General features: G+C 36.5%; 5 protein-coding genes and 1 pseudogene across 7 annotated transcripts; 2 read left to right on the top strand and 4 right to left on the bottom strand.

The window, feature by feature from the left end:
• Positions 1–13,196: 13,196 nt before the first annotated feature.
• On the top strand, positions 13,197–14,129 carry LOC102911978 (olfactory receptor 8B8-like). Its single transcript, XM_006992561.3, has one exon. It carries the CDS (start codon positions 13,197–13,199, stop codon positions 14,127–14,129), a length of 933 nt encoding a protein of 310 aa, XP_006992623.3.
• Positions 14,130–15,325: 1,196 nt separating this feature from the next.
• LOC102922207 (olfactory receptor 8B8-like) lies at positions 15,326–23,281 on the top strand (annotated as a pseudogene).
• A 9,758-nt stretch (positions 23,282–33,039) lies between these two features.
• On the bottom strand, positions 33,040–33,990 carry LOC102912003 (olfactory receptor 8B8-like). Its single transcript, XM_006996015.4, has one exon. The coding sequence runs from the start codon at positions 33,988–33,990 to the stop codon at positions 33,040–33,042; it is 951 nt and encodes a 316-aa protein (XP_006996077.3).
• An 8,096-nt stretch (positions 33,991–42,086) lies between these two features.
• On the bottom strand, positions 42,087–46,079 carry LOC102912335 (olfactory receptor 8B8-like). Its single transcript, XM_006996016.4, has 2 exons — positions 45,801–46,079; positions 42,087–44,121 (listed from the first exon to the last, which is right to left on the bottom strand). Exon 2 carries the CDS (start codon positions 44,103–44,105, stop codon positions 43,173–43,175), a length of 933 nt encoding a protein of 310 aa, XP_006996078.3. The 5' UTR covers positions 44,106–44,121; positions 45,801–46,079; the 3' UTR covers positions 42,087–43,172.
• A 5,618-nt stretch (positions 46,080–51,697) lies between these two features.
• LOC143274113 (olfactory receptor 8B3-like) lies at positions 51,698–54,854 on the bottom strand. 2 transcript variants are annotated; one of them, XM_076575573.1, is made up of 2 exons: positions 54,838–54,854; positions 51,698–52,631 (listed from the first exon to the last, which is right to left on the bottom strand). In XM_076575573.1, the coding sequence occupies exons 1-2, from the start codon at positions 54,852–54,854 to the stop codon at positions 51,698–51,700; spliced, it is 951 nt and encodes a 316-aa protein (XP_076431688.1). The 2 variants fall into 2 exon arrangements, with proteins under 2 accessions (XP_076431688.1, XP_076431689.1); XM_076575574.1 differs by lacking the exon at positions 54,838–54,854 and adding an exon at positions 53,165–53,172.
• Positions 54,855–61,767: 6,913 nt separating this feature from the next.
• LOC143274112 (olfactory receptor 8B8-like) lies at positions 61,768–64,301 on the bottom strand. Of its 2 annotated transcripts, none has more exons than XM_076575572.1 (2): positions 64,285–64,301; positions 61,768–62,701 (listed from the first exon to the last, which is right to left on the bottom strand). In XM_076575572.1, exons 1-2 carry the CDS (start codon positions 64,299–64,301, stop codon positions 61,768–61,770), a joined length of 951 nt encoding a protein of 316 aa, XP_076431687.1. The 2 variants fall into 2 exon arrangements, with proteins under 2 accessions (XP_076431687.1, XP_076431686.1); XM_076575571.1 differs by lacking the exon at positions 64,285–64,301 and adding an exon at positions 62,821–62,834 and having other exon boundaries at positions 61,768–62,704.
• Positions 64,302–72,089: the final 7,788 nt, after the last annotated feature.

Below are 72,089 nucleotides of genomic sequence, written 5' to 3'. Positions count from 1 at the left end.
TTATGTCTCCATTTTCATTTCTGATTTTGTTAATTTGGATGCTTTATCTCTACCCTTGGGTTAGTTTGGATAAGGGCTTGTCTATATTGTTGATTTTCTCAAAGAACCAATTCTTTGTTGCACAGGTGGGGTTAGAAACATGAGAAGTCATATTGGGGGAGCAGAAGAGGAGAGTACTGAAAGAGACTACTAGAAAGGGGAAGCATTTATGGGTCACATAAAAACCAGGAATGAGGGAATCTGTAGCTAGAGTTTTCCTGCCTGGCCCACAGTCAGGAACATCTCTCTCACCTGTCAGTCCCATAGCCACCCAACCAAGTAAACACAGAGACTTTTATTGCTTACAAACTTTATGGCTGTGGCAGGCTTCTTGCTAACTATTCTTATATCTTAAATTAACCCATTTCTATAAATCTATACCTTACCACGTGGCTCGTGGCTTACCAGCATCTTCACATGCTGCTTGTCCTGGCGGTGGCTGGCAGTTCCTCTGACTCAGCCTTCCACTTCCCAGAATTCTTGTCCTCCTTGTCCTGCCTATATTTCCTCCTGCCTGACTACTGGCCAATTAGTGTTTTATTTACTAACCAATCAGAGCAACACATTTGCCATACAGAACATCCCACAGCAGGAATGTCCCATAATTCTACAAGGATGACCCCAGCTAAGACATCTAGCAATAGCAGATATTTAGCCTGAACTGGCACTCTCGTTTGACCAAATTGGTGCCTAGCCCAATTGTCATTAGAAAGACGTCATCCAGGAAATGATGGAAGTAAATGAAGACCCACAACCAAACATTAGCTGGAGTTTGGGGAATCCTGAAAGAGAAGGAGAGAAAGAATTGTAGGAGCCAGAGGCATAATGACACCACAAGAAAACCCACAGTATCAGCTAACCTGGGCTCACAGAGACTGAACTGACAATCAGTAAGCCTGTGTAATTCTGACCCAGGCACTATTCACTTTTATTTATATTTATTGTATTTTTAAATTCTCAATATTTTCAAGTTACAGAATTATTATTATTATTATTATTATTATTATTAAAATATAAAACATGGTATTTTGAGATACAAATACATGTCATAATGAAAACTAACCTTATGTCTACTCTATCACAATAGAGGAAATACATGTCTTGTAAAACCTCTGTATGATCCTTCTGGAGTTTTTCTTTTTTTTCTTCTTGACAATTTATACAATATCTTATGCCTGTAATCTATAATATTTAAAAATAATTCTAAAGAAAAACTTCATTATTTTCCTACTATAATTATATGGCCAGGTATAGGCACACTAGTGTGGAGTTTTCTGTTGTCAGTGTGATTTCTCATTTTGTCTGCAATGTGTCTTTGCAGCGTTATTCAGAACTGATGCTTATCCTTTCTGCATGCTGTCTATTAAAGTCAACATATCCCCTTCAGTTTCATTGTCAAAGATATGAAGACTTCTTTTTTAAAATTATTTATTGTATTTTTAGATCATATGATTTCATCATTTCCAGTTCCTTTCTTTAAAATCTCCCATATACTGCTGCTTGCTCTCTTTCAAATTCATGGCCTTTTATCATTAATTGTTGTTACATACATATATATCTATGAATGTACAGACTAATTCCTAAATATAAGCATATAACATGCTGCATCTGTATAATATTACTTTTATAAGTTTACTTGTATGTATATTTTCAGGGCTGATCATGTGGTACTGGATGACCAATTGTTGTGTCATCCACTGAGAAAGACTGTTTCTCTCATTCTCAGCAATCCTTAGTTGCCTTTGTGTAGGGCTGAGGCCATCCATGTTAAGATATTTATTATTGTCCTCTTTCAGCTCATGTTTAGGCAGGTGGTTATGTTGGAGAGAGTTTATGGTGTACCTTCTAATATTTCAAGGAGACAATCTCATAGCAAACTTCTTGGTTCTCTGGCTCTTACAATATTTCCTTGACTTTCCCTCCCAAAGATTCCCTGTACCTTAAGTCTGATGTATTGTGGATGTATCTGTAGGGACCGGGCTCCACAACTCTACATAGTGATTGGTTGTGGATTTCGGCAATTATATGCACTCATTGCAAAGAAATGTTTCCTCAACGAAGCGTGAGGTCTGTACTTAACTGTGGGTATAAGGAAAATATTAATAACATACTGAGGGATTATGAGAGTTTAGGGAAGTAGTAGTTGCAGCTGCTCCTCCTTGATCTATGGTTTCATTATCCTGGGTAGTTGGCTAAGTTTCCAGTACCAAGCATGATTCCTGTCTTGTTGAGTGGGTCTTAAGTTCAATTAGAGAGCTGTTGGTTACAACCAAGGTACACGTGCCCCTACTGTACTCTTAGGATTATAAAGCCATACTTTTTATTTTACTTCATTTTTGAGGTTATGATTATATCATTTCCCTTCTTCATTCCTCCCTCCAAACCAATTGAAGCCATCCTCACTTTCCTTCATTTTTGCATATGCCTGTGTGTCTACGAGCATGTCAAGGAGATTGCTGGAAGAGTACAGAATATTACATAGTATCATCTGAATCTGGAGTTATGAACAATCATGAGTTACTTGACTTGGGTCCTAGAAATGAAACCCTGGTCCTCTACAAGAGCCGTAAGTGCTCTTAGCCACTGAGCTGCCTCTTTACACTTTCATTATTGTTGTTCTTGTTCAACACAGTGTGAGTAGTTCTAGATGAAGCCACTGGGCAAGAAAAATAAACAAAATATACTAAATTAGAAAATAGGAAGTGTAATGATATTTCTTCACAAAGAATTTGGTATTATAATGAAAATTGTAGTGACTCAACAAAAATGCATATAATTAGAAAGGTAATTTCACAAAATATGAGTCAGCACTGAAAAAATGAATTTCCTTGTATTAACAACAAACAGTCTGAAAGGAGATTAAGAAAATAAGTCTATTTACCAGTATGCTGTTAAAAAGAATAAAATATTGGGGCCAGAAAAATAACTTTGAGTAAAGTGTTTGCTTCCCAAGAATGAGGACCTGAGAAGGTACACTCTAAAGATTGCCAGTTTTGGGGCTGACCAACCCTGCACTTCCCAGGCCCAGAAACAGGGTTATGTGTTTGCCCACCTCAGAATCCACCCCATCTGTGATCTGCTGGAGCTGGGAGGTGTGTGTGTGTGTGTGTGTGTGTGTGTGTGGCGGGGCGGGGGGGCCGGGGAGGGTACATGGGCTTGTTCCTTCAGACCAGAGTTGCAGTATCTCCAGAACAAAAGGCATCAATAGAATGTCCAGGAAGAGTCCCCATGAGGGCCCTGGTTTTGATGGTGTAGCAGAAACAGGGGCCTCAACCCAGACCAAGACCAATGATCCTTTGTGATGACTGCCTGCTCAGAAAAAAAAAAAAAGTATGGATAAAGAGGTTTGATGCATGGCTCACTATCACACTGTTGCTTCCATGACCAGATAGTCTCTTTATCTCCCTGCCTTTTTTCCATGTTTTTCTCTTAAATTTTATTTTATTTTATTCTGGTGGGGGAGGGAGATAGTGGGACTGGGAGGAGTGATGTGAAGGACACAAATAAATAAAAAGAAAGTTTTAAAAACAAGGTTGTTCTTGAAGTGGGTAAAGAACCACAGCTGATCAGTGGAATTTGTATCTCTTCTGGTCAGGCATTCAATGTTACCCAGCTACCTCATGTTCCTACTGAAGTAGCTTAATCATTGCTCAACTTGCTTTTGTGAGGCATTTTATTACAGTAACCAGAAAACAACCAGGACAGCATCTAAAAGCAAAAGAAGAGTTTTGAGAAAGAGTATAGTGAACATTTTTCTACTTTATTATCTTACAGAAAACCTTCAATTCCTGGTGCAAAAAAGAAAAAAAAGAAAAAGGAACGAAGGAAGCAAGGAAGGAAAGAAGGGAGGGGGAGAGAGAGAGCAAGGAAGCAAGAGTGGGGAGAGGGAGAGGGAGAGAGAGAGGAAACATTTGTTTCCAAAGACACCAGAGTTAAAACTTCTTTATCCTTGTATAAGCCAACTCCATTATTTTGTCTTCTTTCAGGGTTACTGTTTGTCTCTCAGTCATAGCATTTTCAGATTTGTGGTGCCTTGTTCACAGATTTATGGAAGAAACACGAAACACACAAAAAAAATTTTAAAGGAATTTTTATTAGAGTAAACCAAGAATACAAATTCTGAATACACTACCAAGAGATTCAATGACCCACCTTAGTAGGAATATACTCAAAGACTGTGGGTGTTCAAATTGACCTTAGAAAAACCTTGACAAGGTGGAAGGTTGACTGGTTCTTCATTCCTGTACGTTTGGTGTAAGAATAATCTCTATTTAGTTAACACACTTGATTGGTAGCACTGTAGTCTAGCTTTCTTTCTTAGAAAATGTTATATTTTTAATTTAACTTTTTTCAACCCATAAAACTGGCAGAAAATATTACCAGACAGAAAGTATAAGATTCAGCATGATTTACTGAAATGTGTATGTATGATATGGTGATAGAGCAAAATTTCTGTCTTTTTCCACCACATTACAAGACAGAAATTACTGAATAGAAACCACAGAAGGGAACTGTCTCCTGGTCTTAAGCAATCAAAGGGTGCTTCTCCACTGTTGTGATAAAAGATTGTCCAAGAGCAACTTGGAGCAGATCATGGTTTCTTTAGCTTACAGCTTACAGTTCATCAGTGAGCAAAGCAAAGGCAAAGAACATGGAAATAGAACAGAACAGAAAATTTAGGGATGATTCTCACTGTTTTGTTTTGCAAGGCTTGCTCTGCTTACAGCTGGACAGGAGTATTACTCCCTACACTGGGATGGACCCTCACATATAAACCATGTACTAAGAAATTGTACCCAAAGTCAAGTTCATAAGCCAATCTGATGGAAGCAATCCCTCAGTTGAGGTTCTCTCTTCCCAGGTGACTTAGTTTGTGTCAAGAGGACAAAATTAACCAGCATATATGAATTACATAACTATAGTTTCTACTCATGCAGCTATGTACTAAATCAGGGATTCTTTAACTTTTTCCTTTTCAATCATGTTTCGACTGAAACAATTTTTACACAATAAGACATACAGGTGTATAAAACACATAAAAAAGAATTGCAATGGAATTACTGATAATATTTTAAAGAAATTTATTTTAATACAATTATTTTCTCATTTTTGTGTGTTTGAGGTGTGTGAAGATTGAAAGAATGTGAACATTGACATTACAGCAAATGTCAATGTTGGCTTTGATAGTTACAAGATGTTAATAAACTGATATTGTATTTTATCTATTTATCTATCTGTTTCAGTATCTGGCTATCCATCTTTCTGATTATCTATATTGAATAAAATGTCTGGGGCTATCAGTTAGCCCAAACAATCCATAGGCTTCTGTGATTTCAAATTTAAATTGGTAGTATATTGATTTGATCAACTTAATTTTCTTTTACACATTAAAACAGTAAGGGATCTTCTTTAGCTACTGAGCTTCATACATTTTCAAAAGAAGCTCATATATTTCAAATGGAACAAATCAATTTGAGTGGAAATTATTATTTTTTTACACATGGATTAGCTACAAATCCAGCAACCCTAGAAGAGTCTCATTCAGGATTTCAAGTGAGTACAAAAAGACATAAATTAGGGAGTTAGTGGTGCACCATCTAAGAAAAGCAGTATTCACTGGGGTGCAGTTATGGTTAGAACAGAAGGGATACCTTTTGAAGACAGTGTGTGTAAAGTAGTAATACAATTATCTGAGACTATCTCAATAAACCACAGTTACATTTTTATTAAAAAATATTTCATCGAAATGTGTATGTCAATGGGAGCATGTTTAGATACTCTTTAGAATGAATGAAGTCCAACATATATTGTATCCCCTCTCTTAATTTCAATTCAGTCTCAGTTAAATGAACTAAAGCCAAACTCCCCAGTCGATAACCACAGAGCAAACTATATCCAAAAAAGTAAATGAGAGCACAGAAGTTTCTTGAAGAAGTTTGGAATGATTTATAATAGACAAACCATCTGTCAATCTGTTTCATCATTGTTGTATATAATTTATCTCCCAGTAGAAATTCCAGTTTTAAGTGTCATGTTTTTATTAATTCTGTGGAGACAAAAGAAAATGCCCTTCAGCTCAGAATATACAAAAACTGTGTATCCTGTTTAGTGTACTTTTTATTGCATGTTTTGAGCTACATAATTTTGTAATACATCCCGTTTACATTTGTTTCCAATGTATAATATTTGCTTTCAGTCTTCCTAGTAGAATACACACATTTTGCAAATCTGTGCTTTTTCAAATTGTTTTACATTGGATAAAAATTCTTGAAGTTTGTTATATGAATATTGAATATAATGCTGTTTAATATATAACTTGAGATCAAGATTATTAACCTTTAAAATTGGCATTTTATATATTTATTGTAAATAGTAATATGTGACATAAATATTTTTGTAAGCCAGGCGGTGGTGGCGCACGCCTTTAATCCCAGCACTCGGGAGGCAGAGCCACGCAGATCTTTGTGAGTTCCAGGCCAGCCTGGGCTACCAAGTGAGTTCCAGGAAAGGCACAAAGCTACACAGAGAAACCCTGTCTCAAAAAACCAAAAAGAAAAAATAAATTAAAAAAATAAATATTTTTGTATAAAACCATTGACTCACTGATCATATTTCTACCATATCTGTTCACATCCAATTTTTCATACTGCACTCCAGTGTTTATTAACCCTCATTGTTCCCCTACACTCATATTATCTGTACATATAAAATTTCATGCACGTGTATAAAATCTTTTAATAACAAGAAGAAAAATGGTGTTTGTATTACTGAGACTGGATTAATTTACACATTTTTGCATATATATGTAGCAATAAAAAAGAAGTCATTAAGCTGGATGGCAGTGGCACACACCTTTAATCCCAGCACTGGGGAGGCAGAGCCAGGTGGATCTCTGTGAGTTTGAGGCCAGTCTGGTCTACAGAGCGAGATCAAGAACAGGCATGAAAACTACACAGAGAAACCCTGTCTCGAAAAACAAAAATAAAAAAAAAAAAGAGGTCGTTAATTTAGTTAATTTGGAGGCAATGAGTTGCTGAAAAGAGGGATGCTTGGCGTAAGGAAAGGGTATTGGCAAACTGATTCATTTATATTTTACTTTATTCTTTTTATTAAAACATTTTAGAGTTTTTATTTATTTAATATTTTTGTCTTTTAAACTTAAAATATAATTACATATTTTTCTACTTTCCTTTCTGGCCTCTAGCACTTCCCATGTGCACCCCCTTGCTCTCTCTAATATTCAGGTCCTCTATTTCCTTAACTGTTGTTACATATTAATCATATACATTCCTAAATATGTAAATACAACCTCTTAGTCTATATAATGTTACTTACTCATTTGTATGATTTTAAGGCTGACCACTTGATACTACTTAACCATTTGTGGTATTTTTCTTCACTAAAAAGACTATTTGTAGCACTCCCAATATTCCTTACTTGCCTTCAGTTCTTCACCAAGCAGTAAGATCCTTTGAGATTTCTCCCTTCCATGTTAACATGTCTCCTGGTACCATCTTTGTACAAGAGATATTTTTTAACCAGTATATGTGATGCTTCTGGTAGTTCAGCACTGTAGATGACTCAATACAACACTCGACAACTTTCAGACACAGAAATTAATGAGGAGGATGACATGTGGACAATTTTAACTAAACTTCAGGAAGAACCCCAAACTCAGATTTCCCTTAATATCACAAGATAATTGGGGAGGCAGGAGTCTATCTCTCTATCTATACTGGGAGATGCAGTTTCTCTAGAGTTAATGGAAAGGATGAGTATAAGTGTAGGTTCCTTGGGAGATTAGGATCATGATCCAAGTTGTAATACAATTTCCTCAGCTCCTACTTTGATTTAAATGCTCTCCTCTGAGGAAGAGCCTAGACATTCTTCTGCCCTACTTATAAGCCCACATTTCCTGCAGTTAAAGGGCCCTTTCACTGATTCCAGAAAAGACTTAAATCACAGATGATGTTTGCAATTCAGAAATTGGTCCAATAAAATTAAATCTCAGGTATATCTACTTTGAATGAAAGATCTGAAACCTTTGAATCTGAAATATTTATATACACATGAACAGGGATAAATGAGAAAGTAAGAGAGCTCCAAGGATTGGAATAAAAATTGTGAATTTCTGAATTTAATGTATACTAACAGACTGTCTTCCTTTTTTATTATTTTACTAAATATTTGCCTTTCATTTTTTGTTGAAAATAGATTATTTTTCATATAGTATATTCTGATTACACTTTCCTCTCCTCAACTCCTCAGAGATCCTCCCTGCCTCCCATCCTTGTGAATCCATACCCTTTAAGTCTCTCTTAATATATGATAGGCTTAAGCAAGAGTCTCTCCTTTCCTGTGCAAAAGGAGACTCAACCAAAGCCTGCAGAGGAAAGCATTCAGGGAGATCAGATAGTGGTAAGAGTTATTAGTGGCCACTGGACTTGGAATATCTATCTGCACTAGAGTCCTCCTGCATGATCAGAATTCAAGTCTTCCAGAGTCATGACTCTGTGACAAGGGGACAGGAGACATTCTCTCTATGTCTCTCTCTTTTTCTTTTAGTTTTTGATTAGGCATATGCTTTTCATTCATTCTATAACAAAGGTGAATCTGCAGCAGCAACCAGCAATGTAGCATCCAGAAATCTGCTTCCAATTTTATTGTTGAATGGAGGACCCTCATGAAGAAAGACAGGAGATGGGAAAGGGTTTAATCATTCTCAGTGTATTATTCTACTTTTTTGTAAATAATACTAAAACTTTGTACCACTGGATTTCTGACTTTACATATTATTTTTGTGTGTGGCTGCACCATTGGATTCTGTATTAGTTTGAGCTAGAAGAAATTTTCCTAACATACACCCACAGGTGGGAAGGACTCTTGACTGGTGTGGATCATGCTCTACTACAGCTCTATTTTCTGTGTCCACAGATGCTCTTAGAGAAACATGGAATCAGTAAATGTTTCTTTAGTGATTGAATTCATTCTGGTAGGATTAACTCCAGGAGTGCAGTATGAACTCCAAGTACCTTTGTTCTTTCTGTTACTAACAATGTATCTGGTCACTGCACTGAGAAATTTGTGTTTGGTAATTCTTCTGTGCTGAATTCTCACCTCCACACTCCTATGTACTTTTTCTTCTTTAACTTGTCCTTTATAGACCTCTGTTATTGCTCAGTGTTCATTCCCCAAATGCTAATGAACTTTATATTAATGGAGAACATCATTTATACATGGAATGATTTACCCAAGGCTATTTCTTTGTCTTCTTTGTTGTTTCTGAGTATTGCGTGTTGACTTCAATGGCCTATGATCGCTACATGGTGATCTGTAATCCATGTAAATCATGAACCAAGAAATTGTCTCTGTACTCAATTTTGCAGTAACAATGGAAAAATGCAACTCTAGTGTGGATTTACTTGATCATTTCAATAACTATTTCCATTATTTTACAAAAAAAAATTCAAGTTCATAATGAAAACAAGGGAAAACAGCCAATGATTTTATTAATATTATTCTTAATTAGTATACATGTTACATAGGATAAAAAATGCAAAAATAGTAAAGTTCTATTGTAATTTATCCATCTGTACTCCAGATTCTGTCTATGCATATTTGTCAATGTTAATAAAGTGCCAATGAAAGATGATTCTTTTGAAATTCTTAGAGTGAATGGAACTTTGTAGTTTATACAGAGAATATCTGAGTATATTTATTAACAGCAAACAAAGAAAGTTAAGGAAAACAATGTTCCAATGCCACATACTATCTCAAGTTACTGTAGAAGACAATGAAACAAATGAAAATCTTATAGCACTTTTCTTTTTTGAGTAGAGCAGATGTATCTCCCCACTGAGAACAGTGGGAGCTGTTGACTGAGCATTCTGAAGCTCTACAAACACTGATCTTTCTCACATAGTGTAGGAAATCCAGCAATATTGGCAGGACCCAAAAGGTAAAGATACTCATTTAACTACACTCTAAAGGCTGTGTGTGTACATTGATATCAATGTTGACTTTTATGGTTACCAGGCATTAATATTCTGACATAATTGTATCTTCATATCTACTATATGTTTCTTTGTTTTTTGTTTGTTTCTTTGTTTTATATCTGGCCATCAATCTATCTTTCTGACTATTTTGAACAAGATGTCTGAGACTGCCCCTTAGACCAAATAATTCATAGGCTTCTGGGTTTTCATGTTAGGTTTCTTAAATCAACTTAAGTTGAAATTATTCATTTTTCTCCATGGAAGAGCTATAAATCTTGCAACCCTAGAAGAGTCTAATGCAGTGTTTCGAGTAAAAGAGGATATACGTTTGGGGGTTAGTGGTGCACCATCTAAAACAGCAGCATTCACTGGGGTGCAGTTTTGGTTGGACCAGAAGGGACACCTTTTGAAAACAGTGTTTTTAAAGTAGTAATACAGTTTTCTGAGAATAGCTAAATAAAGCACAAATGGTTAAGTTTTTATTAAAAGTACTTCATCGAAATGTGTATGCCCATGGGAGCACATTTTGATACTTTTTAGAGTGAATGGAATCCAACACAAGTTGCATCCTCATTCTTACTTTCAATGCAGTCTCAGTTAGATGAACTACAGCCAAACTGACCAGTCCATAGCCATGGAGAACGTTATATCCAAAAAATAAATGAGAACATGAATGCTTCTTGAAGAAGCCTGGAATGATTCATAATAGACATACCAATCTATTTCATCATTGTGTATAATATATCTTCCAGTAGAAAAACCAGTTTTAAGTGTCATGGTTTTATATATTCTGCAGAGACAAAAGAAAATGCCCTTCAGCTTAGAACATACAAAAGCTTGTTTGTGAATGCTGATTAATGTACTTTTCTTCAATGGTGTGAGCAACATAAATTTAAATGCATCTTGTTTATATTTGTTTCCAAGTGTATAATGCTTGCCTGCAGTCTTCCTAGTAGAATACACACATTTTGTAAATTTGTACTTTTTTTAAATAATAAAAGGCTTATTTTTGAATAAATTGTATAGTTTACATTTGATAAAAGCATTTGAAAATTTATATATGAATATTATATGTAATGCCATTAAATATATAGCTTGAGGTCAAGATTATTAATCTTCAAAATTGGCAATTATATTCATTTTAAGTAGTATTAAGTAACATAAGACTTTTCTATAAAACCTGTGACTCATTGTGCATATTTCCTCCATACCTGCTCATATCTCATTTTTTATCTTTGTATCCCAGTGCTTATTGGGTCTCTTTGTTCCCCTGTATTTCTGTCATATGTACATAAATAATTGCATGTATGCATATAAAATCTAATAAGAATAAGGAGAAAAAACAGGGTGTTTTTCTTACTGAGACTGAATTAATTTATATATTTGTGAATATGTATGTTTGTGTGTATATACATAGCAAAAAACAAAAAATGTCCATTAATTTTCAGGGATTTAGTTGGTGTGCTTAGAGTAAGAAAAGGTAACTGGAAAAGTGATGCAGTCATATTTTATTATATTAAAATCTTTTAAAGTTTTTTATTTATTTTGATGTCATCTTTCAACTAAAGTACACTTACATAATTTTTCCACTTTCCTTTTCCAGCCTCTAGCCTTTCTCACGCACACCTCTTTACTCTTCTAAAATTCAGGGCTTCTATTTGCTTGATTATTGTATTGCTAAATATATAAACACAAGCTCTCTGTTCATATAATATTACTTCTTAGTATGAATTCATGGTTGACCACTTGATATTGGCTGACCAATTGGAATAGGTTTATTCCCGGAAAGAAACACTCTGTACACTCCCAGCCCTCCTCATTTACTCATCACGGGTTGAGGCCACTTGAGATTTCCCCCTTCCATTTTAGTGTGTCTCCTGGTATCATTCTTGTTCAGAAATATATTTTTGTACACAGCATCTGTGATGTTCCTGATAGCACAGTACTGGAAGTAACTTCCTACAACACTGCAACGTTCAGATACACAATTTAGTCAACAGAAAGATCTGTGGGCAATTCTCATTTAACTGCAGGAAGCAAGAGAGAAAAAAACCCTAAACACAGATTTCCCTCCAGATCCAAAGATAACTGGAGAGGCAAGAATCTGACTCTATATCTACACCCTGGACTGTACGTTCTCTAGAGTAAGTGGAAAAGATGAGTATAATTGTGGGTCCCTCAGGAAACAGGGATCATGAACTAAGGTGTAATACAGTTTCCTCAGTTCCTTCTCTGATTAAATGCTTTCCTCTGAGGAAGAGCCTAGACATTCTTTTGCCCGACTTATAAGCACATACATCCTGAGATTAAAGGCCACCTTTCTCTGCTTCCAGAAAACACTCAAAGCTTTAATCTCAGATAATGTTCAGCAATTCAGAAATTGGTCCAGGAAAATTGAGTCTTGAGCACATCTTCTTTGAACTGAAAGACCTAAAACCTTTGGATCTGAAATATTTATCCAGGTAAATAGGGATAAATGGGAAAGTAAGACTGCAATCTTCCCCACTCCCCCTCCATCTGAATCCTAACCCTTTACGTCTCTCTAAATATATGATGGGCTTCAGCAAGTTGATTCCTTTTTTGGGGCAAAATGAGAGGCAAGTGAAACAGGCAGATGAAAGCATTCAGGGCGATCAGAGAGTGTTAAGAAGTGTTAGAGGCCACTGAACTTGCAGCATCTCCACTGGAGTTCTCCTTCATGGTTAGAACTCAGACATTCCAGATTCATGATTCTGTGACAAGAGGACAGGAAACATTCTCGCCACGCTACATGTTTTAGATTTAATTTAGGCATCTGTTTTTCATTAGTAGCACAGCAAAAGTGAATCTGCACCAGCCACCAACATTGTCTGGGCATCTCCCTCCAATTTTATTGTTGTAGGGAAGGCTCTAGTGAGGAAAGACTGAAGATGGGAGAATGTTGAATACTTCTTAGTATATTCTTTAACTTGTGATATTTTTCAAAAATCATAATGAAAGTCAATAGCAATTGCTTTGTGACTCAAGATTGTTTGTGGCTGCACAAGCTGATTCTGTATGACTAGTCTAAGCTTAAACTAACATGCCAACATACCTGTTGCAGTTACAAAGGACCCATGAAGAGTGTGCATCATTCTCTAATGCTGTTCAATGTTCTGTGTCCACAGCTTCCCTTAGAGAAGAATGGACTCAGTAAATCTTTCTTTGGTGACCGAATTCATTCTGGTAGGATTAACAGACCAGCCCGAACTACAAATGCCCTTGTTCTTCATGTTTCTAACAATGTATCTGATCACTGCATTGGGAAATTTGTGTTTGATAATTTTGACTGTGCTGAATTCTCACCTCCACACTCCTATGTACTTTTTTCTCTTTAACTTGTCCTTTATAGACCTCTGCTATTGCTCTGTGTTCACTCCCAAAATGCTGGTGAACTTTATATTAAGGAAGAATACAATTTCTTATGTGGAATGTATGACTCAAGTCTATTTCTTTGTCTTCTTTATAGTTTCTGAGTGTTATGTGCTGACTTCAATGGCCTATGATCGCTACATGGCCATCTGCAATCCACTGTTGTATAATGTTGTCATGTCTCCTAAATTATGTTTGAGCCTTATGCTTGGTTCCTACTTTATTGCGTTTTCTAATGCTGTAGCTCACACTGCATGCATGCTGAGACTGACCTTCTGTGATGCCAACACCATCAATCACTACTTCTGTGATATTCCTCCTTTGCTCCAACTGTCCTGCACAAGCACGTATGTCAACGAACTTGTCATTTTCATTGTCGTGGGCATCAACATCATTGTTCATACATCAACTATCTTTATCTCCTATGGTTGCATCCTCTCCAGTATCTTCCGCATCAGTTCCTCTGAGGGCAGGTCCAAAGCCTTCAGTACCTGCAGCTCCCATATTCTTGCTGTTACTCTGTTCTTTAGTTCAGGTGCATTTGTGTATTTCAAACCCTCCTCAGCTGGGTCTATGAATGAAGGTAAAATCTCTTCTGTCTTTTATACCAATGTGGTTCCTATGTTGAATCCCTTAATCTACAGCTTGAGGAACAGAGATATTAAATTTGCTCTGATGAAAAGCCTGAACAAGAAGAACTTTTGATTGTACAGGGTTTTCTTTATACCTCTTGTTTTGGGCACAGAGATAGTTTCTATTTGTGGGCAATGTTTTATCGGAGGACTTTACTGTTATTTTTCCCCTAGAAAACATTCTGCTTTTTATGTTTATTATTTTTTAGTTTTGCACTGATAGAAACCTTTTTATAAACCTTGTTATAATCATAAAAACTAATCTTTTCCCTTTTTAATCATAAAAAGTAATTTAATCATAAAAAATAATTAAAATATTATTTTAATATTTCTAGAATTTGCTTTCCTTTTTTGTCATTTCCACTTTTTCTGTTCTACTTCTTATCTAAATATACTGCCACTAAAAGAACTTACCTATGATCCCCATTTATTACATACTTTTTTTTTCCTCTTATAAATTAAAGGACAACTTCAAAATCTTAAATGAAGTAACTTTAAGATGTTATTCTTTCCTGTATGTGTGTTTCTAATTTTGAATGTGTATCTCTAAATATGTAATTCAGACATTTGATTCTGTTCATTTCTGTACATCTTCCATTGGAAAGCAACATAATTCTCTCAGCCGCCAATGTGACTGGTATGATTTATTGGTAATCAATAGCTTAGTGAAAAGCATAGAATTACCTAATGGTTGCATGTGTCACGCATTCTATTAAAATAACTTTTTTGCATATTGGTGTTATTATTTAGGAAATATGATCATAAGAGTATATTTCAGCTTTGAAACTTTATTATGATTTGTCTGTGGGGTATACATGTACCTAGCATTATTGCAGTGGTTACTTTATTTTGGATTATTCTTTTCGTTATTATTTTTGTTTGTGTAGTAGCAAGTGGAGTTCATCTACAGAATTAAAACTGGAATAATTTGAATGTTTTAAGGGCCTAGTAATTAAAGAAAATAAGAAATGGGACAGAAACTGTGCTAACAAAGGTTATTAAGTGGGATCCAATAAGACAGACAATGAGTAAATAAGAGTCTTTCCCTGCAAAGAATCTGATGAGGTTCTGAAAATCATGTTACTATTTGAATCTTAACTTTCTTCTGTAGATCACTGCAAATATTTCCTTGGCTTTATTAATCTCACATGATTCTTCATACCCACCATGAATGCACTAATAGTGTTTTGATTAATAAAGATTGTTTTATTGATAAATGAAGACAGGCTATATTTGTTGAGTCCTAGTAGAGTTAAGACGGATAAGCCAATGAATAAAAACCGAGTGGTCATTGAGACACTACATAGGAAGAAGGTTTTAGACAGTGCAGGGCAGACAATGGAAGCCTCTTTGTATTGCTTCTTTTATCTTTTCTAGAACTTCCTGGAAATATTGTGAGGACTGAAACATCTCTCTGGATAGGCTAAAAAGCTTAAGTTAATTGACAATAAAGAAAATAACCCAAAGGAAGATCTAGAGACAAGTAAATCATTCCATTGTGGTTGACTTTCATACGAGATTCCCATATGGAATTTCTGGGCAAAATGAACAAAGTATCACCAAAATGGACTGTGTTGGCACAATAATGGTATCAAGGACAGACCTTGTTTCCACATAACTCTTGAAGGGTTGGCTATTTTCTTTGTAAAACAGCATGAAAAGGTGAAGTTTATAGACAGGAGTCATTTTAAATTATTCATCTGAAAGATGAAAAATTGCAATAACTGTGGCAAGACTTTCCATTCTCAACAGAGGCTGTCCTGCATACTGGTTGTGAGGACAGTGGAATCCTGGGCACTTTTTAAAACAATCTCTCTGTCTAAGGGGAATGGTTGTATTTTATATATTAATGCAGCATCATGAACAGTGGTGAAATATATCCATGGTATAAATGCCCATATCAACAGACAGAGGTGACTGTGTACACTACTACTGTAGAAGAGTCATTTGCCAGTTTTTTGTTGCAGTGAGGTGTGCCAGAATAGGTTAAGACAAAATAAATATCATTCTAACACCTGCTTTTTAGCCTTACTTTTGCAATTTGGGAATAATAATGAGGCCTCACTTAGATCATGCAGCTGTAAAGAAAGCCAGGAAGTGTGGTGACATATTGTGTACCCTCATAAAGATTGCCTGAGGATCAGAGGACAGAGCCAGCCACTAGATTAGACACAGAGGTCAGAAAGTGGTGGCACATGCCCTTAATCCTATCACTCCAGAGGCAGAGATCTGTCTGGATCTCTGAGTTCAAGGCCACACTGGAAACAGAGCCAGATAGTGGGAGCACACATCTTTAATCCCAGTACTGGGAAGCACACATGCATTTAATCCCAGGAAGTGATGGCAGGGTGGAGAAAGGTGTATAGGGCATGAGGAAAGAGGAACTAAAGCAGTTCAAATGAGACCCTTTCTGAAGACTCAGAGGTTTCAGTCTGAGGATTTGTGGAGTTGGTGAGGTAATGGGTAGTGGCTGTGGCTTGTTCTGCTTCTCTGATTTTTCAGCCTTCACCCTATATCTGGCTCTGGGTTTTTTATTATAAGACCTTTTAAGATTCATGTTACAAGGACGTTATTTCAACATAGCCATGATAAGAGATTAGCATATAAAATAATCACTAAAAGATGTGTGCATCCATGTTTAATGGAGCAAGCACTCAGTAGACTCAGTAGACTAAGGCCACCATGGGTAATTTAGCAACCTCTCCACAAGAAAAAAACTGAGGAAATACATCAGTTGTGAGTGCTTGCTTAATATGTGTTAATCCTTGGGATAAAACCTGATCACTCAAAAAAAAATCCTAAGAAGGAATATAGGTTAGGGGTGCTAAGCATATTTTACATGTATATTAGCGCAAGACAATTATAGACTTCCCATCTCATGAAAACGTTGAATATTGTATCCCTTATGTAACTATAAATAGTTTCTTTATACTCATGCATGTATCCTGATTTTCCAATTAAATGTTGTTACAAAACTATGATTATAATGTTATGTATATGAACAGTGAACAAACTTAAACAAACATGGAGAATAAAGGTACCATGTGTGTAATTAACCTTTCTATACTAACATGGATCTCACTGAAGCAAACCTATAGATGCCATGTAAAACTGTAGAGTAATCTAGACTTGTCTGGGGCAGAAACAACCTGTTCACCACGCCTAAGGAGAGATTTTCAGTTATGTCTATTAAAGGAGGGAAAGCAATGTAGAGATTTTGGAAGTGCCATAAAATTATTTCATATTAATACTCTATAAGGGGAGTATATTTTTCTTTTTCTTTTTTTAAATTTTTCTTTATTAAGAAATTTTCTACTCACTCCTCATACTATCCACAGGCCCCCCTCCTTCCTCCCCCACCCCCAGCCCTCTTTCCCAAGCCACCCCACATTCCCCAAATCAAGGTCTCCCATGGGGAGTCAACAGAGCCCAGCTCACTGAGCCTAGGCAGGTCCAAGCCCCTTCCCACTGCACCAAGGCTGTGCAAGGTGTCACACCACAGGCACCAGATTCCCAGAAGCCTGCCCATGCACCAGGGACAGATCCCGATCCCCCTGCCTGGGTGCCCCCCAAACAATTCGAGCCAAACAACCGTCTTCCGTGTCCAGAGGGCCTAGTCCAGTCCCATAGGGGTATATTTTTCATTCCATTTATAGAGCTTCATTTTTAACCACAGTGAAGTCTTCTCTCAATTAAATGCCTCAAATGCTTCTTAGAGAAATTATGATTACAGGATGGGATCAAACCCATACCTTCACTTGTGCTAGTGAGTACTTTACCACTGAGCTGCATAAACAGCATGCTAATTTCCATTTACTAATGGTGAAAATTTAATAAGGACCTTAATAATTACATATACCAAAAAATTCCAAAGAATAAAAAACTGAAGAATTACTGTACTGTTCTTAATAGAACACCTGAAAGATTGGTATAATGAAAATTGCATAACATTGCTAAAAGAAGTTGATGCATAAATATACAAAACATCCTTTGCTCAAAGCTTAGACATGATGCCTTGGTTAATATTTTGTTTTCACAGTCATACAAGTACAGAGATACATGCCCTTTCACACCTGTGTGCCTGCACACACTTGTGCACCCACACCCCCTGGAATATGCTAATATCCCATATACAAAAATGAACAAATACTGAAGAATTAACCAAGAAGCTTTTCTGAAAAGTTTGCAGAAGAAAACCACAAAATTCTGCTTAAAGAATTTAATGAGCTATAAGCACCTAGAAGCAGAGCCTTTGTTAACTGGTCAGAAAACTTACTACTGTTATGGTGTCCATACTTTCCAAAGCCATCTGTAGAGCCAGTGCTATTCCTATCACATCCCAGTTAGTTACATTTTTATCTTAATATTCACAGAGAATCCCAATGAATTTTGAATATGCAAAGCCATTTTGAAAAAAATAATACTTGATTTTTCTCATTTCTAAATTTCAAAACTAGTCAAAACCAAATAATCAGAACATTGTGGTATGAAAATCAAGGCAAGTAATCAGAGAAATCATATCAAATAGAGACCCCAGAAACAAGATCTTAGCTAATAGGTTAAAATGAAGGATTTGAAGACATTCCTAAGACCATTTGTCAGGGGCAGGAGGAGATAGACAGTCACTTCAATCAGGAAAACTGAATGTAATCATTTAAAAAATATATTGGACCATAACAGACACTATGTATTACTTACTCCAAGTGAGTCAAACACACAGAGTCAATATTTAAAAATAAAAGTGTTTACAAGAAAACAAGGGAAGAAAAATTCACAGCCACACATGCAGTAATGACTTCTGTACAATAACATGCAAAACACAGGCAGGAGTAGAAAAACATAGGAATCTCTCCATGGGGAGGTTTTTTTTTTTTTCAGGTGAGTAAAACTGTCCATTTCTGAGGGTTTATACCAGGTGAGTTTGAAATCACCTGGTAGTCAACCTCCTAGTCATGTTGTCCAAGAGTTTCTAGATTGAGTTAGTAGGCTGGAGAGATACATGCTGGCTCTAGGTTGCACTATTCCATGGGCTGGCATTTTAGACTGAATGAGAAGGAGCTATTAAGCTGAGCAGCACCAATCTTTTCTCTTTCCTGACTCTGGACACAGGGTGACCAGTTGTCCATCACTTCTGCCGCCTCGATTCCCCATCATGATGCTCTTTACCTTTGTCTGTGAACCATACAACATCCTTTCCTTTGAGTTGTTATTATCTTGTATTTTGTCAAAGCAATGAGAAAAGTAACTGCTGCAGCACTGAGCAGAAGAAAATACTTGACAGTTATAGAATATACAGGTAACTCTTCTAACCCCACAATGACAGCCTGCTAATGAAAAGAGCCATGGATTGCACATACATGTCTACAAAGAAACATGCAAATTTTCAATGAGCAGTTTAACAGTGCTCATCACCATTAGTCACTAGGAACATTTAAATGAAAACTACCATCAGATGTTAGTTCTGCAGATCTTGTTGCCTAATATTAAAACAAAATAAGCACAACAAATGTTGGTGAAGATTCAATAATTTAGAGCCTCATCTTAATGTTACAAGAATATTAATGTCAAACACTTGTTGGGAAGCTGAGGAGAGTCTACACAATAAATAAATAAATAAATAAATAAATAAATAAATAAATAAATAAATAAATAAATAAATAAATAAATAAATAAATAAAAACCAGAGCTAAAGATGTAGCTTGATGATAGAGCATTTTTGTAAGAGTTTAAGACACCAAGTTGGATACTCAGAATCACAAAATTAATATATTAATTGTCATAAGATTGAATATGTATACACTTTATGGTACCTTATTTCTAGTAGATAAAAACATGGAAGGAAACTGAATGCCTTTTCATTAATAGATAAGCAAAATATAATACATAAAAATTTCTAGTCTTAAAGAGGAATGAGATTTTATTTTTCTTTACACTTCTGCAATATTCCTTCGTGTATACATACCACATTTTCAATATCCAATTATCATGTGTTAGACAGTCCATTGCAATGAGAGAAGCACTGAATGTTAATGCACAGTTATCACAATTGAAAGATGTAAACTCCTTTGGAGACATACCTAGAAGCAATATCACTAGTCATATGGTAGATGAGTTTCTACTTTGTTGAGAAACCTCCAGACTGTTTTCCACATTGGCAGTACCAGTCTACACTCACATCAACAGTTTAAGTTTTCACATTGGCTGCACTGGTCTACAGTGTGTAAGGGTTTTCCCAACCCCACATCCATGGAAGCCTTTGCTGCCTTTGTGTTCCTGACGATGACCATTCTGGCTGATGAGAAATGGAAAGTTAAAGGAGGTTTAGTCTGCATTCATAGCTCAGGATATTGAATACTTTTAAAATATTTTACATTTGTATTTTTCTTTTGATAACAGTTCAATAACTCATTTTCTTTTATTTTTTCATATAATATATGATGATTATGGTTTCTCCTCCCCCAACTCCTTCCTGGTTATTATTACCTCAATCCATATCCTTTCTTGCTCTCTTTCCCTAGAAAACAAACAGGCATCTCAAATAAAATAAAACAAAATAACTTGAATAGGAAACAACAAACAAAGTAACAGAAAGAAAAGAGCCAGCTGGGCAGTGGTGACACATGCCTTTAATCCCAGCACTCGGGAGGCAGAGCCAGGCAGATCTTTGTGAGTTCAAGCCACCCTGGGCTACCAAGTGAGTTCCAGGAAAGGCACAAAGCTACACAGAGAGACTATGTCTTGGAAAAAAGAGCCAAAGAAAAAGCACAAGAAATATACAGAGATGCAGAGACACACATATTTACACACACATGCAGACCATCAAGTATGGGTATATATTATCTAAAAAAATTTATGTTTTCCTAAATGTTTGTTTCTGCTCTAACACTATGGGTCTTCTAATAGTTCCAGTTCAATCAAAATTTAAAGCTGACTTTGGAGTTGTAGAATGGCTCTCTCCTTCTTTAAACTCAAGCATGGTGTTAAAAGGAAAATGCAAACTCCGTGTATCATGCCAGAAGAAAAGAGCCATCTTCTGCTAAGGGACAGGAAAAAAGCCAAATTAATTAAGGGACTATCTTATTACTATTCTCAACACTTTGATTCTATTCTGATTTTTTAAACTTTTCTTAAAGTATAAATTTTATATCAAAATTTACAAGGTTCATATATATATATATATATATATACATATATACATTTTAAACTTTGTTAAGATATGAATGGTCATATAGAGTACTAACTAATTCTAGAAAAAAGGCTACAATTAGCTGCATATATATGTCTTTGTGTTCAAGTCTCTTATTAGTTTTCTGCAGGAAATCATGGCCAGGCGTAACATTAACTGAAGTCTCCAGGAAAAAGATGGGACCCCACAACAACAACAATTTCACGTGGACAATAATAATATCACTAAGCTGACAAACATCATCTACAGATCAGCTTTCAACTACAAGTTGCTCAGAGCAATTGTAAGAATACGATGCCCACATTCCCAAAGAGGTGGTGTGGGGCGGGTGGTTTTTTGTTTTTTTAAATGGGTTTTGGGTCTGGGATAATTTTCATTATTTAGGGGGGTTGGTTACAAGTTATTGTCAAGGGTTAGGAAAAAGGCTAAGCAAAGGAGATTAGATTTAAGGTTCTTGTTTAAAAAAGAAAGAAAGAAAGAAAAGAAAAAGACAATTACTAGTTTTAAATACTTTACATTGGATTGTATTGTTTTATATTGTATACAAATTATATATATTGAAATCGATGTTGTTAGAAAATGCTATATGTATATTTCTAATTGTACTTATATCGTTCATTTAACAATGTAATGCAATTTTCTGATCCTTGAATGTTATTATTACCAACTATTAGGATATAAAGAAATGAAAGTTAGTAGTTAGACATTACAATAGAACTTGTAGTCATATTAGATATGTTTTAAAAATTGAGCAGATATATTTTAGATAGACAGGTCATCTTCAAACCCTTCAGAGATCTACAGAATATGGCATTTAAAATGTTTTAATAACTTAGAAAATTTTTCTTTTTTGAGACATGTCGGCTCCTAGCAGTTACCAATCTACTTCAGAGAAAATATGGGCATTGAAGAAACGTCATATGGAGTTAACTTTTATTGTGGCAAAAGTTAGCCACTGGACAACAAAGTATCCTTGAATCAACAGGGCAAAATGGACAGACAGGACACGAAACAAAGGACTACTGATTCTTGCCAAAACAAGTGTGGTTATGGCTTTATCAAAAGGCATCTTCTGAGGCCAGGATAATATGGCACCATCCCCGAAGTGGCCTTCGCAATTTGGAAAAGGTACAGTGCCCTTTTCTTCAAAGGCAGCTGAACAGGGAGTGACTCGTCCTGCCTTCCTGTTCTTTCTTTTCTCCTCTCTGTTAGTCCTGCCTATACTTCCTGCCTAGCCACTGCCTGATCAGTATTTTATTTATTGACCAATCAGAGCAACACATTTGCCATACAGAACATGCCACAGCAACTTGTCCTTTGTTGACCTCTGTTATTCTTCTGTGTTCTCACCCAAAATGTTGATGAGCTTTATATCAGAGAAGAACATTATTTCCTACAGAGGGTGCATGACCCAGCTTTTCTTTTTTATTTTTTTCCTGCATTCCTGAGTGTTATGTGCTGACCTCAATGGCCCATGATCACTATGTGGCCATCCGCAATCCACTCTTGTATAACATTGTCATGTCTCCTAAATTATGTTTGATCCTTATGTTTGGCTCATACATGATGGCATTTTCTGATGCTCTGGCACACAGTGTGTGCATGCTGAGACTGACCTTCTCTGATGCAAACACTACTTCTGTGACATTCTCCCTTTGCTCTAGCTCTCCTTCACCAGCACCTCTGGCAATGAACTGGAGATTTTTGTTGTTATGGGCACCAACATAATTGTGCTCACTATAATCATCTTTATTTCTTATGGCCTCCTCCTCTCCAATATTTTCCATATCAGCTCTACTGAGGGCAAGACCAAGGCCTTCAACACCTGTAGTTGCCACATAATTGCTGTTTCTCTGTTCTTTGCATTGGGCACATTTATGTACCTCAGACCATCTTCTATCATGCCAATGTAGGAAGGTAAAATTTCTTCTGTCTTTTATACCAATACAGCACCTCTGCTGAATCCCTTAATATACAGCTTGAGGAACAACGATGTTAAAGGTGCCTTGAGAAAGACACTGAGTAAGAGAAAGTGTTGATATGAAAGATTGTCTTTGTCATGTACTTACAGGACTTGGAAGTTCAGTTTCATTAGTTCCATTTGTGTGGCCAATATCTTTCCCTTTTTTGTTGTTGCTGTTAATAGGGTGAAGAAAATTTGAGTCTCTTTTCAGTAATTTATTTCTATTTTTTAAAGATAATGACATCCATTCTTTACCACTGTCATGCCTAATTTATCTTTTTCTTTCACATGTATATTAAGAATTTTAGTGGAGAAATTTATGTATATGAAAGTATAATGATTTTCACCGTTTCTTCCTGTATAGAAAGGTTAATATTTGATAACGACCACATTGTGCAATGTGTCAAGGAAGTGGGGGAATTCACATAACATGTGAATGTAGGAAAATATTGTTTTGTGTTTTTTTCTTGCTTATCATTTTCATTTTTAAAAATGTTTTCATGTGCATGTATGTGTGCTTGTATGAGTATGAGATTAGGTGCACTATAGGCATGTAGGTGCCCACAGAGACCGGAAGAGGGCACGAGAAGTACAGGACTAGAGTTACTTAATACTGTGAACTTCCATGTAGATTCACTGAACTGAATCCAAGTCTTCTGTAAGAGCAGTAAATGCTTTCAACAACTGAGCCACATCTCTTGCCCTAATAAAATTATTTTTTTGTTGAAGGAAAAGTGTATTTAGAGAGTAATACCTTTGTTATTTTGTAGCATATGCATTTTGTAATCATTTGGCTATGTTTTCCTCTTTCTGACTGTATTATACCATCCTTTTTTGTCCAATACTTATGGGTCCTATCTTCCTGAAAATACTGTTGTATTGCCTAAGACTTGAAGAGAGTTTTATTTATGGGTTTCCATTACATTGTTTAGTTTTCCCTGTTGTAACATGTGTTCAACTTATTATTAATTCACATATATATATATATATATATGTATATATGAATAAAGTTCAACTGAAAGCTAATTCTTTTTTTTTTTTTTAGAAAAATTGGTCTTTATATATTTGTAGTGAGAAATCCTGAGAATGTGTATTAAAGAAAAGAAAATGGATGAAAGGAATATTCCAATGCCACCCACCACATAATAGAATGTATAACCAAATAGGGTAAAAAATATTAATACTCATTTTAGCATAACAGACAATGGTAATGAAGGGTCATGTTTACTGAGAATTTTGATGTATCACCAGAATCACCATGTTTTAAATGATCTAGTTGAAATTCCACAAGTACCAGGTCTACAAAGTGCAGGTATTGCCTTGTCCTTCCCTGAAGGGTTTTATAATTTGATATTTGTGGGAAAAGTAAATATTGACTTTAAATGTATCTTGTTAGAGTTTCCAGGCATTTAGAAATGGACATATTTATTTATTTTATTATTTATCTATCATCATCTATTATCAAAGTCTTTATTTTAAAAATAAAATATAATAGCTTTATCATAAACACATGGGAATAAAACAAATAACATGCTGAAATTAACCAGACCCAAAGTCTAAATATCTCAATAAACTTCTATACAGTTAGAGTAGGCATTTTGAAGCTACAGATCTTTACACTGGCTTTTATCTTTTTTACTTTTGAATATAGAATATATTTTGATCTACTAATGCACAACTAAAAATGAAAAAATATGATAGGATTAGAACTATGCTTTGCATCTGTCATCTTTAAATCTGTCTACATTGAACTAAAAGTCTGGGATCACTTTTCATTATGTTCTAGAGGGTATTTACTCATGCATGGGTTGATAAAAAGACTAATGGTGTCTTCTTAAATGCAAGTGAGTTTAATTTGCCCCATTTCTCCAGCAGGCAAGCCAGTGGGAGACCTGTAAGTATCAGGATTTCTTCCCTATCTGTAAAATGAAAACAAGTTTGGGAGAGACTGATGGAGGTTATCTACTCCTGTCTCAGTCTGTCATCCTAGCATCTTGAGAGGACAACTCCTAGGTTCTGTGACAGTTGTACTGGTGGCATTCTGATTTGATCAACTAAATTTTCCTTAATATACTAAAACAAAGAGGCAATTTTGAGTAGCTACTGGGATTCATCAGATTTAAAAACTGAAGCTCTGATGTTTTATTTGAAACACATTTTTAAAATGTATTGTCTTGCAAATTTTACTGTGTATAATCAATGTATGTGATATTGTGTTACCTAAGAACATGTTCATGTAAGAACATGTTGTTTTGCATGCATCACATTCCCCTGTACTTTTCTATCTTACCTTCTCCACCACTCCTTCTCTTCTTAGTCCTTTCCATTCCCTTGAAAAGTTTCATTTCTACTTTCATGTTATATGCAGACACAGTTTCATATATGTATATAAAATCCAAGAATCACAAATGAGAGAAAAATATATGCCATTTTCCTTTCTGAGAAAGTCTTAATTTGCCAGAATGATTATGTACAGTTGTATCTATTTTCTTGCAAATGATATAACTTTGTTTTTCTTTATGGCTGAAAACTTTCTTTTCCGTAAATGTGCCAAATTTTCATCAGCCATTTCTCTGCTGTTGGACATTTAGTTTCGTCTATACCATAACTGTTATGACTGGCTCTGCAATAAACACTGGTATACAGGTATCTCTATGACATATTGGCTTAGAATCCTTCAAATGAGTGCCTAGGAGTCATGGATCTTATTATAGAGTTGTTTTGGGGGATTTTGAGAAACTTCCATGCTCATTCTGTGTTGGCTAGACTAGCTTACATTCACATCAGCTGTGAATAAGGATTTCTTTTTGTCCATAAACTTGCCAATATCTGAACTTTTTATTCTTTGTATTTTTGTAAATAAAAACCATATATTATTTTAAATATAGAAATACAGCTTACACATTAAATAACACTATAATAGAAAAATTTGTCATAGTTTCAAAGAAAAGCAAGGGAATTCTTTTTCAGGTTAACAATACCCCCCCCATTTTTTATTCTTCTCTCATGCAACACATCCAAACCACAGCCTCCCCTTCACCCACTTCCTCCCGTTTTTCTCCCTCTACCATCTCCCCTAAATCCACTACTCCTCTGTTTCTCTTCAAAAAAGAGCAGGCTTCCCAGACATTGCAATCAAACACAACATAACAAGATGCACTGACTATCTCTGATCTAGTTGTAATAACACATTCAGCCAATGCCTAACCTAGCAGCAAATACTCTCACATCAGACACAGAGAAAAAAGGAAGTCACATGCCCAGGTCACAATGCAAAACTACTAAGGATATGAGAGACCAAAACAGAATGCTACACACAAGTCCACTAGTATCCACTAGTATTACCAATGAGAATTATATAAAAGAACCCAAAACACAGAATTTATTCATTTATTTATTATTAAGAAATTTTCTGTTCATTTTACATACCAAATACAGGTGCCTCTCTTCTCACTCCTCCTGTCCCCAAGCCTCCAAGCCCCCAACAAATGTTCCATTCCCACCTCCTTCAAGGCAAAGACTCTCACGAGGAGTAGGCAGAGCCTAGTACATTCAGTTGAGGTAGGTCCAACCCTGCCCCCAAACCAAAGCTGTGTAATGTGTCCCACCATAGGCACTGGGCTTCAAAAAGCTCACTCATACAGAAGGGATGGATCCTGATTCCATGGCCAGGGGCCCCTTTGCAGGTCAAGCTAAACAACTGCAGAGGGCCTAGTCCAGACCCATGGAGGCTCCACAACTATTGGTCCACAGTTCATGAGTTCCCACTAGTTTGATTTGATTGCCTCTGTACATTTTCCCATCATGATCTTGATGCCCCTTGTTCATAGAATCCCACTTCCCTCTCTTCCACTGGATACCTGGAACTCAGCCTGGTGCTTGACTGCACTTGCTTCTATCATTTACTGGATAGAAAGTGGCCCTATGATGACACTTAGGGTATTCACCAATGTAATTACTGGAGTAGGCCAGTTCATCTACCTTCTCCATTATTGCTAGTAGTCTAAGATGGGGTCATCCTTGTAGATCCCTGGGAACTTCCCTAGCACCCTGTTTCTCCCTTTTCCCTTGATGTCTCCCTCTATCATGGTATCTCATTCCTTGCTCTTCCACTCCGTCCTTGTTCCAGCTTGACCATCACATTCTCCTATGTTCTCATCCCCCATCCCCTACCTGCCCTCTATTGCCCATCCCCCATAACCCCAGTTTGCTCACAGAGATCTCATCTATTTCCTCTTCCCAGGGCAATCCATGAGTCAGTCCCTTTTAGAATTCTCCTCGTTTGCTAGCTTCTCTGGAGCTGTGGGTTGTAGTCTGGTTATCCTTTGCTTTACATCTAGTATCCACTTATGAGTGAGTACATGCCATGTTTGTCCTTCTGAAAAACACAGAATTAAAAAAAGACTCATTTACTTTATCAAATATTTCAGGTACATTAAAAATGAACTCAAGAGGTAAGAATAAACATCTGAGTGATGTTCAAGGAAACAAATATATGTTGCTGACTGAAAGAGTGTAAGAGCCAGAGGGCACAGAGGACACTAAGAAAACAAGGCCTTCTAAATCAACCCGAGCAAAGCTCATGTGAACTCACAGAGAATGAGGCAGCATGTTTAGGTACTGTATAGTTCTGCAACAGGTATTCTGAGTATTTATTTTGTTTTCTTGGATTATATTTTACTTTGTTGTATTAATATTAATTAATTAATTATTATCTAGTCACTAGGGTAATGATTAACAACAGAACTGTTATTTATATTTATAACTGCTGAGAGAGAAAAATCAGTTTCTTCCACATGGGTATGTGAACCACTCTAGGACAGGCCTCATGTTCAGGAGGAGTTGACCAACTTATAATGGACTGACTCCACATTTTTTGTGTGTTTTTATTTGGTTACAGTTTGGTGGATTTTGATTGGTGTAACAGTGGCATGAATATGTTGGCAGTATCCTACAATTCTAAAATAGGATTCAAGACCCACTCAATAGAAGGAAAATCATATCCTGTAGTAGAAGCCTTGCCAACTACTCAGAACTAATGAGGTTGTAGAGGAGAATCTACAAATGCCACTTTACTAAACCAGCATAAACTCTAACTTATTGGTGAAATTATTAAGGTCACTCCACATGGTTAAAAGGGAGGTTTATTTTGTGGGGTAACTTACAAGTGAAGGAATAGTTTACAGGGTCTGGAAAAGGTGTGGGGCAGTCCGGCAGTGTTCTCTGGAGAACTGTGCTTGGTCTACCTCCAGCATCCAGGGTCCAGGAACCAATAGAGCTGGCACATCTGGGTCTGGGGTCGTCAGGGTCCTCTCTCAGCCCCTCCTTGTAGGTGTGAAAGTTACCGAAGCCTCAGTGGGGGATGGAACTTCCAGATCAAAGCTGAAATGGCTACCCACTACTTCAACTAGATTCTAAATATTTCTTCTTATGCCCATAGTTAAGTAAATTTATTTTCCTTCATTAAAGAAACTTCTCTGTGCAACACATGGAAACCACTATAAAAAAAACTACAAACAATCAAAATGCAGAGCTAGATCAAGTCCCAAATAATACATCTATGACACACTACTGCAGGCTCAATGATCATTGCAGGAGGGCTGGTGGAATGATTGTAAGAGCCAGAGAAACAAGGAATTTGTTGTGAGATTATATACCCCAGAAATGTCAAAAGCTACACCCATGAAGTCTCAGCAACATGGTGCCTAACTATGATCTGAACAAGGATGATATCAATAGATGTGCTTATGTAGATTAAGGAAAGTTCAATGCTTCTCAAATCCTAGAGAAAGCACTCGAGTCAACTAAGAAATACTGAGAGCAGAAAGGGAGAAATGGTCTTCCCATCTAAGAGCACAACAATTGGTTATCCAGTGTGAAAAGATCATCCTGGAAAATGTGCATGTAACTAATATTTACACAGACAGGACAGGTTGCATTTTTATACTTAGCATTTATATTTCCATACATAAGCACACACACACACACACACACACACACACGTATAAACAAAGAAACAGAGATAATGAATTTTAAAAAAGATGGAAGAGAGAATATATTGGAGGAGGTAGAGGAGGGAGGAAATGGAGAGGGAAATGATGTGCCTATAATTACAAAACAAAGTACTTTAATAAAAAGCAACTTAGTGTAGAAAGGTTTTACACTTCTAGATAACAATCTGTTACTGAGAGAAATAAGGGAAGGATCCTGGAGGCAGGAGCTGAAGCAGAGGCCAGGGAGGATCACTACTTATTAGCTTGCTCTTTGTGGCTAGCTCAGCTGCTTTCTTATAGAACCCAGGAACACCTGAGAAGAGATGGCACTGCACAAGTTGAACAAAGCCTTTCTACATTAACCATCAGACCAAAAAGAAAAAATTCAAACAGGCTTGTTAACAGACCAATCAGGTGAAGGCAATTTCTCAGTTGAGATTTCTTTCCAAATGATTCTAGCTTGTATCAAGTTGATATAAAACTAGCCAGCACACCATGTACAGAACAATGACTAACATTGACTCAACAGACCCATACTTGATGTAGAATTATTAAAAAAGAATAGTTCATATCTGGTAAACATCTAGATTTCCCAGTATATTTTCTCTGTGAGTCATTACCTAGATGAGACAGTTCTACTTGGACAACAATCCAAAAACATCGAAGTATTAATTTGTGTCTTTGATTAGGGGTTAATATATTATTTACTTGATAGAGACCCTGACCAAAGTAAGTACTTTATTAGAGTGTTAAAATCACTCTTAACACAAATATAAATATAAATAATGTATACTTCCATATGTGTTGGGCAATTATGTTAAAGTCACCATGAATCTCTATAAATTGAGTACCACCAGCACCTCAGAGCCTTCTCTGTTCTCTGTGAATGTGAACTTTATAGATTCATGATTTAAATGGGTCCTTGACATTTTCCTTTCAAACCACATGTACAAAAAGAAAGTAGGAAGAACACAAATGGCCATAGAATGGTATCTTCTAATGTCTGAAACTATTACAGGCAATGTCTTGAGGTCAAATAGGGAGCATGTGTTCCAGAGGAGAGGGCAAGAGCTGGCAGCTGTTCCTGAGTGGTCTAATCCTATTGCTGCAATAGTAGTGACCTGCGATTAAACCAGATATGGTATGCAAGAATCTACTGCTCAACCGAAGACTATAGTATAGGTATCAATATCAAAAAGCATGACATAGTTCACTCTTTACTGTTTCCATTTATTTTGTAGACCAGCTGAAGTTATGAATGCATTCATTCACTTTCAGTTAATAATAAATCTAAAAATACAAAATTTGGAAGATAGTTACTAGACTGTTTCTTATTTTTTTTTTTTTTTTTTGCTTACAAACTGTATGGCCGTGGCAGGCTTCTTGCTAACTGTTCTTTTATCTTAAATTAACCATTTCCATAAATCTATACCTTGCCACGTAGCTGGTGGCTTACCGGCGTCTTCACATGCTGCTGGTCATGGCGGCGGCTGCAGTATCTCTCCCCCTCAGCCTTCTGCTTCCCACAATTCTCCTCTCTCCTTGTCCCACCTACTTCCTGCCTGGCCACTGGCCAATCAGTGTTTTATTTATTGGCCAATCAGAGCAATTTGACATACAGACCGTCCCACAGCACTTCCCCTTTCTTTTTTTTAAAAGGAAGGTTTTAACTTTTACACACCTCCAAAGTCAGCTTGGTATATTTGGGAATTTGGGCGTAGCTTCTCTTACTACTTCCTGCTGGAGGGGGGCGCTGTATCTTATGGGGACACAAAGAAAATTTTAGGATCATGGAGTAGTCCGTGAGACCGTATCGTCTGAGCCAGTTGCCTTGAAACGATTCTGGATGTTGGATCATCTGGGCCATGGTGTCATCGGAGACCTTTCAGGTGGTCTTGGCTGGTCAAACCTGATGTATCTTAATCTGGAACAAATCCATAGCCTCTGGCTTTCTGTGGAAACAAAAGCAGAGCCTCCTTTCCAAAGCAACATATCCTTACATCCAAATTTTGAAGTTAAGGTACCTTTAAAACACACATTTTGGCATAACTCAACAGCTTTTGCAATCAAATGTTTCTCTTCAGTTACGAATATCAAAGAGAACATAATCCAGATTCTCTGTTTGGTAGCCATCTCTATGTGGCTTATGTTTTATATTACCTTGAGCCTATTGCTTTAAACTGCAGCCTTCTAAGCCTGAAATGGTGCTGTGGCTGCTGGCTCCTCCCACTTCAGCTTCCCAACATGGCGGTGGTACGTTTACCGCCAGCTCTGGGAGCCCTCCTGGGTCTATGCTTTTATCAAAGCAGCATGTAGCCCAGAAACCTCTTTTTTTTTTTGTACTAGCAAAGGCTAAATCCACCATGCAGCTTAATGTGCCACTTGCAGAGGCCTCATTCCCGCCATACTGCAGATCAAGCACACACACCAGGAACCCGCCAGTAGCTCAAACTGGCAGGCTGCCGCTCATTTGAGAGAGACAATTAGGAAGCTGTTTTTTAGCTCCATTTTAGAATCTTTTCTCAGGTTTTAGGTAGAAACTTTTGCCAACACGTTGGGCGCCATTTGTAGCTAGAGTTTTCCTGCTTTGCCCACAGTCAGGACAAATCTTTGTCACCCGCCAGTCCCACAGCCGCTCAGACCCAACCAAGTAAACACAGAGACTTATATTGCTTACAAACTGTATGGCCGTGGCAGGCTTCTTGCTAACTGTTCTTTTATCTTAAATTAACCATTTCCATAAATCTATACCTTGCCACGTAGCTGGTGGCTTACCGGCGTCTTCACATGCTGCTGGTCATGGCGGCGGCTGCAGTATCTCTCCGACTGTTTCTTATTTTAGGATTGTTCTTACAGGCTGTTTTCAGCACATTTGTACTCACAAATTACTCTCTATCTTGTGATAGTTTGTTCATAGTAAGTAAACTTTGTACAATCCATTCTCTACCAAGACACTGCTCACTCAGATAAAAGCTCCCTAAAGCATTTTGGAAAGTTTTGTATGAGAACTCAGATTCTTACTTCATCCAGTCATCCACAGACACAGTGATCATCTTCCTTTCCCACAAAAGGAAACATAAACTTGTGTCATGAAAAAATAATGATGTAACAAAAGCATAATAGGTGTAAAGATAGATCATAAAGCAACACATAACAGACAAACTTCAAGGAAGACATGTTGCCTCATATTTCATTTCAGTGTAATAAAACTAAATATATATGGGGAAAAGAGGTCAGCATGAAATCAAGGGCCTGAAGATTCATACCCTGATTAAAGAACCTTAAATGATTTTGTAAATTGTTAACTTACCTGGGCTTCAGTATCCCATTCACATAATGAAAATATTTTCACTCAAAATGTGTGAATTTATATTTCTAAGTTAATGCCACACAGCTGACAGGTGACTGTTTACACATAGTATTTACATATGAAATGCATGGAAAGTCAGCATGGAAAGATATGAATGTACTCAAAATAGACTTCTAAAAGGGATATTTTCTCACCCAGTCGACAAAGATAAGAAAATAGACAAAAAGAGATATCAAGTGACTGTTTCAAGTAGCAAATATGATTGATCTTGCAAGGAAGTATAAATGTTACAAATATATGATGGTAATGAAGTATAAATTACCAATCTTTTTGTTAAATATAATTATAATTAACAAAATATGTTAGAAGATGTAATTATGAATAAAAATTGTACATATTGAAAATACACATAGCCTACTGTAAAAAAAATTACAAACAATTCAATATCCAATTTCCATCTCCATATGAAGAAATTACAATGAAATAAAGCTGCCACTGAAAATATACATAGAGAACCTGTCTGTGTTGTATCTATATGGAGATTGGATTGTGAGTAAACATTCTGTTCAGGGTTTTTTTCAAAGCAACTTTGACATCTTTGTTCCTTAAGCTGTAGATTAGAGGGTTCATCATGGGAACCACAATGCTGTAAAATATGGAAGAGAACTTTGCCTCATCCATAGATACAGCTGAAGAGGGTTTGAGATACATAAATGCACTTGACCCAAAGAACATAGAAACAGCTATTATGTGGGAACTGCAAGTGCTGAAGGCTTTGGACTTGCCAGCAGTGGAATGTATTTTGAGGATGCTGGAGAGGATGAAGCCATAAGAGGTAAAGATCACAACTGTGGGCACAATAATGTCTTTTCCGGTTTCAATGAACAGTTCTATCTCATTGACATAGATGCTGGTACAGGAGAGCTGCAGTAAAGGGAGGAGGTCACAGAAATAGTGATTGATGATGTTCCCATCACAGAAGGTCAGTCTCAGGACACAACCAGTGTGGATCATGGCACCAGAAAGTCCCATGAAATATGAACCAATCATAAGATAGGAGCATTTCTTTGGAGACATGATAACACTATACAAGAGTGGATTGCAGATGGCCACATAGCGATCATAGGCCATTGCTGTCAACACATAACATTCAGAAATTGCAAAAAAGCCAAAGAAGTAGAACTGAGTCATGCACCCCATGTAAGAGATAATGTTCTTCTCTAATATGAAGTTCATCAGCATTTTGGGTGTAATCAAAGAAGAATAACAGAGGTCTATGAAAGACAAGTTAAAGAGGAAAAAGTACATGGGTGTGTGAAGATGAGAATTTAACAAAATTAAAATGCTCAAGGCCAAATTTCCAATTGCAGTTATCATATATGTTATTAGAAAAATGAAGAAGAGGGGCATTTGGAGTTCAGGCTGGTCTGTTAAGCCCAGGAGAATAAATTCAGTTACTGAAGAACCATTCACCAGAGACATTCTTCTTTCAGGAATATGTAGAGATGAAGGAATCTCACAGATCTTCCAATAATATCTACTCTCACCACGTTGAGATACAAGTAGGGATGTCTGCAAAGAATGAGCTGATATCAGTGAAACCATCTCACACTATCATGAAGTGAAATGGAAATCCTTTCCCCGTGTTAGAATCTCAGTTATATACAGCTGAAAATATTCATAACTGTGTCCATTGCTGAGCCTGGGGATCTTTTGTGTTAATATGATTAATTAACTAGAGAGAAGGGTGAAATGGAATTGTCGAGGATAGAATTCATTATACTCTCTTCTCTTTAGTCCTTCAGGTTGTTCTTAATATTGTTAGAGATTATAAAAACTTGGTGCTGACCACAGTTTGAACTGTGTGAAGTTAATATCAAAAACTCTGTTTCAGTTAAAAAAAAATGAAGGAATCAGAGTCTAGGAATGCTTAAGCTACTTCCAGGGTCTCAAAAAACCTCATGAATGTAAAGGAATATGAGATCTGTCCATGGGGAAGCAGATCACCCAGCAAGATACCACAAATGGAGTGTCTACTTATTCTCTGGACATCTTTCCAGGATTAAACAAAAGGATGAGAAAAGGGTACATCAAGATCCTCAGATTTTTCTCAACCTGGAGTCATATGTAAACATAAAATTCAGCACACTTGATAAAAGATCCTCCATAAACTTCCACATATGTACAATCTAGAAGAGTTGTGTAAACTGAAACCAAGGACTATGGCTGTTGTCCTCTGTGTAGTGAAAATCAGATACCTGGGCTAAATGGAAGGGAAATTCAGTTGTATATTATAACAGGTTCTGGAGGATCTGAATTCAGCATTATTACAACAGTTGAGGATATTATAGTCTATACCTATGTTTGCTACAGGAAACAACTTAAGTGGAAAATAATAAGCACTTATTTATCATATGTCATCTTTACACATTAATGATAATTGTTATCTTAAATAAAAAGGAAAACACTATGAGGAATAGATTTTAAAACTTACCCAGTTTAAGACAAAAAACCTTGTTGATACCTAATTACTGTTATTCTTCAATTTTCCTAGAAGGGTAATATTGAGCCCTGAGCCTTTAGTACTTTTGCTTTTTAAAAGGCCGATGTTAAAAAATCTCATTATGGGATGCCTTCTGGTCTGTTGCTCATAATTCATAATGCTACTGTCTTAGCTACAAAAATGTCAGAAGGAAAATAAACACTATTCCTTTTATCACACATGCCACTTATGAGACTCCAGAAAAGTCATACAGGTATCATTTCCTTTTCCACTGAAATGATTAAGGTAAAAAGCTTCTCAATCTCTTCAACAGGTACATCACATACACTAAAGGAGGGAATGAGGTGATTATATTTATATGCTAGAACATGATGTACCTTTATTTCCTTAGAGATTGAATATTTTAACCAGACTTGAACTTCCCTTTGGGGATTTTACATTCTTCATGTTTGAGCCAATATAAATCTCCCATCTTCCAATACTTTCTTATCTAAAGAAATTTGTTGTTGTTTCTTTATCTCTGTTTATGTTGTAATGCTAATATTCCAAAAGCCTATTCTCAAGGCTTTATTACTTTATCAAAATATTTGAATGAATGTAATAACACATTTCATGCATCATCTCCCTTAATCATTTTGCTAAAATATTAATTATCTTTGCTTTGCTAGTCTGTGGATGAACCACAGGACCTTGTACATATTAGACAAATACTTTGCCACTTGGCTACTCTCCAGCCTCCAAAATCACTATGTTTTCTACATGTTTTACATGAGCATTAGTTACTGCTTGATTACCCCTTTAGATGTAAAAACCAATAATTCACCCATGGTAGCATATTCTGTGTTTGAATCCCAAGAGTACACCTTCTCACAAATATAATAATTTGGAAAAGTTACTTTATATTTCTTTGCCTATGGTTCTTCTTGTTAACCTATGGAGAATAAACACACTATGACATTTCCTGGATTATTATGTCAAACTAATGGATGAAATATTGCCATGCATAAAAGAAATAATGAAATTTCATACACAAATGAGCTCTTGGATTTATGGGAGTCTATGGTCAGATTACTTCATCATGAGTTTAAAATGCTCTAAATTCAAAGTATATTTAAATCCTGTGCTTAAATTATACTGTTGGTGTTACTAAGAATACTCAACACAGAAATTCTGGAAATTCTGGAAATGTGCAAACTACAACTTCTCCTACCTGTCAGGTACCAGACATGGTGTTGTACTGGTAATAGATTAAAGGTGAGATTACTATGGGTACAAGCTTGTCACATCTTTTCAGTTGCAGAAGAAACAATGACCAGTACATTGTCATTCTACCTTGCTACCTTGATCTATATTTGTTCATAGTATAAGAGTCAGCATATTTTGTGGTCTTGGGACTCTATTTTATGGCTCAGTAAATGACTCTCACATTATATAAATATTGTTCATTGGTTTCATATAGCCATCCATATCGTGTCTATATGTCAATATGTTTGGTAAAATTTATTATGAATCATTTAAATCTTCTAGAAGAGGCATGCTCTCATAGGTTGAATCTTTTGAGACCACCTCTAATCGATTATGAATTCCATGCCAGCTTGTCATGTCCAAAAACTTTCATGGTAAACTGAGCTACATAATGAGACACAATATCAAAAATGCAATACCCCCTAAAAATTGGAGAAACAAAATTAATTAAAAATTGAATCAAATTTTATTTCACACATTATAGTAAGAATTGTCAAATTTTTTCTGCAAAGTAGGATAGTACTTAATTTATGGTCTGTAGAACATTACTGTATACAAAGTCTGTTTTTGTTAAACAGAAAGTGAATGTGGGCAAACTTCTACCCAATTTTACTTTTAGATACTGAGGTTATACTATAGTTGTGCGGGTAGTTTCTATCACAAATGGAGCCTGGGAGTCAATGAGCAACACAAAGTGGCAGGGGGATAAGGAAAGAAAGAATGAATCAGCCAATGATGTAACTACATGGATCTCAACCATTTTACTACTCTTTTAAATTTTGTATGTATGGGTACAAGTGGGTATGTTGTGTTATACACATGTATGCGGTGTGGGGCTATATGTATACATGAAGGCCACAGGAAGACTTCTCATGTCCTGCTCTGTCATTCTTCATCTTATCCTTTAAGACAGGGTCACTAATGAATCACAGAGGTAGGGTGGTGGCCAGCCCCCAAAATCTTGGAGACATAATATGTGCATGGCCACACCTGGTTTTTCATATGAGTTCTAGAAACTTGAATTCATTCATGTCTCATGGTTCCTTAGCAAGTACCTTTACTTGACTAGTTATGGAAATCATCAACTCTTCTAATAATAAGAGTGGATCAATGTATTAAAAACAAGATGTGAATATCAGGAAGTATATCAAGAGCTTAGCCCACACTGCTACTCACCTTCTGAGGAGTGTGCTGTCACTTAAGATCCCACCCTGGGTGTTTTCTTAGCTGAGTCTTTTTGCTCACTGCTAGTGAGTCTCTGAAGTCAAGGAGCATGAAAAGATTTCATCCCCTATCCCAAGTCATCCTTTGAGTCCTTGAACACCCTGAGACGTTTGATGCCAACTCAGGTTTCACGCTGAGGTTATGAGGTATGCTGAAACTTTGGAAACCATCACAAATTTTCTTGTTTGGTCAAAAAGTGTGTGATGTCTTCATGCCTCTATTCTGGTGCTCTCTTATGTCAAGGAACACTCTGAGATCCTGGGTACAATGGCAGTCCCAACACTCTTTAGATTTTTCATTCTACCTATACCTTATACACTATCCAAGTCACTACACCATTTTGTCCTTGTGTCCTTTATGTTGCTTTGATAAAACATACTAACAAAAGAAACTTTAAGGTACAAAGGGTTATCATTGGGGGTGAGTCTAACAGGAACTAGAGGCAGCTAGTCATTATCACCATCAAGGGCAGAGAAATAATGAATGCATGTATCTCTATATTCAACTTGTTTTGTCCATTCTTCCACAGTCCTGGACCCAAATCTAAGGAATTGTGTTACCCACAGTGGCATACACATCAGTTAGTATAATCAAGCTGATCCCTACAGGTTTGCCCACAGGCCAACTTGATCTGGATTATCTTTTATTGAAACTCTTCTCAATTGATTTTACTACTTTTAAATTTTGATTTCACACTACTTGTAAACATCTCTAAGCATCGGGACCAGTGTGTTATCAAGGAGGAAATCATATTCTCTTTGAGTTTCCAATTGTTTCTTGAGGAGAAAAGAGACCAATACATAAAATACTGTGAAGAAAACTGCATATCAACTCTCCTGTCAGATACCATTAGCATGTAGTTCCACACAGATCTTTAACAGCAGTGACTCCACTTGAGAAAGATGTATGTCATACTGATTATTCACCACCCTCCAACACACTTGGAGAGATTTCAACTCAACTCTCTATGTTTACTGTGATTTTAGTGTTTAGACATGCGTATTTTCTACAAAAGGCATAATAAATAAGTCTCTTCCCTTATCAAGGGCTCATGTAAATTAATGGTGAACCACCCACTGACAGTGACAGAAAAAGCAAATCTGTGGACTGATGGAAAAATTTTTATGTTGATCTCAATAATAGACATGTCTACATATTCATTTTCGAGATGATTTTAACTATATATTTTTGAAAGTTATATGATATAGAATGCAAATATGCTACATGCCAAAGCTCAAACTTTCATATTGTTACATATCGTGCATATTTTTTGTTGTGTATACATAGCATATTGGTAGAATCTCAGAGTCTTCTATGTCCTACAAATGTTGAAATTGTGTACAAATATGTCTTTCTTGGATATAAATGTCTGACCCAATGTTTAAGCAGAAACAGTGGGTAATTGAGTCAATATGTATTTATTCTTGCAATGATCATGTAGTTTCCATGGAATCCAAGGCTAAATTGACAATTATCTTCACCTTAATGTGCCGAGACAGAGGAGAAATGGGTCCCTATGACATATAGTTAAAGTTACACATCCATTTCATAAAAACATATGGTTTTTAAATGTATCTGTTTGTGCATATGTGTTTATATGTCTATATATATTTGTACAGACATGAAAATATATACACGTGTATATGTATATATGTATGATTATAAATTTCCATATAAATAGGAGCAGAATGTTCTTAACAAATACTAGAGTAAGAAGATGTAAATTATTTCATGTTCTATTTTTAATAATTTTGAGATCATAATATAGTTAGATTATTTCTATGTAACACAAATTGCTAAAAGGTCTTATTAATAAAAATCCCAGAGCCAAATATTGTGGTGAAAACTGAGAGATCAGAGGACCAGAACAAGCCTCATCCAACTTCACCTCACCAACTCCTCAGCTGATCCTGTTTCCAAGAATCCTTAGACTGAAAGTCTTTTGAGTCCTCACCCCTGAAGATCTCAGTTGAACTGCTTAAGAGTCTCTAGTTCCTGGTCCTCATGCCGTATATTCCTTTCTGCTTCCTGCCATTGCTTCCTGGAATAAAAGGCATATGTGCTGTGGATATAACTCTATATAAATAAAACACTGATGGCCAGTGACCAGACAGGAAGTATAGGTGGGACAAGGAGAGAGGAGAATTGGGGAAACAGGAAGAAGGGGGGAGAGACACTGCAGCCACCGCCAGGACAAGCAGCATGTAAAGACGCCAGTAAGCCACCAGCTATGTGGCAAGGTATAGATTTATAGAAATGGGTTAATTTAAGATATAAGAACAGTTAGCAAAAAGCCTGCCATGGCCATACAGTTTATAAATAATATAAACATCTGAGTGATTATTTTATACATGGATTGTGGGACTGTGGGGCTTGGTGAAACCTGGAGAGAAGCCCTCCAGCAACACATATGTGCTTCCCAAGCAAAGGCATAAGATCTCAAGTGCTGGGATTAAAGGCATGTGCCACCTCACCTGGCTCTGTTCCCAGTGTGTCCTTGAACTCACAGAGATCCAGAGGGATCTCTGCTTCCCAAGTGCTAGAATTAAAGGTGTGTGCCATCACTGCCTGGCCTCTATGTTTAATCTAGTGGCTGGCTCTGTCCTCTGATTCTCTGATAAGTTTTATATGGGTGCACAAATAAAATATCACCACATTTCTACCTTTTCTTTCTTTTGTCCAAATCCTCCCATGTACCTCCCCCCTTTTGCTTTCTTTAAATTTCAAGTATTCTTTTTCTTTAATTGTTTCTTTGTCAGGAGTATTCTTAATATACAAATGTGAAATGATATTTTTATTAAGACTGTCATACATACAAGTTATATATACACGTATGTATACATGTATTAAGTATTTATTCTCTTTTGTTGTTTGTTATTATAGACATTATCACTGGGGATATTGAACAGTTTTCCCATATTAATTAAAATAATATTAAGTTGTCTGCATGCCTATGTGGAGAACTGGCCATATTTGCTATTTGAAATCAAATATGAAATCCTCTTTGTGTCTCATGTGTATATAATATGTGTATTTATGCACACATAAATTAAGTGACAAATACATATGCCTGTCAAACAATTATTTCCTTTTCATGGTAGGGACTACAAGAGACAAATGGCAACAAACAGAATCATTCAGAATCCAGGTAAGCTTACTAAGCATGTGACACAAGGATGATATTTAAGTCAAAGACTCCTAGCAGTAGTGGGGAGGGTACCTGAACTGTCCTTCCCATGTAATCAATTAGTGACTAACCTAATTGTCATCATAGAACCTACATGCAGTAATTGATGGAAGCAGATGTAGTAATCCACAGCCAAGCACTGGACTGAGCTCCTGGAGATCAGTTGAAGAGAGAAAGAGGAGGGGTCATATAAGCACGGAAGGATAAAGATCATGATGGGGAAAACCACAGAGACAGCTGACCTGAATTAGTAGGAGCTCAAGGACTCTGGACTCACAGCTGGGGAACTTGCATGGGACTAAATTAGGCCTTCTGAATGTGGGTGACAGTTGTGTGGCTTGATATGTTTGTGGGTCCACTGGCAGTGGGACTAGGACTTATCCTGGGTTCATGAACCAGCTTTTAAGAGTCCATTCCCTATGGTGGGATAAATTGCTCAGCCTTGATTCAGGCAAGAGGGGCTTGGTTCTGCCCCAACATGGTATGCTAGCCTGTGTTGACTTCCCAAGGGAGTTCTTACTCCCTGTGAGAAGTGGATGGGAGTGGGGTGGAGATTTGGGTGGGGGCAAGAGAATGGGATGGAAAGGGAACTGTGGTTGGCATATAAAATGAAAACAATATTTAAATAAAAAACCATAAAAAGTAATATGGGAATAGGAAGAAGAAGAGTGCTAGGGAGGTCCCCAGGAATCCACAATGAGGACTCCATCATAGACTATTGGCAATGGTCAAGAAGGTGCCTGAGATGACATACTCTGGTGATCAGATGGCTGAATATCCTATCATCATAGAACCCTCATCCAGTGACTGATGGAACCAGATGCAGAGATCCATGACTGGCTCCCAGGCAGAGCTCCAGGAGTCCAATCGACAAGAGAGAGGAGAGATTCTATGAGCAAGAGATATCTTGACCATGATTGGAAAAAGTACAGAGACAACCTGCCAAACTAGTGGAAACACATGAACTGTAGACCAATAAATAGCTCCCATGGTATTGGATCAGGCCCTCTGGATAAGTGAGACAGTTGTTTAGCTTGAACTGTTTAGCCCCCCTCCCCCCTGCAGTGGGACTGGGACCTGTCCCTAGTGTATGAGCCAGCTTTTTGGAACCTAGTGCCTATGGTGAAACACTTTGCACAGACTTGGTGCAGGGAGGAGGGGCTTAGACCTGCTTCTGCTGAGTGTACCAGGCTCTGCTGACTCCCAGTGGGAGACTTTGCCTTGGAGGAGGTGGGAATGGGGGCTGGGTTGGGGGGTGGATGGTGGAAGGAGGGAGGACAAGGGAGTCTATGACTGATATGTAGGATGAATGGAAAATTTCTTAATTAAAATAATAAAAAATTAAATCTATTGTAAAAAAGTAATAAAGTTTTAAAATAATCAGATATAAAGTTCAATCTAAAAATCCACACAAAATCTGATCAACTTGCAATTTAATTTTTCTTTATCATTTTACACACAGAGATTTCAATTTCTTGAATCTTTGACCTGTTACCTTTAACTTCTATTCCTTCCCAGTACCTTATCTAAATGCCTCTTAAAATATTTTGAGCATTTTCCCAAAGAAGTCAGACCCTAGCTTGAATCAAGAATCTTTAACTTTACCAACAAAACATTCATCGTAAGTTTTTAAAAAAGAAAGAGCCAGCAAACAGTTTTATTGAATAAATATGGCTGCCACCAAAAAAAATACTAAGGTGAATCTATAGATCATCATAAAAAAATAAGAATACACCATAAATAAGTCATATTTCATTTTAAGTGGAAGCTATATTAAACAGGGTGGTAGGTTTGAAATCAAGAGTCCAAATGTTCATGTACTTTAAAAATCCTGTGTCATTATGTAAACTATTAATCTCATGAGCTTTAATATTATATGTTTGTAATAGTGTATTTTAGCAATAAAATGTGCTTGTTTATATTTAAAAGGTAAACATAAAACATGTAGTAAAACAATGTTATATGCACCATAAGTACACCTGCAATGTACCCACATTAGACAATGGTCAATACAGAAATATCTACACCTATTAAATACTGGCTTTAGAGAGTAGTACATTCTTGTCCAGTAGAGTATTGAAAGACACAAACACAGAGACACAAAGAGGATTTCATATTTCATTCCAAACGGCAAATATGGCCAGTTCTCCACATAGGCATGCAGACAACATAATATTGTAATCAATATGAGAAAATGTTCAATAACAGTCTAAAATAACAAAAACAGAAGAGAACTACTTAATGCTATTTTGAAAGAGGTACAAAAGCATCAATTCTACACACAGTGAAAAAACAAAACAGATATAAAAGAAAATGATGAGGATAACTTCTAATTTCAATGAATATGAAAAGAAACAAAACTGACGTTAAAATATTTTAAACAAAACATATTAAATATAATACATTATAATAAACTACATTAAATTCAAAAATATCATATCAAAAATAGCAAACAGATACTCTCCCCATGGTTTACCTACAGGCTCAGAGAGATTCAGTGTCTGATCAATACATTCTCCTGTTCAAGGTTTTTCTCACAGCCACTTTAACATCTTTGTTCCTCAAGCTGTAGATTAAAGGGTTCATCATGGGAACCACAATGGTATAAAAAATAGAAGAGAATTTTCCCTCATCCATAGATACAGCTGAGGTAGGTTTGAGATACATGAATGCACCTGATCCAAAGAATAGACAAACAGCAAGCATATGGGAACTGCAGGTGCTGAAGGCTTTGGACCTGCTTTCAGTGGATCTTATTTTGAGGATGCTGGAAAGGATGAAACCATAAGAGGTAAAGATAATGACTGTGGGCACAATGATGTCTTTTCCTGTTACAATGAACAGCTCTATCTCATTGGCATAGGTGCTGGTGCAGGAGAGCTGCAGTAAAGGGAGGACATCACAGAAGTAGTGGTTGATGGTGTTCCCATCACAGAAGGTCAATCTCAGGATGCATCCAGTGTGGATCATGGCACCAGAAAACCCCATCAAATATGAACCAAGCATTAGATAGAAACATACCTTAGGAGACAAGGCAACATTATACAAGAGTGGATTGCAGATAGCTACATAGCGATCATAGGCCATTGAAGTCAGCACGTAACATTCAGAGATGACAAAAAAACAAAAGAAGTAGAGCTGGGTCATACATCCCGTGTAAGAGATAACATCCTTTTTTTCTATAAAGTTCATCAGCATTTTGGGTGTAATCACAGAAGAGTAACAGAGATCAATGCAAGACAAGTTAAACAGGAAAAAGTACATAGGTGTGTGGAGGTGAGAATTTAGCACAATCAGAATGATCAAGGTCAAATTTCCCAATGCAGTGATCATGTATATTACCAAAAAAAGGAGGAACAGTGGTATTTTGAGTTCAGGTTGGTCTGTTATCCCCAAGAGGATGAATTCGGTTACCAAAGAATCATTTTCAAAAGCCATTTTTCTCTCAGAGAATCTGTGGAAACAGAAAAATAAGTGAAATTTCAGGGGAAAAAAAGGAATTTAAAAACACAACTTCCCCTTCAAATGTCAGTTTCTTGTTTGAGTGTCAAAAAACAAATAGCTTCAAAGTCTTGAGCCCACCTTTCAAGCTACCAGTATAAGTAACAGCATTGTCTTCCTCAATTAGCATCTCAGATGTTGAATACATTAAAGAGTCTCACTAGTACACCTCAGAGCTTAGCCCAGTGACCTAATATGCTAATTTGACAACTTGAAAATTCAAGGTCAAAAGATAAATTCGGTGCACAAGGACACAATTATCCTTCTTCTAATCCTTTCTTTATTGCTTCTGTCTGCTCTTGATACAGGGAAATGTTTTAGCAATCTGGTGGTAATCTATATCCACCAGTGTACTTAGAACCATAAGCAGTATTTTCAATATCAAGCAGAAGAAATTGAGTCTGTGACTGGTTATGATGCAGCCAGTGTCACAAAAATTAAGTCTAGAGAAATTGCCATGTGTAATGGAAATGAAGCACATTGAAAAAGAATATTGCAACTTTCATGTCTACTGACTCTGACCATTCTCTGTACACCTAAGACATTTTTCTCTGAATTTCTCTTGAACCTTAAAATTGCTTTTCATAGATAGAAAAGTACATATTATTAATTGTGGACTCATTTTGATACAATGCCACTATGAAAACATAAAAACAAAAATAATAACAACTGGAAAACCTCACTTTAGAAGAAACACTGTAGCCGGAATCTTAAAAGTTCTTATTAATAAAATCAAACCCGAGGCCAGTTATTGGGGTGAATATTGGAAGGTCAGAGAGACAGAACAAGCCACAGCTATCTCACCTTGTCAGTTCCTCAGCTGGTCCTGTTTCCTCAGACTGGAAGCTTCTGTGTCCTCATCCAGAATGAATCTCAGCTGAACTGTGTTGCTCCATAGCGTGAAAGCTTAACCAGCCACATGCTTAACCAGCCAAATGCTTCTTGTTTCTGGTCCTCATGCCTTATATATCTTTCTGCTTTCTACCACTACTCCCTGGGATTAAAGGCTGACTTTCTGGGATTAAAGGCGTATGTCACCATGCTTGGCTATTTTCAATGTGGCCTTGCACTCACAGAGATCCAGAGGGATTTCTATCTCTGGAATGCTAGGATTAAAGGAGTATGCTATCACTGCCTAACTAGTGGCTTGTCTGTTCTCTGACCCCAGGTAAGTTTATTAAGGTACACAATATTTTGGGGAACACAATACCACCACAAAACACTGTGTCATCTCTTCTATTAACATTTATATTCTCATAAATGGACAAAGAATGTTGGTCGCTGGAACTAGGGGGAAAGAAAAAGTCCCCAGGGAAGAAAGTTTAATTTTGCAAAATAAAAAAGTGTTTAGAAATCTAATGTTCAACATATTAACATCGGTTCATGGTGATTTATTTAAGAAAATTTACCGTATCTTCTCATTATAGGTATTACTACACAAACACACAAATGTGTGTCAACATATAGGAGAGGCATATGTAAATAGCCTCAATGACATGATGCATGATTTCATCCAGGATATGTGGTCAAAATGAGTATTATACATCATAAACCCTTTTACATAGTATTTCTTTCTCAGTAAATGTTTCAATAAAATTTGTGATTTTAGTAAGAATAGATTTTAAAACTTACCTTATTTTAGAGAGAAATCTTATGGACCCCTTTCGTTGGTAAATGTTCCTAATATTCAAGAAAGACCGTATCAGGCTCCAAAGCACTCAGTTTGTTATTCAAAAACAATGCTTCACAAAATTAATTTCTGATGTGCTCTGAACACTTTTTGAAACATTGTTCATGTTTAATAAGTGTAGTCATGATCCACTAAAGGGAAAGATGAAAAATTAAACTGTGTTCATTTTTATCATCCTCAACACTTAAGGAAACACCACATATTTCATATAAGATTAATTGCATACAGAAATTAGTTATAAGCAAGACAGAGTGTTTCTTAGGTTCTTCCCAGGAAACATATTACTGATATAAAAAGGAGATAAGGTGATGGCATTTAGATACCTACCCATGACAGGCCTTTACTTCCCTGGGGACTCAATATATTATTCAGGTGTGCACTTCTCTTTGGGGATTATACATCCTCCATACTTGAGCCAATATTGAACTCGCATCTTCCAGCTACCTTCTCTTGAGGGAAAACTGTTGTTTTGGTTATTTCTCAGTTTTTCACCATGTCTTTTATGTTAATATTTCATAGAGTCTATTCCTAGAGTTTCTTTTTTTATATATAACGTCTCATTTAATCATAAAACTATAAATTTTTATAAGAACAAATAGATATATTCAATTTATGTATTTTCCCAGAGATATAATCTGATTTCTCCTACTTAATTAGTAATCATTCAATTTTTCTCTGTTTTTTTATTTTATAATTTAATTTAATTTTACATATCAGCCACAGATTCCCCTCTCCTCCCTCCTCCCTCCTCCATCCTCCCTCCCCAGTCCTTCCCCCAATCCAACCCCCATTCCCATCTCCTTCAGACCTAGATGTAATTATTTCCATAGTATGTCATTACATGCTTCAGGTATTCTTACAAGAATTTCTTGCAAATATATTTTTAAATATCTTTCTGCTAGTTTTATTTTTGTTTTTGTTTGTTGGTTATAGCTCTGTGGATGTATGCATGTAGGTTAGACTAGTTCTGACCCATTGAGCTGCTTTTTTAGACCTCTAATACTATCAGCTTTCAGGTGGGACAGATTAAGACACATGCTTTAAACATCTGGGATGCATAAACACACCTAGGACACTGTCACTGAAGGGTTAATGACTAAAATCCTAAGGTGGCCAGGGAATTTCTGGACAGGAAAGTTGACTTCATTAATGACACCTGTGGGCCAGTAGGATCCAGGGAGCTTCTCTCCATGGGTATCTATCACTTTGACACTGCTGGGGAACTGGCCTACAGACAGAATCTCCCATCACAACCCTTTTCCATTGCACAAAGCCCTCAATGCCCATGTGCCATGTGCCAGCAGTCACTACTCCCACAGAAAGACTATGGCCCCTAGGTTGTTCTGATTTAAGGAAAAATTCTGTATATGTTTGTCTGTTTCTTTTATTTCCAAAATGCTTCCAGGGATGCTGATCTAACAGTCACTAGAGATTTTCATTTTGATACTTTTGTTCTCTGTGCCTGTGTGCTTAGATACTTGAGCCTCACATTGTTTGAATATTTTTTTTATCTATTAATATTTTTATTTAATATTTTTTTATTTTATTTTACAACACCATTCAGTTCAACATGATATCCACAGATTCCCCTGTTCTCCCCCTCTCGCCCCCCTTCCCCTCCCCCCAGCCCAACCCCCATTCCCAACTCCTCCAGATCAAGGTCTCCCCTGAGGACCAGGATCGACCTGGTAGACTCAGTCCAGGCAGGTCCAGTCCCCCCCTCCCAGACCGAGCCAAGCGTCCCTGCATAAGTCCCAGGATTCAAACAGCCAACTCATGCAACGAGCCCAGGACCTGGCACCAACGCACAGCTGCCTCCCAAACAGATCAAGCCAAATGACTCTCACCCATTCAGGGGGCCTGATCCAGTTGGGGACCCCTCAGCCTTTGGTTCATAGATCCTATGCTTCCATTCATTTGGTTATTTGTCCCTGTGCTTTATCCAACCTTGGTTTCAACAATTCTCGCTCATATAAACCCTCTTCTTTCTCACTAATTAGACTCCCAGTGCTCCACCAGGGGCCCAGCCGTGGATGTCTGCATCCAGATTCCTCAGTCCTTGGATGGGGTTTATGGCACAACTATCAGGGTGTCTGGCCATCCCATCACCAGAGTAGGTCAGTTCCTGCCGTCTCTCAACCATTGCCAGCAGTCTTTTGCAGTGGTATCTTTGTGGATCTCCGTGGGCCTCCCTAGCTCCCTGCTTCCTCCCCTTCTCATGTGGTCTTCATTTACCATGGTCTCCTATTCCTTGTTCTGCCTCTCTTTTCTTGATCCAGCTAGGATCTCCCACTCTCTTTCCCTCGACCATCGCCCTTCATTGTTCCCACTCATGACCAGGCTGATCATGTAGATCTCAACCATTTCTCCATGTCTTTTTAGAGGTCCCGTTTTCCAGGTAGCCTCACTGGTGCTGTGAGTAGCAGTCCAGTCATCCTTGTTCCACATCTAGCATCTTCCTATGAGTGAGTACATACCATATTTGTCTTTCTGAGTCAGGGTTACCTCACTCAGGATGATTTTTTTCTAGATCCATCCATTTGCCTGCAAACCGTATGATGTCATTGTTTTTCTCTGCTGAGTAGTATTCCAATGTGTATATGTGCCACAATTTATGTATTCATTCTTCAGTTGAAGGGCATCTAGATTGTTTCCAGGTTTTGACTATTACAAACAATGCTGATATGAACATAGCTGAGCAAGTGCTCTTGTGGTATGATTGAGCATTTCTTGGGTATATGCCCAGGAGTGGTATAGCTTGATCTTGGGGGAGATTGATTCCCAATTTTCTAAGAAAGCGCCATATTGATTTCCAAAGTGGTTGTACAAGCTTGCATTCCCACCAGCAGTGGAGGAGAGTTCCCCTAGTTCCACATCCTCTCCAGCATAAAGTGTCTCCATAGCTTAAATAACTAGAAAAATTAAGTATTTGTGTATTCTGTACAATTCCTAACATGAGAGAGGGAGAGGAATTACCATACAGAATATGAATGAAAAATCAGGAATGTGGCCGGGCGGTGGTGGCACATGCCTTTAATCCCAGCACTTGGGAGGCAGAGCCAGGAGGATCTCTGTGAGTTTGAGGACAGCCTGGGCTACCAAGTGAGCTCCAGAAAAGGCACAAAGCTACGCAGGGAACCCCCCCCCCCAAAAAAAAATCAGGTATGAAGAAGAGACTGAAGTATGTTTTTTCAATAAGTGATGTAGATAAATTCTAATTAAATTTTATTTGTAGAGGGATGAGGGTATACATCAGTGGTATTATGTGTTAGCACCCAAGAGGTCCTGAGAAGCAGGTCCAGAAGAAAGCAGGAGGGCAAAGAGGGGGAGAGAAAAAGAGGAAGAAAGGAGAGAGAGACAGAGAGAAGTGACTTAGACTCAGACACTGTGGCTGCCAGGTATTTATATAAATAATTCTTATACAAACATCAAGGTTCAATGACTGAAATATTCTTTTTATACATATGTCATTGTGAAACATTTTTTCTGCATGAAACCTATGTTTTCAAAGCTTCACTGATTGAAACTGCAATGATTGGTCAGGCTGAAATTTGTAAGCCCAGATGTTAATTACCTTATCTTGGGCTAGCATTAGTCTCACTCTCCAACAGACATTCCTTGCCCAGCTCTGTGAAAAATAATATCATGTGATTAATAGATTAAAAACTATGGAATTAATTAACTTAGGCAGACTACAAATTTCCACCACCCTAAAGCTAAGATGTCATCGGAGAGTTTCTTGGGTCTACATCAGAGGCATCTTGCTGTAACTGCCTTTCTGATGTACCTACCAACCTTTTCTAAATTCACCTTGATGTATGACTTCCTTGGTTCTATAAACTATAAAACTTTATGAAACTACTCCCATAGTGAAAAGGGGGGTTTGAGATAACTTAAATGTTTTTCCAGACCATGGTCATTCAAAATGACTCAAGACTGAAATCTTTTTTCCCGTTAAGGTAAGAGCTGTGTTTTTTGCATCAATATTGTCATTATCACGTATTACTTTGAATTCCTATTTTTTCAGTAGGTACCATATCATATACATCCATAGTGATCTCACATGTAATTTGGAAAAGCTCAACTTATAAAATGAAATCATTTTACTATCTAAGCATCTTTATCTCTTACCTAACATTTGGATATCACAAGGACAAGACAGCTGTAAGAAATTAAATAATTGGGAAGCAGAGCCAGGCAGATTTCTGTTAGTTCGAGGCCAGCCTGGTCTACAGAGCAAGATCCAGGACAGGCACTAAAACTACACAGAGAAAACCTGTCTCAAAAAAACAAAAAAAAAAGTTATGTGCAAATATGGCAAGTCAAATTTATTTAGATAATGACATAGAATAAAATTTGGCAATTTTTTGCATCTAATATTATACTTTTTTCTTAACTTCTTTTTAAAAGGATCTTTCATTAATATAAGCTTAGTTCTATGCTGGCTAAATTTCACTTGAATATCTATATATGATGGATCAAGGGAAGAGGAAATGTTAAGCCTTTGTGTATATTGTATACGTATATATGTATACACACACACATATATATATACATATATAGTCTGAATTTTAAAGCTAAAAAGCTGTTAACAATCAATGACTCAGGTTAAAAGATGAATGTATAAAAGATGTAGTGACTCGATCAATGTCATGATTGTTTTGGGTTGCTCAAAGGGACTGGAATCTTTTTTTTTTTTTTTGCTTTTTATTTTATTTTATTTTTCTTTATTAAGAAATTTTCTACTCAACCTCATGCTATCAACAGAACCCCTCCTCTCTCCTCCTACTCCCAGCCCTCTTTCCCAAGCCACCCCGCATCCACATATCCCCAAAACCGAGGTCTCTCATGGGGAGTCAGCAGAGCCCAGCTAACTGAGCCTAGGCAGGTCCAAGCCCCTTCCCACTGCACCAAGGCTGTGCAAGGTGTCACACCACAGGCACCGGATTCCCAGAAGCACATAACTTTTTAATACCCACATGTTTATTCAATCATTCTCCAACCTGATGTTCGATGACATTATTTAAGGATAAAAAGTTCTACCAAAGCTTTATAAAGAGTGGAGAGGAAGTATAATCCTTAAAGCTCTATACTGCACACATATAAAATACATACCTCATAAAATAGCTGGTTAATATTTATGAAATAAATATAATAGAAATGGCTGACATAAAAATGGCAAGTGCAAGCCGGGCAGGGGTGGCGCATGCCTTTAATCCCAGCACTCGGGAGGCAGAGGCAGGCAGATCTCTGTGAGTTCGAGGCCAGCCTGGGCTACCACATGAGTTCCAGGAAAGGCACAAAGCTACACAGAGAAACCCTGTCTCGAAAAAACAAAAAACAAAAAACAAAAAAAGGAAAGTGCATATTATTTACAGTTGCAATGTAGGTTGTATTTAATAGACAGTTAATAAAAACACCTGGATCATTAATCACTTGCCTTTCAAAGGGATACTGTGATGTATAAGAAAAGAAAAATTTAGTCAAATTCACACTTGATTACATTCACAAATGTGAGCCATCTTGCCACAGGATACATGGACAATGCAGAATTACTTTGTGTAACCATAGACAGATTTTTTTGATACATCCCATAAAAAGAATGACAAAATGGGTTTAACTAATTAATGCTATTCTTAAATAAAATGAGAGATTTTTTCCCAAAAAATAAAAAATAAAAGGAAAATTTATAACAAAATCATCTGTAAGAGCAAAAATATTCCAGTATTCTACAAATGATCAGATTTTTTTTTAACAAAAATAGATTAAAAAGGCAGTCTTGATTAAAGCCACAGAAATACTCATTGACAAAACTATACTGATAAACATTTGAATTTACTCAAAGCCTCCTCCTGCTAAAGGTTTTTCTCAGGGCGACTTTAACATCCTTGTTTCTCAAGCTATAAATTAAGGGGTTCATCATGGGAACCACGATGGTATAAAAGACAGAAGATATTTTTCCCTGATCCATAGATCCAGGTGAGGAGGGTTGAAGATACATAAATGCACAAGATCCAAAGAATAGAGAAACAGCAAGAATGTGGGAGCTGCATGTGCTAAAAGCTTTGGCTATGCCTGCAGTGGATCTAATTTGAAGGATGTTAGAAAGGATGAAGCCATAAGAGGTAAAGATAATGACACTGGGCACAATGATATATATCCCACCTACAATAAGAATCTCTATCTCATTGACGTAAGTGCTGGTGCAGGAGAGCTGCAGCAAAGGGAAAAGGTCACAGAAATAGTGGTTGATGGTGTTCCTGTCACAGAAAGTCAGTCTTAGGATGCATCCAGTGTGGATAATGGCACCAGAAAATCCCATTAAGTATGAACCAAGCATAAGATAGGAACATACCTTGGGGGACATAGTAACATTATACAAGAGTGGATTACAGATAGCCACATAACGGTCATAGGCCATTGATGTCAGAACACAACATTCACAAATGGCAAAAACACAGAAGAAATACAGCTGGGTCATGCATCCCATGTAAGAGATAACATTCTTCCTTACTAAGAAGTTCATCAGCATTTTGGGTGTGATTACAGAGGAATAACAGAGGTCAATGCAGGACAAGTTTAAAAGAAAAAAGTACATGGGAGTATGGAGGTGAGAATTCAGCACAATTAAAATGATCAAAGCTGCATTCCCCAGTGCTGTGGTTGTATATATTAGCAGAAAGAGTAAGAACAGTGGCAACTGGAGATCAGGGTCATTTGTTAATCCCTGTAGGATGAATTCAGTCACCAAAGAACCATTTTCCAAACCCATTCTTCTTTAAGATAATCTGTAAACACACAAAAAATATTGTGACATTATAAGACCACCAAAAATTACAGCCACAGCTTCTATTACATTTGTGAAACACATGATAGAAATGCCTATATAGCTGAGTTCACATAAATTACTGTTCGTGCTATCAGGATGTAGAGTGATATTTCCCCAACTAGAACATTAAAAGCTAAATAGAGTAAATTAATCACTAGAAATCTAAAAATCTGTGGTCATTGCTGTGACTTGCTATCATGACTACTCAGATATCCAAGTAAGAGGAGGCAGAACAAGTAGAGAATTCCAATCCCTCATCTCATCATGTAACAATTGCTTGCATGGAGAACCTGTTGCAACCTCGAGCTAACCTCAACCAGATATAACTGTGGTGGCATCAGTACTACTAACATGTTTTCAAATACAAACTTAGTTTAGATTTAGTCAGAGTCTAGGAATGATTATATTCTCATGCTTACTATCAGAAAAAATATTACTCTAGAAAGATTTGAGATGGTCAAGATGAAACTTATTGACTGTAACATTGTAATACTTGTGTCTCTTGAAACTATCAACACTTTGTACTGTCTTTTCAAGGATTCTCTTTTGGGAATTTCATTGAGTCTTAGAATTGCATAATATGAAATGAAGAGGCACTCATGAGATCCTTGGAATTCAATGTCATGCTACTTCACAAGACCAAAGACAAGGCACTAAATGGAAACGCTATGTCTTCTCTTCAGTTACATTCATGAAGAGAGATTATACATGGCTGAGTCCATAGGATTAGAAATCAAGCAGTGCATGATAAATTGATGAATTGCAACACAATTCAAATGAGAAACATAGTTAAGTCTGTAGATACAATTTTCAGCAAGTTAAAATAATTAAGAATGGGTGCATGCTTAAATTTTCTACAAATAAAAGAACATTTTACATTATAATTACCACTATCTCTATATACATTCAAAACTGAAACAGCAAGCTTATATGGAGAAAATACATGTTGAATAATCTCCATTTAAGAGAACTTTACAATTAATAAATGTTTCAAAGCAATTGTAAAATGTACCTTTATTAAGGAGGATCTTAAAAGTGTCATTGCAGGCAGTTATCTGCCGAGTTGAAAATGAAAACTTGATTCAGATTGATTTTGTCAACCTGGATCACACTCAGGAAGATCATTGTCAACATATTTAAAACATGGTAAATTTGGGAAGGAGCTTCCAGCCACAAACATTTGAATTCCAGGTGCACAATAAAGCTCAAAGTGTGATTAATAGAAATTCCTTTACAATGTACCCATGACCGTGAGGGTGGGTTCTATAGTTAAAGGGCATAGAATCTAATGTGGCCTTTAGCCAAGATAGCATAGAGGTCAGCAAGCTATAAAATACATATAACGTCCTCCCTAACAATTGTTTCTATTAACTGAAAGAGAGAGAAGAGTCTGGGATAAACAATTCTGGCTATTGTGTGTTGTCTGCCTCAATAGAAAAGGTAGATGAGTTCTGCCTCCACAAATAGCCAAAAGGTCACCCAGTCATTAACAATATCCAACGACAGCCTATCAAAAAGAATACAATTATTTTAACTCCTCTACTGTGGAGAGGCCCCTGGATGTTTAAGATTTATTTCTAGTTTTCCTAGTAATTTGTGATGCCAGAACCATCACACAATTTATCATTTATAGATGCTGCAGATAGATCAATGATGATGTTAAGGAAAAATGAGGATACCAGCATAAAGAAATTTCAACTTACCTCATTATGAGAGAAAAGCTTTTTGTCATTCCTTTCTGCTTGTTGCTTTATAGGGATCTGTCAATCTCTGGGGGTTTCAAACCTTCAATTCCAAAAGGACACAACACAAAATTAATTTTCATATACCCTGAAATCACCATTAATCTGTTATAATTTATCAAGTACCCCTTAATCATTTGAGGTGCTATCTTTTTATCACACCTAACCTCAAATAAGACATCAGAAATTTTGCATACTTCACTAGCATGATATACTTGGTTATGAACAAGGTAGAGGCTTTCTCAATCTCAAAGGCACAGACACAGATATAAAAAAGACATGAGATGATGGTGTTCACACGCTAGACCAGGATGTGTCTTTTGTTCCTTAGAGACTTGACATTTAAGAAATGCGTGCACTTCTCTGTAGGGACTGTACTTCTGTGCTTGAGCCAACATTGAACCCCACCTCCCAATAACCTTCATATCTTAAGGGAAATCTATTGAGCAGCTTCCTTTTCTCATTGTTCCTCCATCCTTAATGGTGGTTTCCACAGATGCTATTCCCAATATTCCTTATTAATTTATCAATTTTTACCATGGAATGCACCAAAGTATCAAAGTTACTATTATCTATCCTCAGAATTCTCCAAGTCACTTTACAAAAATAATTTTTTTGTTGTTGTGTTTTGTCTTCAGTGCTCAAGATCAGAAAGTCATTGATGCCAAGTGTGAGCTCTTCCATTTAGAAAAATCCATCGACACCCAAGTCATGTTTAAAATTTTGCATCATCACCAAGGCATTTCAATACTTACTGAGAATATGTGCTTGAGTTTCCAGTTTAGTTCTTACATGTAGCACTTTATTAATGAATTCAACAACATCTATACACACATTACAAAAAGTATGGAATGAAGCTATTTAAATAATTTATGAATTTTCACATAACAGGAAGTATAAAAAGATCACATCTTCAGTTGTGTTGTTGTGGTAATAAAAGAAAAAATCATAAAACTAGTTACAATAAATCCCTGCATAATGGAAAATAGTGAAATGTCAGCTATGAATATAAATTCTATTGGCTTTATGAAGGAGTCATTTCTTGATTTATTTATCATTCTTTTAAAATATCCTATGTCAAATCTATTTTTTCAACTCAAAGCAAAGATTAGCTTATTCCTTTCCCAGAGATTATTAGACACAGGAGGGTATCTTTGGAATGAGGTAGATTACAGATATTTATTGGAACATGCATGAATGCCTATTGGTGAATGAATAAATGAGGTGAAGTGGTATTTATGAACACTTTGAGCTTATTAAGCTTCAGTAATAATGAATACTGTGTAATTAATATATGTCACAGCAAAGACAAAGTCTGTGAATTGTTACTGGAGTTAGGCATGGTGGTGTATGCCTATAACATCCTTACTTGGGAGGCTGAGATGAGAGGATGAGGAGTTCAAATTGTTTTTGGCTACCTAACTTGAGGCCAATATAAGCTACATAATATCTTTTCTCAAAAAATTTTAAAAAATAAAAAACATAACAAAAAGAACAAGAGACATACTGATGCCACCAAAACTAGTTATCCACAAGTAAATAAAGAGAATTATATCCTTACTTCCCATCCTGTAAAAAAAAAAAAAACCAAGATGAATTGTATCAAAGATCTAAATTAAACACTTGAAAGCTTGAAGGTAATAGACAAATATGAGGGGAAACCCAAGACAGACACGGACTCTAAAAGGTATTTTTATTTTTTAAAATCATAATTACATTGTAAAAGTCTTCCCTTTCCTCTTTCTGAACCCATTCATAAACTTCTCCATGTTTTCTTTCAAATTCAAGTTCTCCCTTTATATATAGGTCTTTAATCACATAGACAATGAAAATAAAAACTGACCAATAGGTTTGAATCAAATAAATGCTTCTCTATAGCAAGAGAAATACTTATAAAGAATAGGGGAGGTATGTTTGACAGCTTTCCTTCAATAGGAGATGAGTATTTGGAGTATATATGTCTTATATGTCAATTATGTCTTAGCCATTCTGACAGATGTACAGCCACTTTGGAAATCAGTATGGCCACTTCACAGATAATTGGGAATTAATTGACCTCAAGATCCAATGATACTACTCTTCAGCATATACCCAAGGGATGTTCAATCATACCACAGAACACTTATCAACTATGTTCATATCAACAATATTCATAATAGCCAGAACCTGGAAACAACCTAGATGCTCATCAACTGGAGAATGCATAAAGAAAATGTGGTACATATACATAATGGAGTATTACTCAGGTGTAAAAACAATGACATCAAAAAATTTGTAGGCAAGTGGGTGGAACTAGAAAATATTATCTTTAGTGAGGTAACCCAGACTCAGAAAGACAAACATGAGTACTCACTCATAAGTGGATGTAAAGTGAAGATTACAACCCATAGCTCCAGAGAAGATAGGAAACAAGGAGGACCCTAAGAGGAGTGCATGGATTGCCCTGGGGAGGAGAAATAGATGAGATCTCCATGAGTAAACTAGGGATGAGGGGAGGGAAATAGAAAGGAGGGGATGGGGGATGAGAACATAGGGAAACAGGATGGTTGAGCTGGGGGAGGAAAGGACTGGGAGAGCAATGAAAGAGATAACTGGATAGACAGAGACATTATGGGTTAAGGGAGAAAAAGGTCATTGACAAATATGAGGGAAAACACAAGACAGACATGGACTCTAACAGGTATTTTTATTTTTTGAAATAATAATTACATTGTAAACCTCTTCCCTTTCCTCTTTCTGAACCCATTCATAAACTTCTCCATGTTTTCTTTCAAATTCAAGTTCTCCCTTTATATATAGGTCTTTAAGTACATAGACAATGAAAATAAAAACTGACCAATAGGTTTGAATCAAATAAATGCTTTATTTTCCTGGTGCTAGGAAAATTCCCAGGAATCCATAAGAATAACCCCAGATTAAACTTCTAGCAATAGTGGAGAGGGTGCTGAACTGGCCTTTCCCGGTAATCAGATTGGTGAATAACTGTCATCATAGAGCCTTCATCCAGTAAATGATGGAAACTGATGCAGAGATCCATAACCAAGCACCAGGCTGAGCTCCAGGTATCCAGTCAAAGATAAGGGAGAGGGGTTATATGAGCAAAAGGGGTCAAGATTATGATGGAGAAATCTACAGAGACAACTGAATCAAGCTCATAAGAACTCATAGACTTTTTAAACTGAAACTGTGGAAACTACATGGGACCAGACTAAGCCCTCTACATACGGGAGACAGTTATATAGCTTGATCTGTTTGAGGGACCCTGACAGTGGGATCAGGATCTATCCATGTTGGATGAGTTGGCTTTTGGAGCCCACAATCTATGGTGGGACACTTTGTTCAGCCTTGTTGAAGGGGGGTGGCGGGGCTTGATCCTTCCTCAATTGAATGTACCAGGCTTACCTTTTGGAGGAGGGCATGGAGCATAGATAGATGGGTGTGGAGAGGGAGGAGAGAGGAAGGAAGGATGAAAGGGGGACAGTTCATATGTAAAATGAATTAAACATTTTTAAATTAAAAAATCAACTATGTTAATCAACAAAAGAAGTGAAAATGGCTAACAAACACACACACACACACACACACACACACACACACACACACACACACACATACGTCAACACCTATATTCTTAATGAAATCCAAATCGAATCTACATGATATTCCAATTCATCTAACTCTCAATGGATATCATTAAGAAAAATAAATAACAAACAACAGCAAGATTGTTATCAAATTAACACATCTAAACTGCTGCAGGAAAGGTAACTATGGAAATTAGAACAGTGATTATTCAAAAATGATTTCTTTTAAGAGCAACCACATTACTGGCTATTAAATAACTAAGGCAATCAGCCCTACCATATAACATTTATAGAGACACACCCATGATTGTTACAGCACTATTCACAATAATAAATTCTGGAATTAGCATAGGATCTCATCAATAGGTAAAGGGCTAAAATGTAATATATATGAATGATGGGGGATTATTTAGCTAAAAGAATAAAGACATCATCTCTTTATATAAAGATGCATGTTAGCAGATATAAGGAAGACACAGAAGAAAAGATACTGAAAGTTTTGTATCATATGTGGGATAAAACGATACAAAGATGCCAGGGATGTACTGAAAATAATGAGGAGAAAAATATGTGGATATTTAAAGGAGGTACTGTTAACAAACTACTAAACATGAGTTCATTCAGATGTTACAATGAAACACGTTCCTGTATAATTAGTCTACATTAATGATAAGATTTAAGGATTACAAGTTCACTTAAACATCTAAAATAAAAGGTTTAAGATAGCAAAGTAGATTTTCAAGGAAGATGACTGTCTCTGGAAAGTACCTGCAGGGTGTGTGTATATATATGCTTATGTTGCCTTTTGTGCCTCTTCAAACAAAATAATTCTATCTTGTCTAATTCACTGATAGTAACTAAAAGAATAATAAATTTACATGGAATAGCAACACCCTAAAAAGTTTGCCAACAACACTCTGCAGTGCTTAAAACATGCCCCATATAAACTTGCTGTGTTCTCAGGGAAGCAGTACCTTAGTCAATTCAGGAAAATATGTTAGCCAAAGAAACCATATGTAGAGGAAAATCCAAAGACTTTCCCAAGCACACTGAGCCCTTCTATGAGAAGAGAACATTTTGAATAAAATCACAAGAATCTGTGCCCTGAAGAACTGCCTCAGTAGTTAAGAGTTCTTGATGCTCCCACAGAGAATTAGGGCTCCATTGCTAGTACCCACATCATGATTCAGCACTATCTGTAACTCCAGTTTCAGGGCATCTAACATGCTCTCTGACCTCTGAAGACAATTCAGGAACATGATACACATGCCTACATGCAAATAAAACTCTCATACATGTGAAAAAAAGTAATAAGTCTTTTTTAAAATTTTATGTAAGAGATTTTCTAGTCATTTTAAAGTGCCAAAATTTGATTAATTGAGTCATCAGAAGGTCAAATGGTCACCTCAAAGTAAGAGGAAATTTAAAACATCTAAAATCAAACAAACAAGCAAAAATTTTACTTTGAACAAACATCCAAACACTTAAAATTGGTTGAGCTGTAGACAAAAAAACTAAAATAAAAATTGTTTATATCATTAAAGTTATCATATAACATAAGCAAATTGTCATTTGATATCAGATTATGAATTTTCTGGTAAAATATTTGGCCATTTCTCTCAGACAAAAAATTTATTGTTGCATTGCTAGGGGAAGTATTTTGTCACAGTTTATTTTGTATTAAATAGTACTTTCAGATTATTCTTGTCTCTCATCTTAGTCAGGAGTTTCCAATTTCTTAAATTCCACATAATGTTATGCCAAGATCATGACCCCAAAGAGACCACTGAAGACCGTGGATGTCCAGAATGCAACAGCAAGGTTTATTCTATAGACACAAGTCTAAACAGGGAACTCGTTCCTACACCCAGTACTGTGAGGCAGGGAGGAGTTGCTCTTTCTTTGTGAAGCTAGCTATTTAAAGGCAAAAACCACAAGCCCTTTAGGGAGGTTGGGGAGGAGGGTAGGGGATTTTTCATGGGTGCAACTCGGATTGGTTTATTTTTATTTTTGAAGATCTCTGTTCTCTCTTAATTGGGTAAGGGTATGTAATCTTTGAATTTACTGATTGGGGCTTACAATTATCACTTTGAGGGGAGTCTAGGACTAGTCCCAGGTTTGTCCTTGAGCTGCCATGGGGGTTGGCTGGCCTACGACATACTGACTTTAGGGGCTGGCTCAGTGGTCCAGCCTCTGTCTTTGAGCTGCCATGGTAGCTGGCTGGCCTAGCAAGTATTGACTGTGGGGGATGGCTCAGTGGTCCAGGCTCTGTCCTTGACTCATGCATGTAACTCTAAGTTGGTGAGGGGTCCCAGACAGTAAACATCTGGCTGAACTTTGAGCAGTCAGAGTACGTGCAGAAAGGGAGCTACTGCGAGGACTATGTCTTTTCTTCGTGGCCCTCCCAGAAACTGCTTGCTCAAGTCTCAGGAAACTGAAATTGAGGCCTGATCTCTGAGAGAAGACTGAGCAGACTGTTATGGCATCTGCTTGGTCATTTCAATACCACTAATACATAAAACCAATCAAAGACAAGGGTGATTTAGTTGTATATAAGCAGTACTGATCTGTATATTTTTTTCTTTATAATTTCATTTATTTGTGAACATAATTTGCATTTCATTTAGGTCTGGTGAAATTTTATCTAGCTTCTTTTATTTGAAATTACCTTTTATCTCCATTCTTGAAGACTATTTTGCTAGATTTACATTTAGGAGAGGGGCAGGTTGGGGGAAGACTGGGGAGAAGTGGGAGGAGGGAAGAGAGGGGAATCTGTGGTTGGTATGTAAAAATGAATAAAAAAATTCTTAAAAGAAAATATTAAAACTAGAAGATGATGGACGACCATTAAAGTAGTCATTAGACTTTTTTTTGTAAATTCTTCGTATTAAATAGTATTAGTCAGTATAGCAATCATAAAATTCCCATATTCCTAAATATTTCTAGGACCCACTATAAAAGAGAAGAGAAAAGAAGATGACAACAAATTCGCCCATGCTTTTACTTCGCAAATTTCTTCCTTCCTTGAGTTTCAACTATGAATCCTTGTTGTAACTGCTGCGGTTGTACTAGCTCTATTTCAACATAAAAATGAGTCCACATTTTTAGTCATTCTCCATGTGCTGGTAGACTATATTGATCAGGGATTAGAAGTTCTGCCAAAGCTTTATGAAGAGTGGAGGGAAAGTGCACTCACTAAGGCTCTGCGCTGTATGTATATAATACTTAGATTCCTCATAAATTCTTCAGTTTTATCTTCAAAAAGTAAATATAACACACCTAACACAATAAAGTCAAATTCATATTACTTACAGCTCCAACATATGTTGTATTCAATAGCCAGTTAATAAAAACACATGGATCATGAAACACTGAGATTTCCAAGGGACACGGTGATGCCCAAAAAAGGGTAAAACACAATCTGATTCACATTTTATTACATAGATAAAGGATAGCCATCTTGTCACAGAATACATGGACAATGCAATATTACTTCATATGACCACTGACAGATCATTTGTTAATTTTAAGATACGTCCCATAATGATAGAGATTTAATCACTTACTACTACCTTAGCTAAAATGCTGAAAGAAGAGTTTGCCAATTATATAAAAATCAAAGGAAATTTATATTAAACAAAATATTCTAATATCCTACCAATGATCAGGTTAAAAGTAGACTAAAATGTGTTTTGTTTAACGATGCAGAAATTCTTAATAACATAGGTACAGGGATGAACATATTAATTTTTGATCAAAAAAACCTCCTGATAAAGGTTTTTCTCAGGGCAACTTTAACATCCTTGTTCCTCAAGCTATAGATTAATGGGTTCATCATAGGAACCAATATGGTATAAAAAATGGAAGACCTTTTTCCCTGATCCATAGACCCAACTGAGGAGGGCTGAAGATACATAAATGCACCCGAACCAAAGAACAGAGAAACAGCAATTATGTGAGAGCTGCAGGTGCTAAAGGCTTTAGATCTGCCCTCAGTGGATCTCATTTGAAAAATGGTAGAGAGGATGAATCCATAAGAGGTAAAGATAATAACACTGGGAACAATGATATCTATCCCACCTACAATAATAATCTCTATCTCATTGGCAAAAGTGTTGGTGCAGGAGAGCTGCAACAAAGGAAGCAGATCACAGAAATAGTGGTTGATGGTGTTTCTGTCACAAAAGGTCAATCTAAGCATCCATCCAGTGTGGATCATGGCACCAGAAAATCCCATTATGTATGAACCAAGCATAAGATAGGAACACATCTTGGGAGACATTGCAGTGTTATACAAGAGTGGGTTACAGATAGCCACATAACGGTCATAGGCCATTGATGTTAGAACACAGCATTCACTGACAGCAAAAAAACAGAAGAAATATAGCTGGGTCATACATCCCACATAGGAGATAACATTCTTCCTTACTAAGAAGTTCATCAGCATTTTGGGTGTAATTACAGAGGAATAACAGAGATCAATGAAGGACAAGTTTAAAAGGAAAAAGTACATGGGCGTATGAAGGTGAGAATTCAGCACAATTAACGTTATCAAAGCTGCATTCCCCAGTGCTGTGGTTGTATATATTAACAGAAAGAGTAAGAACAGGGGTAACTGGAGATCAGGATCATTTGTCAATCCCTGTAGAATGAATTCAGTCACCAAAGAACCATTTTCTAGACCCATTCTTCTTTAAGATAATCTGTAAACACACAAATATATTGTGACATTATAAGACCACAAAAAAATTCTGCCACAGCTTCTAACGCACTTGTGAAGTACCTGGTGGAAATTCCTTACGTCTACCTATTTGAGTTCATGGACTTTGCTATCGACATGTACAGTGATATTTTCCTATGTTCGTGCATAAAGCTAAATGGAATAAAGTCAAAGAACCACAGTCTAAAATGCCATGACCACTGCTGTCATTTGAAAGCAGGACTGCTCAGATGTCCAAATAAGAGGTGGCAGGACAAGTATGGGTTCCTCATCGCTCATATTCATCTTGTCATTGTTTCAGCCCTGGGCAGATATACGGAGAACCTGTGGCAATCTGGATTTACCCCATCCAAATACAACTGTGGTGGCATCAGGACCACCTACATTGTTTCAAATATAAACTTTAGATTTTCCAGAGTTTAGGATAGTTAGACCTGTGCTTGCTATGGGAAAGCATTATTCTAGAAGGATTTGAGAGACGTCCTTCAATAAATATATAACCTACTGAATGTAACACTGTGTCCCTTTCCTGTACTGAATTTCTCAACACTCCATACTGCCCTTTCCAGAATATTCCCCTGGGAATTCTTTTTATTCTTAGAATTACATAATATAATATGAAAGAAATTTCATGAGGTTCTTGTACTTTGATGTGAAGCTACTTCACAAGGCAAATGCCCAAGTCACTGAAGGGAAACAGTGCATTACCTTTCCAATGTGTGAAATATAAAACAGTTACATTCATCAACAGAAGGTAGAGGATTCATGGCTGGGGCCCATAGGATTAAAAATCAAGTTCTGCTGGCTAAATCACAAAATGATTCAAATGAGAATCATAGTAAAGCCTGGATATCTAATTTCAACAAATTATTGAAGTTAAGAATGATGTGTGCTTTGATTTTCTAACAAAAAAATTTAAATTATCACTACCTGTGTATACATTCCTATGTAGGACAAAGACATGAATAAACTCCATTTTGGAGAACTTTACAACTAAAAAATGGGTCAAAATAGTTAATCATCTTTGTCATTTTAGATATTGTATCTAAACATATTAAAGAAAAACCAAAACACCAGCATAAAGAAATTTCAACTTACCTCATCATGTAGGAAATGGTTTTATTTCATTCCTTTGCCCTTTCTGTGTGACAGGGCTCTATAAATCTCTGAGGGTTTCAATCCTTTGTTTCTAAGAGGATACAATACAAAGTTATTTTTCTTATACCATGAAATCTCCATTAATTTGTCTTAATCTATCAAATACCCCTTAATAACTTAAAGTGGTATCATTTTTATCACACTTACCACCAGATGAGACACCAGAAATTTTGCATACTTCAATAGCATTATATACTTGGTTATGAACAAGGTAGAGGCTTTCTCATTCTCCTCTCAGGGCACAGACACAGATATAAAAAAGACATGAGATGATGGGGTTCACATGCTAGACCAGGATGTGTCTTTTGTTCCTTAGAGACTTGGCATTTAAGAAATGCATGCACTTCTCTGTAGGGACTGTACTTCTGTGCTTGAGCCAACATTGAACCCCACCTCCCAATAACCTTCATATCTTAAGGGAAATCTATTGTGCAGCTTCCTTTTCTCATTGTTCCTCCATCCTTAATGGTGGCTTCCACAGATTCTATTCCCAGTATTCCTCATTATCTTATTATTTTTTAACCATGGAATATACTAAAATATCTAAGGTATTATTTATCTTAAGAGTTCCCCAAATCACTTTACAAAAATAATTTATTGTTGCTGTGTTTTGTCTTCAGTGCCCAAGATGAATTTCAGGAAGTCCTTGATACCAAGCACGAGTTTTTCTATTGAGCAACATCCCTAGACCTCCCAAGTCATGTTTAAATATTACATCATTGCTAAGTCATTTCAATACTTACATGACATTTCTGCTTTACTTTCCAGTTTTGTTCTTACATTGTAGCACTTTATAGATGAGTTCAACAATATTTAAACACATTTTAGAATAAGTATGGAATGCACGAAGTTACTGATACAAGCTATTTAACTAATGTATGCATTTTCATAAAATAGAATTATAAAAAGATCATGTCTTCAATTGAATCATTGTGGCGATTAAATAGAAGAAATTCAAAAAACTAGTTACAATAAATCATAGTGAAATGTTAGCTATGAATATAAATCCTATTGGCTTTATGAAGGAAGGGGTCATTTCTAATTTATTTATCATTAGTATAAAATATCCTATGTCAAATGTATTTTTCATCTCAAAGCAAAATTTAGCTCATTCATTTCCCGGAGATTATTAGTCATAGGAGGGTTTAATTGAAGGAACTTAGACTACAGCTACTTACCGAACTGGGATTAGTTATTAGGGAATGAATATGTTATGTACATTTTAACACCTGTGAGTTGCCAAATACATTGTCCAGTTTCATTCTGTCACTCTCCATTCCTACTTTGCTTTATTTATTCATTTATTTATTTTTGTTCCCAAAGCAAATGTGGTCAAATATCAGTACTAGTAGACCAGTTTATATTCTTCCATGTTTTCTCAATTGTATAATATACTGAGTCAAACTTATTAAACATTGTGTCTATTCCTCTGTGGTAGACTACAAATGAAGCAGTGGGAAGTCTGAACCAGGAAGATTAAGAGTTAAAATGTCTTTGGACTCTATTCAGCAAGCTTCAGGAAAATCCTTGGGTGCAATCAAGCTCTTGTCTCAAAAAACATAAAGGCAGAAAAGAAAAAAAAACACACAACAAAAACAGGAATTGAACCAAAAGTTTAAATTAAATTAGGAATTGCAAAATTGCCCTTGTTTTTATAAAAATAAGGCATAAAGCTTTGTGGGCAATGATGATTGTTTTATTATTTTAAAATTTCTTTTAGAGAATAATAATTTTAAGTAAATTATAAAAAAAAATTATTTGTGGAGCCTAAAAGTACAGGTCAACGGTACAGGTCTTGGCTAGCATACACAAGACTCTGTGTATTTGTCCATCACTGACAATAAAAAAAGGATGGCAACCGATATGAAACTCACCGGTGCTGATGTAGTCCCTATGCAAAATCAAGGTGACTTTAATAAGGTAAATCATCTTTTTTAAAGTAGAACATACATATAACATTTAATTTTTTAAAAAAATAACATTTTATATAGGGCAAAGCTCAAAGACATTGACATATCTACGATAACAGAGGACATAAATCCTGTTCATGAATGCCAATGAACTATAAGAATTAATGTTCAAAATGTAAATGAAATTTGGAAAGTATCATGAACAAAATGAGTTTGACAAACAGAAACAAACAAATAAAACAACAACAACAATCAAAAACATTAAGTGAAACCAGATAGCAGATTAGAAGCACACAACCCTTTTCAGCCTAAGCAGCCTAGAATTATGGCTTCCTAGTGAGGCAGGTATCTAAGTGGTTTTTTTTTGTTTTTTTGTTTTTTTAAAAAAACAAACAAACAAACAAACAAACAAGAGTCTTAGAAACTTAGCTTTGAAGTTTGGAAAAACCAGAGACTTGGTGTAGCAGTTAGCCTAAGCCTCTGTTTTGTAAGAAATGGCTAGTCTAGCCTGATTCATGGGAATTCAGACTCTGAACCATCAACCAGCGAGCCTGCATGGCACTGACCTTCTGCATTTATATGACAGTTGTGTAGCTTGCTCTATTTGTGTGAATCCTGGCAATGGAAGCATGGCTGTCCCGGGTCTTCATGGTGGTTCTTGAGAACCTATTTCTCATGCTGGATTGCCTTGCAAGCCTGGATAGAAAGGGAGGTACTTGGGCTTATGGCAGCTTGATATGTCATGTTTTGCTGATGCCCACTGGAGCACTGTCCCTTTCTGAGTGAGCACAGAAGAAGGATGGAGGGGAGATGGTGGAGAGGGTGGAAGGAGAGAAGGGAGGGGAGATAGTGTTTGGGAAGTAAAATAAATAAATTAATTTTAAAAAATAACCAGAGACTTAGAAAGCCTTTGATTCTGGTCATTAGAACAGAGGGTGTGAAAGAGTACATTATCACTGACCCCAAGTTTTCCTGGCAGTGAGGTGGAGGGCAGGGTTATTAAAAAGGGAAAATGTGGTTGGTGTCACTAGGGAAAATGGACAAGGAAACATGCAAAATAAAAATGCTGACTGAACTCAACTAATTTGGGAGCTGTATTTTAGGCTACTACTTGAGAAGAAGTACTCTGCCTTTCTCAATATGAAAGCCTGCTTTAACAAGGAGCCATTGTGTGAAAGATGTGACTAAGGTATCTGCTTTGAGAAACAAGTATATTATAGACTTTTCTTACTTTTAGAATTTACAGAAAAAGTTACTATACCATTTTGATGGCATCTACTTTGTGGTCAAGTATGGCTCTGGCAGATTTTAACTGAATAAAGATCATGAAGAATCTGTAAAAATGTGGTTGATGTCACTAGGGAAAATGGACAGGGAAACATGCAAAATAAAAATGCTGACTGAACTTAACTGATTTGGGAGCTGTACTTCAGACTACTACTTGAGAAGAAGTACTCTGCCTTTCTCAATATGAAAGCCTGCTTTAACAAGGAGCCATTGTGTGAAAGATGTGACTAAGGTATCTGCTTTGAGAAACAAGTATATTATAGACTTTTCTTACTTTTAGAATTTACAGAAAAAGTTACTATACCATTTTGATGGCATCTACTTTGTGGTCAAGTATGGCTCTGGCAGATTTTAACTGAATAAAGATCATGAAGAATCTGTAAAAATGTGGTTGATGTCACTAGGGAAAATGGACAGGGAAACATGCAAAATAAAAATGCTGACTGAACTTAACTGATTTGGGAGCTGTACTTCAGACTACTACTTGAGAAGTACTCTGCCTTTCTCAATATGAAAGCCTGCTTTAACAAGAAGCCATTGTGTGAAAGATGTGCCTGAGGTATCTGCTTTGAGAAACAAGGATATTATAGACTTTTCTTACTTTTAGAATTTACAGAAAAAGTTACTATACCATTTTGATGGCATCTACTTTGTGGTCAAGTATGGCTCTGGCAGATTTTAACTGAATAAAGATCATGAAGAATCTGTAAAAATGTGGTTGATGTCACTAGGGAAAATGGACAGGGAAACATGCAAAATAAAAATGCTGACTGAACTTAACTGATTTGGGAGCTGTACTTCAGACTACTACTTGAGAAGAAGTACTCTGCCTTTCTCAATATGAAAGCCTGCTTTAACAAGGAGCCATTGTGTGAAAGATGTGACTAAGGTATCTGCTTTGAGAAACAAGTATATTATAGACTTTTCTTACTTTTAGAATTTACAGAAAAAGTTACTATACCATTTTGATGGCATCTACTTTGTGGTCAAGTATGGCTCTGGCAGATTTTAACTGAATAAAGATCATGAAGAATCTGTAAAAATGTGGTTGATGTCACTAGGGAAAATGGACAGGGAAACATGCAAAATAAAAATGCTGACTGAACTTAACTGATTTGGGAGCTGTACTTCAGACTACTACTTGAGAAGTACTCTGCCTTTCTCAATATGAAAGCCTGCTTTAACAAGAAGCCATTGTGTGAAAGATGTGCCTGAGGTATCTGCTTTGAGAAACAAGGATATTATAGACTTTTCTTACTTTTAGAATTTACAGAAAAAGTTACTATACCATTTTGATGGCATCTACTTTGTGGTCAAGTGTGGCTCTGGCAGATTTTTTTTTTGGTTTATGAAGACAGGGTTTCTCTGTGTAGCTTTGTGCCTTTCCTGGAACTCACTTGGTAGCCCAGGCTGGCCTTGAACGCACAGCGATCCACCTGCCTCTGCCTCCCTAGTACTGGGATTAAAGGCATGTGCCACCACGGCTCTGGAAGATTTTAACTGAATAAAGATCAAGATAAATCTGTCAAATGAGACTGGTTTCAGAAGCTGGTTATCCTCAGAGCAAGATCCTATACAGATGAGCCAAACATGAGCTCTGAGTTCATTTGAGCAACCTTGACTCAATAAAAAAAGCAAAGAAAGATCACAGCAATGAAGATACCAGACATTAATTCAAGCTTCCACATAAAATGTACATGTGTACATGTGCAATCACATACACCTACACTATACATACACACATGCAATGCCCATGTAATTTTAATTCGCATTGAAAGTTTAAGTCATGATAAATTCTTCTGGTGAAATAGATTTCTGTAAAATATTTTCTTTAAGCCTCATAGTAATCATGAGTCAAAAATAAATACATTTTTTTAAAAAAAACACAACTATTTGTAACTCCAGTTTCAGGGGTTTTCTCTCCTCAGTTGAGGTGCACAACCATATACAAATACACACATATATAAAATAATGTTTAAATCTGTATTCTAAAAAATCAAATTATCTCAGATCATGCCATCCTATATAAAAGAACTTACAAACATCTCTGTAAAACTTTTAGAACTGATAACTCCTTTCAAGGAAGTAACTGCATAAAAACTTATCATCCCAAAGTAATATTCTTTTCTGTATACAAATAAGAAACTTAATTACCAATAAAGAAATTAGGAAAATTTGCCATTCATATCAACTTCAGAAATGCCTAGAAATAAACTTAAGTGTGGACATGAGGACCCCATAATTGGGACTTTAAGTGTATGGATAAAATACTAGAGGATGGGAAGACTAATGCTCATGGATTAGAAGAATTAATATCATCAAAATGGCTATATTACTAATAAAGATATCCAGATTCATTATAAGTATTATAAAATCTCAATAATATTTTCACAGAAATAGAAAATTCCTAAAAGTAGTTTTGAAACATGAAAGACTCTAAATATCCAATGAAAAACCTAAAAAGATAGTGCTGTGGGATAATGCTCTTATAAACTGATTTAATAAAATTAGTAGCCAAGCAGGAAGTATAGGTGGGGTAAGAGGATAAGGCAAACTGTGGGAAGAGGAAGACTGAGTCAGAAGATGCCAGTCTGCCATTCAGGGAGGAACATGCAATGGCACACAGGTAAAGCCATGGAATATGTGGCAAAATATAGATTAACAGAAATGGGCTGAATTTAAGTGTAAGAGCTAGTCAGTTGTAAGCCTGAGGTAATGGCTGATCAGTTTTAATTAATACAAGCCTCTGTGTATTTACATGGGTCTGAGTGGATGCAGACTGGGTGGGACACAGGAAAACTTACAGCTATAGATAGCACTCAACATGGGGCAAGAGTGTCCACCTAAAAGCTGAGAGAGCTTAAGAAGAGATTATAAATGTAGCTAAGAGCACGTTCTTAGTTCATGTCACTCATGGTGAGCCTAGGTACAATTATGTGTCCCCTGGATGTGGCAGGTTCACGGAATGCAAGATAGAGCTATAGCATGGCAGGTTATTGCTGAGTTACACTGAGGTTTCTGCAAGCCATGCAACATGGTGCAAGGTAGATATAGCTTTTACTCCTACTGAAAAAAAGTTAAAAAAAGAAGAAGAAGAAGAAGAAGAAGAAGAAGAAGAAGAAGAAGAAGAAGAAGAAGAAGAAGAAGAAGCTTCTGAGCTACACACTGCTAGATGGAAGCATAGACCCACTGCCTCCCTGAGTCACCAGACAGCATGGCTCCCAGAGCTAATGCTGAGTTATCTCTACCATGTTAAGAAGCTGAGATGGGTAGGGTCAGCAACCAAGGCTGCTGCTTCAGTACTAACAACTTCAGTTTAAAACAATAGATTCACAATAAGAAAGATCCAGTGGAATATGACTTTAAATGGTTTACAATGTATGTAAACATGTATGTAGGCTTGAAAAAAAGAAAAAATAAATGTAGACGACTACATAAAAAAGAGTTTTAAAAAAATAAAGTCTTTAAAGAATCAGTAAGGTTAATATAGAAAAATAAGCCATGTAAAATCAGATATTACACAGAGAGTCTGGATTATATTGTCTTTGGGATTTTTAACTGCAGAGAGACATTTGATTGTAAAAGCTGCTGAGTTTTATATATATATATATAAACATATATATATATATATATATATATATATATATATATATATATATATATATATAATCTTGATTTCCAAATCTATATCGAAAGATGTTGCTTTGGAAAAGTGGTTCTGCTTTTGTTTCCACAGAAGATGAGAAACTGTGGATTGTTTTCAGACTAATATGGTTTGGCCAGCCAAGAACCCCTGAAAGGTCTCCAATGACACCATGGCCCAAATCATCCAACAATCAGCTTCAAGGCAAGTGGCTCAGAGAATACAACCTCACAAACTACTACAGTCAGGACTTGACCATAATGCTAAAATTTTCTTAATGTCCTCATAAGATTACCAGTGCCCTCTAACAGCAGGAAGTAGCCTAGAAATCTCTACCCACATTCCTCCAAAATAGATTATGGATATTTGATTTTGGTTTGGTTATTGGTTACAAATTATTATTGGTCATAGTCAATCTCTTTCTAAAAGAAGAAAGGGGGATATGATATAAAAATATAATATAAATGTTTTACAGTGGTATAGATTTCAGTTTATTGATACAAATTTAAAGTTAATTTTGTTATACTGTATGTATATTTCTACTCTTGTTTAAAATATTTTGTTTTAGCAACTCATTTAAAATTGTAATGTATTGTTGAGAAATACAGATTAATAAAAAGTCACCTATGATAATCAATCTTATAGTCATGTTAAGTTTTCTAAGTATACATAGATATATTTCAATTAGATTGATTATCTTCAAACACTTCAAAGACCTACAGTGTAGCTGGAGTTTTCTCTTTGGGTCCCACCAAGCCCCAACAGTCTGAGAGCCCACTTATAAAATAAACACACAGATGTTTATATTATTTAAACTGTTTGGCCTAATGGCTCAGGCTTCTAGCTAACTAGTTCTTATACCTTGAATTAATCCATTTCTATAAATCTATATCTTGCCACGTGGCTCGTGGCTTACCAGAATCTGCACATGCTGCTTGTCATGGCAGCAGCTGGCAGTGTCTCTCTCCACTTTTCTGTTCTCTCAGTTCTCCTCTCTGTTAGTACCGCCTATACTTCCTCCCTGGCCACTGGCCAATCAATGTTTTATTTATTGACCAATCAGAGTGACCCGTCCAGCAGGCCAGGTTATTCGAGGGTCTCGAGGAGGGACCACCTGTAAATCAATGGGGGGCGAGAGGGAAAGGAGACCAAGCGCGTGAAGAAAGACAAAGCAGTCTGAGTTGCGTCAAGGCCTCGTTTATTGACTGGGTGTTAGAGCTTATAAACAGGGCTTCAGGTAGGGAGGGGGAGCAGGAGTGAGGAGAGGACAAAGAAAATTCCTAAGGAGGGTCAGCAGGAGGTCGCTTTGGTCCCAGGCCCCTGCAGCTAGCTGATTTAAAGAGGTTTATTTAATCCTA

Source organism: Peromyscus maniculatus, chromosome 7 (assembly GCF_049852395.1).
Source record: "Peromyscus maniculatus bairdii isolate BWxNUB_F1_BW_parent chromosome 7, HU_Pman_BW_mat_3.1, whole genome shotgun sequence".
NCBI classification, from domain to species: domain Eukaryota; kingdom Metazoa; phylum Chordata; class Mammalia; order Rodentia; family Cricetidae; genus Peromyscus; species Peromyscus maniculatus.
This window is presented reverse-complemented; position numbering and strand designations above follow the sequence as displayed.

What these genes read in the sequence shown, in the direction of transcription:
- LOC102911978 (XM_006992561.3), top strand. Translation starts at nt 13,197, where the DNA reads ATGGACTCAGTAAATCTTTCTTTGGTGACCGAATTCATTCTGGTAGGA.
- LOC102912335 (XM_006996016.4), bottom strand. Translation starts at nt 44,105, where the DNA reads ATGGCTTTTGAAAATGATTCTTTGGTAACCGAATTCATCCTCTTGGGG.
- LOC102912003 (XM_006996015.4), bottom strand. Translation starts at nt 33,990, where the DNA reads ATGTCTCTGGTGAATGGTTCTTCAGTAACTGAATTTATTCTCCTGGGC.